Raw genomic sequence first — 72,089 nt, forward strand, 5'->3', positions numbered from 1 at the left:
TGCTGCTCAGCCAAGCCTATTTTATTAACGATCAAATTCATGAATAAAAGGTTTTCTTTAACTTCTATCATGTTAGCGGTGGAGCATAGCTGACCTTTGATTGGAACCTTAAGGCAGATTTTAAAGCCCTATGAATTTGTTACCTAAGCCTAGGTCACTGAGATCAAACACAAGAACATACAGTCAAACATGACAAGTGTATATTGATGCCTATCTTATTTTTCTTGAACACTGATGACTTTGATCAAAACGTAACTTCAACTATAGGAATCTGCCCTTGGGTGCGTCCATGTCTCTCTGGGCAATCTCACTCATCCTTACGGCTTTACCTGCCAACTCACTTCTGATGACTTCAAATCTTTAATTACAACTCAATCTCTTTCCTGAGTTCCAGATCTATACATATCCAACTACCCATGAGAGATCTCCTCCTTGCGGTTCCTAAGGGACCACTAACTCAATAGATCCCAAATAAAACCCATCCCATTTTGTCCCAAGTAAGCTTCTCCTCTTCTAGTCCATGCCGACCCAGACAGCTATAACAGGAACCTGCAAGTCTTCACATGGAATGGAAGACATTCTTCCTTCCATGGAGGGAGACAGAAAAGTCTCCCTCTCTTCACGTATCCTATTGGTGGCCAAGTCCTGTAGAGGAGAGGTTCTCAGGGTAAGATCTCTAGATCACCAGCAACAGTAACATCTGGAAACTAGTTAGAAATAAAAATACTTAGACTTCTCCCTAGTTCAGCCTCTTTGTAGGTAGGACCCACTAAGCTGTGTTTTAACATGCCTGCTAAATTGACCTTCCGTAGTATCTCTCTGATTACTCCACTCCTGAAGCTTTTATTGTGATCATTTCCTAACCAGTCTACCTTTCTCCACCCTTAGTTCCCTCCATGTTACCCTCCCCTTTCCTACCAGAATGTTCCCTCTAAATGCAAATCTGATCACGTCTCTACCCTACATAAAATTCTCCAGTGTTCCCCCAATGCTTACGCAGCACTGTCTACTAGAAATATAATATGGGTCACATATGTAATCTTTTTGTGTGGCTGCTAGAAAAATTTTAAAGTTAAAAAATAAAGCAAAATTAAAAATTAATTCGAGCACTGTTACGGAACCCAATATATCAAAAATATTATTGCAACCTGTACCTAATATGAGAGTCACTAATAAGATATTTTATATTCCTTTTGCATGCCAAATCTTTGAAATCTGGTGTATATTTTTATGCTTACGTATCTCAATTCCAGATGTTAATTTTTCAGTGGAGAGACTTGACTTATATTTAGATTTCATGCAATTTACAATGGAGTTGAAAGAGCACATATGCTTATCCAAGTTGTTCCAAACATACTTAAAAGTTTTCCAGTAACCGAATTGAATCCATTTTTAAATTTAAATAAATTAGAATTAAAGATTAAACTGCTCAGTTACACTAGCCACATTTCAAATGCTCTATAATCCCATGTGGCTAGTAGCTACCGTATTGGTTAGTGGGGTTTAGAGGACAAAATTTGGTCTCCTTGGTATGGCTTCCTAGGCTCCCTGTGAACTAACTTCTCTGACTTCATCAGTATGTCCTATCTTCGTCCCTTGTTGCACATAATGATTCCGTTACACAGAAGTGCATCTCCTAAGATATTCCATGTCATTTCACACCTTGGGCCTTTTCCCATGACTCCTCCTCTTCCTCAATCACTCTGTCCCCCCATTCATGTGTCAAAACCCACCAATTTTTTAGATCCAGCCCAATACACTGCTCAATTGTTAAGCGTCCCACCTCTGCGTCCCAGGACTGATTAATCCCTCTTTAAATGGAATCAAACTCTGTGTAAATTAAATCTCACATAAGATTGTATTTCACTTACTTGTTCACAGGTCTCTCATTACTAGAGAATAAACTAAAAATAATAAAATAAATAACATAATATAAAAAATAAAATAAAATCTTGTGTTATTCATTTTTCATATCCCTAGCATTTAGAACACCATCCAATGCTAATAGACACTTAAAAATGTATGTTGGGTTAACAAATAGTTAATATCCCAAAATTTGCACCCTTTTCTCTGTGACACACTCCCCTCTGTGGCCCTGCAGGGCAGTGGTTTACTAACACTGAAGAATTGGATGTTTTGTTGTAACTGTCACATCATAGCGATTTCCCCAAAGCTCTAGGAGTGAGATGGGCTTTCTGCCTTCCCATTTCTTCCTTCTCCAAACGTGATGATGCACACCTTTACACGCCTCACAAAGGATTTAGAAATAAGACTGTAAGTTCTGGGGACTGTTATCATTCTCTGGTTTGCTCAGGCCAGGTCTCTTAACCTTTCTGAACCTTGGTTTTCTCATCTGTAAAAGGGGGGAGGGGTGACAGTAGCCGCCCTCTTCACAGGGATGTGCTAACTGAATGCACTAAGTGATGTAACGTGCTTGGCAAACTGTGACGACTTAGGCAAACCTAAGGGCTTATTCTCATTTAATCTCAGAAGGTCACCAACACAGACCAAAAGAGGAATCACCTCCTTTAGGCAAGAGTCTACACTGCCTAAAGAGGCATGAGAAGAGGGAAGTAAGTGCATGGATGAGGTGCCTGATGGTGAGGGTAGGCTGCCCCCGTCCTGCTTTCTTCATCACATTATATTCCTAGACGGAGAAGATGCTGTTTTACCCTCTCCACTGGTTCTACATCTGGCTTTTTTCCCCTCCAAGTCTTCTCTTATCCTCTTGTGATCTTTCTTCATACAGGCTGCTAGAGACAAGGTCTCTGGAGTCAGGTGGAACTGAGAAGCAAGAACAACATTGTAAAGCTATTGGGTCTTAAGATTGACATTGCAGTCCAGGTATGAGCTGTAAAGATCTAATGGAGTACTTGCTGAGCCGGGCTCCCCTCTGCCCACATCCATCTCCCAAGAGGAAGGACCTCAGCAGGTTCAAATGAAAGCAGAGGCTGAGTGCACGGGGAAGGGGCCCTCCCCGGAGCCAGCTTCAAAGGGGGTAGGATGACAGTGTTCCCAGGTAAGTGTGAGTATGCAAGAGTAGAGGAACCTTCCCTGATTCCTGTCTGGGACCCAGGAAGGTGTTTGTCATACCCTTGTGGTCTGAGGGCAGAAGGTAGAGATGATTATGCGAGAGGCTGAGAGCAAAGAGCACCTGAAACAGCCACTGGCAGTTTCCTAGGCTCCAAAGCAGTGTGGGAGAATTCCAGACTTCCCTCTGTCTCCAAGGCAGATGGTGACAGATAGCCAGCAGGTAGATCCGGACGGTGTCTTCGACATGAGGAAGCTGATGGGCAGGCAGCCACTCCACAGATAACCACAGCTGGGGATCAGGAAGAGGTGGGCTCACGGGTGATAGGTGACACCCAGGTATTCAGTGCCACCCCCACCTCTCATGCCCACCCAGCACACGAGACCTTGAACGGAGACACAGCCCTTGGAAGTCCCCGGAAGGAGAAGAAAACATGGAATTGACATCCTGGAATTGGCTTGACTGAGGATTCAGTAAGGAGGGGTCCAGGAGGATGGAGAGATTAAGTCAAGTTACAGAAAATAACAAAATAGGGATGCATTTTTGATACCCATGAGAGATCTCACATCCTCTGTGAATAGTTGTTTGTATGTCTGGATCCCTGCTAGACTATAAATCCCCCGATGGGATGCTCTGTGTCATGCATCCCTGCTTCTCCGAAGCCAGGGTTTGCACATCATAAGCCCACCTGACAAGTCTGTGAACTTGCTCTGAAATGAGCTGAGTTGGAGATCATATGTTTTCTTGGCAAACCCAGGCTGTGTCCTCTCTTTTCCCTTGCTTATCTGCTGTCACAACTCAGGACGCATGTATGCATTCTTACACTCACGTATCCATCCATGCCTTCACTCAGAGAATATTTATTGAGTTCTTGAACTGTGAAGCTCTACAGATGTGAGTGGGGACGGGAGGCAGAGATTTAAAATGAGGTATTTGCATGTTTTGCTTTGTTTTGTTTTAAATTTTCGAGAGTCCTTTCTTATCGCTTTATTCTGGCTTCACAGTCACAGCAGAGGCGAAGGGAAGCAGGTGGTGTTAACTTCACTGTTGAGGCGAAGAAAAAGACAAGTTGAGATTTGACCAAAGTGACACAGAAATTGATGGTAGAGATGAGGGAGGAGGGGGGCGGTAGGGGAGAGGAGGGGAAATTTAGTTCTTCTGATTCTTTGTGCTCTTACGTAAAAAGACACCAGAACATATGTTTGGGTTAAACGTGCCATCAGCCAATGGAAAGAGCCACCACCAGCCAGAGCTAGAACATTCTCAGCAACAAAATTAATCAAATAGTATTTAAACCCCAAGTATAAAATAAATATCCATGAGTCTATACCGATATAAATAAATGATTGAATAAATAAATAAACGTGGGAGAACAGCCAGATATCTCTGAAGAAGAACCTAGATCATTTATTTAGATATTCTGCTCTGAAGGAGGTGCAGCATAACTCTCCACTCCTTAAGTGTGAGCTGTGCATAGTGACTTCCTTCCTAAGAACATAGTATGGAGAGAAAAAAGAGTAACTCTATGGTGAAGAAACTTGACCTCAGCCAGGTGATCCAGGTCAACATCAACAGTGATAAGTCAGGTTGACAGTATGTACCCTTGGTAGGATGTAATGAGAATGGCACTTGACCTCTGTGACTATTCGTCACCAAACCTGTAGCCTCAGTCTCACTATGAGAAATCATCAGATGAATCTTTGTTGAGGAACGTTCGACATAATACCTGACTAGTACACCTCAAAACTGTCAAGGTTATCAAAAACAAGGAAGTCTGAGAAACTGTCACAGGCAAGAGGAGGCTAAGGAAACAACATGACTTACTGTAGTTTGGATGTGATCCTGGACGAATAAAGGAAATTAGATACAAGCTAAGGAAATCTAAATAAAGTATTGACATTAGTTAATAATAACATCAATTTGGGTTGACTGCGCCTCGTATATCTCCTTAATGTAAGATGTTAATGGAGGAAACTGGATGTGGAGTTATAGGGGAACTCCCTACTGTTGTCACAACTTTTCTGTAAATTAAATTATTCCGAAGTTAAAAGTTAATTAAAAGTTGGAGAGCCTGGGTGGCTCAGTCGGTTAAGCGTCCGACTTCGGCCCAGGTCACGATCCCATGCTTCGTGTTTTCGAGCCCGGTGTCGGGCTGTGTGCTGACAGCTCAGAGCCTGGAGCCTGCTTCAGATTCTGTGTCTCCCTTTCTCTCTCTGCCCCTCCTCCACTCATGCTCTGTCTCTCTCTCTCTCTCTCTCTCTCAAAAAATAAATTAACAGTAAAAAAATTTTTTTAAGCTAATTAGAAGTGAAGTGAATTTCAGGGGTGTCTACATAGCTCAGTCAAGCTTCCAACTCCTGATTTTGGCTCAGGTCATGATCTCACGGTTTGGGAGTTCAAGCCCCACCTGGGGCTCTGCACTGACAACACAGAGCCTGCTTGGGAGTCTCTGTCTCCCTCTCTTTCTGCCCCTACTTCCCACTCTCTCTATTTTAAAATAAATAAATAGACATTTAAAAAGTGGGATAAATTTTTAAAAATAATATTCATTGTACAGTGAAAAAAAGCACAATAAATTTATTCCAGCATGATAAGGGAAAGGATGGGAGGAAAGAGCTATACGAGATTTTATCCTGCTCTCCCACGAAACTGTAGCGTTTACAGCCAACCTTGGTTGAAGTAACACAGAAAAGGGTCCTCGTATTCCTGTCACAAATATGTGGCTCCTCCAGTGTCTGGCAAGTCTGGACAAACACATTTTCCATGCCAGCATCTCCAGAATCTTTGATTTCCAAGGTCAAGAAGCCCATATATTACTCTTTGGCAATTCTTCTGGTTTACCTGGAACTTGAATGTCTACCATATCATCCAGTTAATTTTCAGAATCCAGGAATCAGTGAGAGAACGGGGGTCAAAATACCTTTGAGTATCACCTAATTGCCATGCCCCTGACTTGATCCTTCTCAGTTTGTATTCCTTCATCCATAAAATGATGATCCCGGGGTAGTACAAGGTTAAATGATATAAGGTATGCGAAAGCTTTCTGTGACCTAGAAAGGGCTGTGAAGTTTTATTTTGGAATGTCCTTGTCTTTTGGGAGACTAGGATGGCCTGTGTCTTTTCTTCTTTTAAACTGTGCTCTGGCTTAACCACTCACTTCAGTTCAATAGGCATTTTTCAAGTATCATTAATATGTTAGGCACATTAACATGTGCCTCACCTGGGTAATGGTGTCCCTGGAAATATAAGAAGATGGAGACACCAGTTTTTCAGAGTCTTCCTGGGAAGAGCTGTATGTGGCTGGATGGATAAATTGCCTGGGGTGGGGATTATAACCCACAAGAGGCATGCATCAGTTACAACACCCTTGGTTTTTGCGCATTGAACCCCAATTCAAAATGGCCTGAATGAGTTGTTGGCTTACCTAACTGGAAGGTCCAGAGTCAGGTAGACTTTAGGGTTCAAGAGTACAGTGGCTTAACTATAGCATTAAGGATGCAATTTTCTCCTTTTTCTGTTCTGTTATCTACAGTGATGGCTTTATCCTAGAACTGGCTCCCCTCAGGGTATGGGATGACTGCCAGCAGCAAGCGGAGTTCTTAGCTTCCTTGTTCACAGTAAGGTGGGATGGGAGGGCACTTATAAAACTAGAGCCACTACCCATGACCTTGACTACCCTATCTTAATCAGACACTCCTACCTCCACTGCCTTGCCAGTCCCTAACTATGTATGACTTCCTTGTCATCTTGAAATATTATTTATTTTTAATTTTACTTATTTGTATATTTACTCATTTATAGTCAGCTCCCCCACTCCCCCTGGCTCCGTAAGGTCATGGGTTTCATCTTGTTCACCTTTGGTCCCTTCTAAGAGAGCAGGCCCCTCCTTGTTGACCTACAGGAAAGACGCTGAGTCTGCTGCGAGGGGTTTCTTCTCTGTCCTCCTTCCTAAGCCCATGCTGATTCCTGCCTGAGTCCTGATTGCTGGGGTGGGGTGTAGGGGGCGGAGGAGTGCTACCAATCAGGACGTCACTAGAAAAAGAGGACCACAGGTGCCCTGCGGAGTAACGCCTTTCTAAACAAAGGCAGCCCAAGTTGATATAGTCTGGGGGGAAAAAATAGGAGGTGAGGCGAACAGCCTGGGAAAAGATGGGAATATAAGACTGGTGGACACATTGTCCTCAGACGAAGGAGGAAAATGAGTGGTGGGTAGCAAAGTTGGTAATCAAGTGGGTGAAGAGCAAAATGACATGAGGAAGGTTCAGGACCAAGTGTGAACAGAGGGTGGGTATGGCAGAACTCCTGTCATGCAGGCCTTCTGTCGACATTCCTGAGCGTGCTAACCACGCTGTGCATGGCCGTGCTCCAAGGGCCCTGTGAAATAGTAATAAGAACTCCTCACATTTTCAGAGCATTTCATAAATTACAAAACACATTTGCAGACATGATCTCACTTCATTGTCACAGCCATCCTGTGGGGTTAGTTGGATCATTCCTATTTTGCAAGTGAAGACACCAGCCCTCAGTGTGATTTTCCAAAAGCCACACAGTTCCAGAGAGGGAAAGCTGGGTGCAGATACTCTCTTTCGAGTCCTGGGTTCATCCTATTTCAGTGCAGTTGAAGAAGGATGGGTAACAATTTCCTGAGATGGAAATTCATCTTAGGCTTAGGTTTTTCTGCCTTGCATTATGTGTCTTTCTGTGTAGAGTGGAGTTGCTGTGTAATTCACAGTTACACAGCTCCTTCTGTGTAAACATGAAATTTCTCATAATAAAAAGTTTAAAAACATTGTAAGAATAGAGTCAAGTTGTTTGGTCAGGCCCTGGCAGAGAAAATCAAGGGAAGGTCAGGCCCCAACGAAGTCAGGTGCTCAAGGTTTGGGCTTCAGTGCTTTACGATTTGACTGAAAGAAAGAAAGAAAGAAAGAAGAGGGAAAAAAAGAACATTTGGGAATAAGGAATAAGAAAAATCATGTGTGTGCTCAAGCAGCTAAAAAAAAAAAAAAGGCACAAAGGAATGAGTTGTTCCCTCTGGGTTTTATATTCTCTTGCCAGATCCTTTAATTATGCTTCTATTCTTTTTTCCCAAATTTAATTTCCCCCCAGACTTAAATAAAGAGCAGATGATGTTTCGTAGAAGGCTTAGTAGAGTGGCCGTTCGGAAGTTATTTTTGTCCAGGTGCATGTCCTGGCTTGATCTACAATTCACTGTGTGGTCTTGGGTTATTTACTACCTAGGAGGTTCACTTTCTCCAACTGTAACAGAGGAATTAGAACATTTGCCACCAAATGGCCTCCCAAAAAAATGCAAAAGAAGGTGAGGTGATGGCCATGAAGGCACTTAGAACACTTCCAATGAGGAATGTCTCAAGCTGGAAGATGTTCTGATTACAGCATTTCTCAGAATCACCTGGGTTTGTGGGAGTGGCTATAGTCCAGGGCTGTCTGCTGCCCAGGAATTAAAGCTGGAAGGACGTTAGTAATCCTGGCTGGATCCCGGCCAGAATGGGACCTCAGATCTTTTGAACCTGTGCTCTTTCTGCTTCTCCAGGATGCCTCCTGGTTGGTCTGGCTGGTTTGACATAGCTTTCATCCCACCGCAAGGTGTTATCAGTTGGCTCTGATTGCTTCAGGGAACAGTATTGTAAGAAAGGGATGGGGTCAGTCCTTGATCATCCATGCTAAGGGGTGAAGCACGATCTCAGAGAGCAGGTGATCTCAAGGAGAGTGGGTCCTTTTAATTCAGCATTGCAATTTAAAAAAAAAAAAGTTTTACTCTCTTAATTTTGTTTTGCTCAAGCTGAACTTTACAAGATGGAAGAGGGAGGTGGCCCAGACAGACTCTGGGTGGTGGGAGGGAGGTTATCTAGAGTTGAGCCTGGCTTAAGGTTTTCTCTCTGCTGTCACTTGTGAAGACATCAGGACACATCTGACAGCCTGGTCTCCAGTTTCTTATCTTCTCAGCACTACTGATGTCCTTTTAACAAAAGGATGTCATTGACCATCAAGTCTCTATTTAATCATGCATTCATTCACTTATTCAATAAGCATGTTCTAAGTAGATCCTATGTGTCAAGAACCTCCCAAGGATCAACAGTACAGGGATTAGTAACCTGCCTTTACTTGATGGTTGTTGTACGGATCAGATGAGCACAATGCAGTATGATTAATAACCATCACAGTGGAATTCCTGAGGAGAATGTGAAGGAGGAGCCCTTTCTAAGCCCAGCAGAGTCAGAAAAGACTTTCAGGAAGAGGTAACACTTGAATTTGGACTTGAGGGATAAACAGGGATGTTCAATGTGAATGGTGGAAGGTGAAGGCAGGGAGGGCATCCAAGAAGAGGGAACAGCATGTACAGAGGCATGGAGGCATGATGAAGCAGTGGCATATTTGAGGAATAGCAAGCCTCTTGATTGGCTGGAGGCTACCTGGGAGTGGGGAGAGGTGAGTCCACACAGGTAAGTAGGTACCAGATCCAGCACTAAGCTTATCCTGAAGAAGAGGAATGATATTAGAGAATCAGACCAGATTCTCATTTTAGAAAGAGCCCTCAGGTAGAAATGTAGAGACTAGATGAGAGGTATGTGAGATGGAATGAGCGAGGTGGATGGGATGGGGTGGATGGGGAGGTGGATGAAGTGGATGGGGTAGGGTGGGTGGGATAGATGGGATAGGATGGGATGGGGTGAGGTGGGTAGGGTAGGGCAGGTGGGATGAGGTGGGTGGGGCGGATGGAATGGGATGTGCTGGGGTGGGTGGTGTGGATGACACTGACTTTGAGGTGGGTGTGGGACATCCATGTGAAAATAGCTGGTGGGCAAATGGGTTTAAGAACTTGGGAGACAGCAGAGTGTGAGGCTAAAGATCCTCACTATGCATGTGGGTGAGGCCACTGAGGATTAGAGGGCTGAGGAAAACCCTGGAGGAACCAATATTTAAGGACCGGTAGAGGGGGAGGAGCCAGGGGGGGAAAAAAGACTCAGACCAGAAATTTGGGGAGGTGTGGGGTGGAAACCAAGGCACAGCAATGTTAGGGAGGCCAGGGCTGGGGAGATAGAAGAAGGGAGAACAGACAGTGCTAGCAAGTTTCTCAGAGAAGATAAGAACAAGACAGACCCCACACGGGGCCAGGGAAGACCTGGTTGGTAGAGCCAGCGCTTGGCAGCAAATGTGCCCGAACAAGAATCCCAGTTGGGAGCAGGGCTGCCATTCATACAGGATGAACCAGGCTGAGGAGGAGAGCAATCCGCCTGCACCCCTTTGCCCTAATTCCTAGCCAAGGGCTCTTGCACAGTCTTCAGAGCACCTCTGATGAAGGATAGTTGGGAACAGAATTCAGCACTGATTGACTGGCAGGTCCTGTGTTAGGTACTTTATGCAAGTAATCTCGTCATAGCCCTTTGAGGCTGAGAGCACAATCCTCCCTTTCAAAATGACGAAATCAAGGCTCAGCACAGCCAAATCACTTGCTCCTCTCTTTCCTCTCCACTGGTTGCCAGGTCACAACCCCCAAAACACATCGGTGAAGAACCATAACTGTGCTTCCCATCTGTGGAGAGCCAGTCTTCATCTCTGACAGGCTCCAGCTCCTAAAGTTGATGAGCGAAGAAGAGAAACTTGGGCCAGATCTAGGAAGAGTCTTACTGAAGGCAAGCCAAGGTTGTAAGATATAAATTTTGGTAAATGAGGGATTTCATTCACTACTGAGAGTAGGGGGATTTTCGCTGAGCTGACACAGCAGGATACTTGCTAAACTTGAACTAAATGGGCCAAGGACAGAGCTCAAGGTCAGGGACTGGCCAGAAAGAGGATTCAAGGAGCCTAACTCAAGTTTGGTTGAAGGAGAGAGTCTTTGTTACTCCTGTGTCCTCTTAGCCAAGGCTGTTCTCTGCTCACTCAAAATACTCAAGTCGTGCCTTCTGCGCCAGGCATTTACTGTGGCCTCTGCTGGAATGCCTTTGCCAGCAGGTGTCTCTGTGGCCAAGGTCCTTAGCCACACCTCCTCCTCCTCTGTGCAGCCTTCCCCAAGTGCCCTATTTATGAGCTCACATCCCCACCCCTGCTCAGTATCTCCCCTGCCTTTTTTCTCCATAGCACTTATTAAAACATTACAAGATGTTTTACTTAGACATTTTATTTATAGTCTGTTCCCCACCCCCCCCCCCCCCCCCCCCCCCCCCCCAGCAACCATGTCAGTCCCACGAGGCAGGGACGTATATCCGTTTTGTTCACTGCTGTATCCCTAACAACTGGACCAGCATCTGGCACGTAGGATGGGCTCATTCTTTGCTGAATGAACTGGATGCCCAAATGAAGGTCTCCACAAATACCCTCAGATCTTGATTACCTACGTCAACAGGAAAGGATAATAATCCCCAATGACGGATGATCTGCCCAACCAATTCATAATGTACTTTACCATGTGTTATTTCAATTTTAATACAGGACTGCAGGGATTTGCCTTCAGTAAGAATTCGATGGTGTTACGTGGCTCTGAGGGGTGGAACAAAGGAAAAGGAAGCCCAGAAATACTGGGACAAAGAAGCCCATCCGGGATTCAGTTTGCTGCAGAAAAATTCACATGCATACGAGATCATCTTCCATATATATATGCAGACTCCTATATAAGGGACCCTCAGTGGGCACTGAATAGCTATTATCTCCTCTTCCACACATCCTATGCAGCATTTCCCAAGGGCACCTCCTGCTGTTCCTGAACCAGTTCGGCCTCCCCCTGCTGCATGCCCCTGCACAAGCTCCTTCCTATGCTTGGAATGTTGTCTTTCCCCTACCCTGTGTCCACCCACTGCCCCCTCACTTCTCCCCTCTCTGTAATTCCTCCCTCACCCTTCAAGTTTCAGCTGAGATACTGCCTAGGATGGACTCCCCTGGGGAGAGTTAATCACTTCCTCCTCCAATAATAGCATCCAATACAAACACTGTAATTATGTTGCATTATAATTGCTAATTTGTTCCCAGTCTGTCCTTCTCCCCAGAAGACTGTAGGAGCCTGGAGGGCAGAGACTTACTTTACTCAGTACTGTAGCCCTGGCCACTAACACGTGTGTGACTCACGGCAGGACTGCGGTGAATGACCGAGGGGCTGTAGGCATCCCAGACGCTGTAAACAGGGAAGGAAAACATCTTGCCCGGAACAGCGATTTCTCAGTCATCATTCCCCGCCTGGGAGGCCAGGTAAACTCTGCTTCAAAGGAACCTGACATGTTTAACACACATGCTGCTGAACGGAGGGCTGTCATTCAGGCTGGCGGAGTATACATTTGAGGGCAGAGTTTACCACAGGGTTCCTTTAAATAATGAGTTTCTTCATTGTTTTCCAAGGCAAGAGCTGAATCAGCCAGGGAATCCGAACTCAGCCCCGCAGACTTTCGCACAAGGGCACCCCAGGTGAATGGCTAGCTTGATCATCGTCACTTTCTCCTTGTCTGTATACACTGACTATGGGCATCTGGATGGTGCCCAAAACCAGATCCGGAAAAATCTACGAGGCCTCAAATCCAGATTAAGAGAGGAGGGGCAGAGAATCACAGCAACAGGCAAGGTTTTCGTTTTGTTTCGTTTGTTTGGTTTTGCATTATAGCATCCCCAATGTCTAGACCGGGTCCCTGGCACATACCTGATACTCCCAGAATATCTGTTGAATGAATGTGTGACTAAGGGACTCTAAAATATCACCAAGAATGGAGAAGACGTTATAGCACTGCAGTTAGAAATAACTCTTTAATGAGCCTTGAAGGGTGGGTCTGGTGGGTGAGTCTCCCAAGAGGCATACTCTCAGAAAAGCAGATGGTGACCAAACTGCTGTCCAAAGAGTGTGGGTCCAATGAACTAAACTTTGGTCTGACAGTGGAGTATGCACGTTCCCATCTGGGCACAAAAGGAGAACTGCCCAGCTTCCTCCTTTTCTCTCATTTTCCATGTGGTGCTCAGCTCCTGTCTCAAGAAATAGTGAATATTTGAGGAACATTGGCTACAAAGGGCATAAAATCATTAGAAAGCCGGGAGTGACCACATGCCTCCGTATAGCCTTGGCTATAACTTGACCCAGGACCAGTTTTTATTTTTATTTTTATTTTTGAGGGAGAGGGCGCAGGGGACAGAGGATTCAAAGCAGGCTCTGCGCAGACAGCAGTGAGCCTAATGTGGGGCTCAAACTCACGAACTGTGAGATCATGACCTGAGCTGAAGTCGGATGCTCTACCAACTGAGCCACCCAGGTACCCGGACCCAGGACCACTTTTAAGAGCTAAAAGATCACAAGATTTTTTATTTTATTATTTTTATTGTTTTTTGAGTGTAATGAAACTCTTCCTTCAGGTTGATTTTGCATGAAAAATCTCTGCAGGTGGGCTATAACCATAACTTTTAAAGCTTGGCCATATGGGAAGAAAGCTAGCATTTATCCAGTGCCAATCATATGCCAGAATGCATAAACCAGACACTTCTGGTAATTATTCAATCCTTATGACTGCACTATGAGGGAAGTGCTATACCCCTTTTGCAGATAGGAACTGAGGCTCGAGGGTAATCTGTAACTTGCCTCAGCTCACCCAATCTGTCACAGGCTGGCTGATGAGTCCACGCCAACTCAGCACACAGCTCACAGATGGGCTTCAGAAAACACTCGTGATTTTAAGAGAACCAAATCCTCTTGATGAATACATTTTCCTGACCTTTTCAGCGACGGACACGTTTGATTGGGCATATGGAGATTGGCCTGGCGCAGAACGGCAAGAAGGCCTGTGATCCCTCCAAGCGGATGAGGTAAGGCTCCAAAGCATATTTCCCCAAGGCCCTCTTAAGCCCAGCCAGTCTGAGCTTAAACCTTCTGACTGCAGTGCAAGTGTGCGGGATAATGAGCTGCGGAGGAAAATGGGAGGTGAACAGGCTCCTGATGAGAATAGCTTAACTCGCCTTGCAAAGCGGCTCGAGTGCACAGTAGCCCTGTTTCTTGGGAAAATAACATCACGGATACATTGCAGAGATGTAGGTGGTAATGGCACAGAACGTAAGAACATGTTGGCACTGTCTATTTAAAATAGCAAGAGCAGCAGAAAGGCATGAATGCAGTAATTCTAACCCCGTTAAACTAAAAACATTCCTTGGGCCCTCTTGGGAGACTTTATTTGGCTTCCCAAGGAGGGAGGTGAACCAGCCTCTTTGTGGTCAGTTTCGTTTGGGGATAGTCGTGTTCCACTCTTCACCTAATTGGCATAGAAGAGTAGACATAACCCAGAGACACCCAGTAAAAATGTGGAGGTTTGGAATGAGTTTTATTTGTAAGAGGTCTTCCCTTGGGTAGACCCATTAGGAAACCTTTAACAGGACTTGCACTCCCGAGAATGAAAACAGACGCCAGGCTTCCTGGGTTCAGTCCAGTTCTGCCACTTGCCTTGGACAAGGAAACTCATTCATCTGTGTTTGTTTCCTCATCTGTAAAATGGGGATAATAAAATTATCTACCCATAAGGATTTATATAAAGGTTAAATGAGATAATCCATGCAAAGGAGCACAATCCCCAATATATGGGAAGCCCTCAGTTGTTTATTATTATTACCTTACACACCCAATCACAAAGCTATGCACTGCAGCCACTGCAGTACTGTTTATAATAAAAACTGGGAACAATCTAAAAATCCAAAATTGAGGTGCCTAGGTGGTGACTCAGTTGGTTAAACATCCGACTTCGGCTCAGGTCATGATCTAGTGGTTTGTGGGTTCCAGCCCCGCGTTGGTCTCTGTGCTGACAGCTCAGAGCCTGGAACCTGCTTCGGATTCTGTGTCTCCCTCTCTGCCCCTCCCCCACACACACTCTCTCTCTCTCTCTCTCTCTCTCAAAAATGGATAATAAAACGTTTAAAAAATAAATAATAAAGTAAAAAATAAAAATCCAAAATTAAGTCAATGATTAAGCAAAATAGACTGCATATCCAGTCCAGAAAAAAAAGACAGAGCCTTTGAAAATGCCGGCTATGACAAAGCATAAGAGACTCTTAAAAACTGAGAACAAACTGAGGGTTGATGGGGGGTGGGAGGGAGGGGAGGGTAGGTGATGGGTATTGAAGAGGGCATCTTTTGGGATGAGCACTGGGTGTTGTATGGAAACCAATTCAACAATAAATTTCATATATTAAAAAAAAATGCCGGCTATGAAAGCTATAGAAGAATATTTTTTAAGTGTTTATGATAAAATAAGTGGAGAAAAGAGCAGCATACAAATTACAATCATATAGTACAAAAACCAAGTCCTATAAATTGGGGGAAGGGAGATTTATAGGAAATACATGAAAATATATTAGGATGAGTGAACTCTGGGTAATTTAAAATTTTTCCGTGCTCTGTTTTCCCAAGTGTTTTATGTATTTTCAGAGTAAAAATATATGAAATAATATTTAAAAGTTATGTAAAGTTGCTGCTTTTTGAGGGCAATTTACACTAAGGCTTAAGGAACTGAGTGCTTTTTTTTTTTTTTTTTATTTTATCAATACTTTCAGAAAAAGAGGACCTAAGGGAAGTAGGTAGTAAAATAATTTTCCCGGCTTATAAATCGGTGATAGTTGGTTCTCTGGAAGCTTCAGTAAATAAGGTTGGAGTTGTTCCCTTATTTCGGACACACTATCTAATATTTTCCGTGACAATTTCTCATCAGCTTTTCTGCGTTTGCTATGGACATTCTAGCTGACCCTTGGTCAGGGAGGCCAGTCAGGCCAAGGGACCTAGAAATAGTTATCTCCAGGGAGTCAGTGAGAGCCTGCTACGGTGTTCATGATGGACAAGAGGTACTTGGTCCAAACCAGGTCTGTCCTAAACACACTTCATCGTCGGTCTTTCTCCTCTAACCCGCCCCTCCCTCTCTCCTTTTGCTCACTGCACCCTTCTGGTAAGCCCAGTGCTAGGCCACAAGTGGAGCAGAGGTGGATGAGACTCGGCTCCTGCCTTGAGGGAGCCCAGCCCAGGACAAGAAGGAGCAGACAAACTCAGCCCCAACGCAACACGACAGAGGCCACCATATCAGTGCTGTGCAGCCATAGAGGAAGGCATCTGATGGCGGCTGGGAATGAGGAAATGTTTGCCAGGGTAGGAGAAAGGCTGGGATAAAGGCATCCTGGGCGGAGGAACAGCAGCTACAAGGGCAGTTGCAAAAGCACCAGGAGGGCATGTTGTTGAGGGGGAAGGTGGTGGGGCTGGTGTCTTGTGGGCTTTAGTCTGAGAGAGAGGATCAGGAAGGAGTCAGCATGTGAAGACACCATGCTTAGGGGGTGGACCCAAGTCTTACAGGCTAAGGGTCAGTGGAAGTTTTAAAGCAGGAGAGAGCCATGCTTAGATTCTATTTTGGGAAGATAATGCCACCTGCAGTGTAAGAGGCTGTGCTTGTTCAAGGGATGGAGTCAGTGGCAAGGGTACGTGGGTAGTAGTGGTACGTTGAGGTGGTCTCAGCAGTCTGAGGGCAGCTCACTAGGGCTTGGCAGCTCCTTGCAGCAGGAAGGGGTGGGGGGCCCAGGGCCATCTGGGCAGTTGATGAGAGGGGTCTGGTCTTCAGAAAATAATTTTAGGCTGAGGATACTGATCAGGAAGGTAGAGAGCACAGGAGTGGGTGGATGCTCTAGAAACAGATGAGGTTACCCTGGTGGGACTAGGGGACAGAATTATAGGGAATAATAATGTTTCAAGATACTTGGTCTTCAAGATTAGGTTTGATGGAGGGTTGCCTGAGAGTCTACTGAGGCTCTAAACTGCATGAATAGTGTTTTCTTTCCCATGGCCATTGCAGATGAATTTTCAGTTCAAGTTTCTTGACTGGTTTGTTTTTGCTGGCTCTGAAAATGCAGTGGTGTATGGTGAGTAGGAGGCTTTGGAACCAGAGGGACCTGTGTGCCTGTCCCAGCTCCCTGACTCTGGGGAAGGAGTTGAACCTCTGACGGTACACTGTGGAAAAGGGAGTGAGCTCGGACATTCACACACTTGTTTGCGATATGATGTAGGTTTGGTTGCTTATATAAAAGTGTGTAACCTCAGCCTTGCAATGTATTCCATAAGCTAAACCAAAAGACTTCTCTTCGTAAAGATACATCATTTATAAAATTTACAATCTTTAGCATATTTTAAAGTGAAACGTGTGCTGATTTTAATGTTTGAGCTGGCTCTGGCATTTCAATGATTAAAAAGTGGGCTAGAAAGTTCTAGAGGACAGGGCACATTTGTTTCTCTTTTCATCCTGACTTTTCAAAAGAAAAAGAAAAAAGGCGAGTATACAGATTACAACGCTAGATGAGCTCAAGCTCTCAAAAATGCATTATCATCTCCACAGTCATCTAATTCAGAGACAGTGGAACAAATCCAAGTAACAAGTTTATTCTAGTCTACAGCACAATTTTTTACATACTTTTTAGTGGTTTTGACAGTGTTACTTTTGAGCAGACTTTAAATTCACAAAAGTTAATATATTAAAAACAGAATACACACAAAACCACAGGCATCAGGATGGTCAGAATCATGCAGGTAGGGGTGGTCTGGTTGGTGTTATCACTGGGCGCCTTGCCTGTTTAAGAATTCACCAGCAAATACCAGTTCTTCCCAAATGAGAGAGTTCTACATATGCACACCCAAAATAAACCCTCTTTTGAAGCCGCATCAGTACAAAACTTCAATGAGTAAGCCTAAATGTTTCATCAAACCAACTATTCCACTGATCAAAACCAGTACTTGCAAACAGTCAATACCAGCACCATTCTAAAGGCAAGGTTATTTCATTTATTAAAACACCAACAGGAGATTAATAAACAAAGCAACTAAGGTTAATCTTAATATAAGACACTGAGGGCAAAAACCAAAAATGATATATTAAATACCACTCCACTGAGCTAGGATATAACCCATGAACTACAGGTGCATGGGTTTCTATCTGTCAAACAATGCTTTTAGATATTTTGCTACAGAAAAGAAAAAAAGTAAATCAGGAGATGCAGGGGAAAGATAGGAATGTGAATTTGTGCATCTAGTTCCACAATTGAAAATGAGTACCAAACTGATAATAGTAAGCTAAGTGACAGTGACTTAACTGACGGGCACCAAGCAGGCAGTACCACTATTCACTGTAATTCATAACACTCTTCAGGAGTCTCGCGTGGATGGCCCCTCCAATAATACCATCGTAACACAGACATGAATGCTCATCCACTGTTGAAAGGGACCCTGAAGAACACATAGCAAAGGCATAGAGAAAAAGTTGAGTCCTTTGAAAAAGTTAATGATATCAAAATACTTTTCTATCACTGGTAAACCAAACGAGGTCAAGTATATGGCCCAAAGCAGCATGGAATTCAGAGTCAGAGGTTGGCAGAAAAGTTTGGAAAACCGCAGTTTTTAAAAATTGGCAATTTCTCTATGCTTAATAAAACTATCAGAAGAGGTATAATGTTTGTTCATTTGTGGAATGTTGACAGCTTGCTGCAAAAATTCACATGAATGAGGAACCGCAGAGATGCGCTTCGATGAAATATTCTTTAAAAATTTACAAAAAACGAAACTTTCTATTTAAAAAATAACCATGTTATGCCAAGATGAAACATGGTAAAAGTAGTGTAGGTTCTGTCCATGATTCTTCACACAGCTAATGGGAAGGTGATAGAAACAATTTTCTCGTAAAAAGGAAGCTTTGTTATTGCACTGACTTTTACAACCTGACCTAGTAATTTAGAAAAATTATGTAGTAAAATCTGTAAAATTAAAATACAAAATTCTGTTTTGTAAACATCAGTTGGCCAAGTCTATCCAGAGTCCTTCATGATAGTGGAATGGAATGAATAATTAATTCACTACCTTATTTATCTGCTGTGAAGAGGGAAATTCCAGAACACAGCTTTTATACTTTCACAGTAATTATATTCAAAAGATATAAAGGAAGTCAGTGCAGTTGTCTTTGTTTGTCTTTTTCCCTCTGTGCAACCTTCGGCTCTTACCCCACTCCCAAGTGCCATAATTGAAATAATACTGGTTTTGAGACCTAGTACAGATTGGTCATAAATGTCGCATAAAGTCTGTAGGACTGCGATAAAGGTATTTCCAAATGGCATAGTAATGTACCGCAGCTGCCGTGGCCACAAACAGGTGCCAGATGGCATGGGCAAATGGAATGATGCCATCACTCTTGAAGAACACAACTCCCAGGCAATAAATTAAGCCCCCACAGGCAAGTTCGTGAAGTCCATCAGTGTTATTCTGTCAACAGAGGAAAAAGAGAAAGAGGTTTTGATGTTACTCGATGTGACAAACTAAAGAGATAATTGCAATTCCCCCTGAGCCTGCTGATTTTCTAGACAATGAAGTAGCTGCACAGGCTGAATCCCGGTCCGTAATCATGAACTTAACTTAAAAGCCTCTCATCCATCAACCTGGATTTACCCTGGGGGTTGACCATCTTGGACCGGAGCAAGCAGTCGGGTTACGGGACCCACACTCTACTCATCTACAGCATGTTGAAGCAGATTACAATCACATCCAGACATGGGAATTCATTTTAATAAAGTATAATCCTTGGCTTTCATCTTCTCCTTTAAGAGCTTTCTTCCCTACTAAGGCACGGCCACACCACTCCATTTAGAATTTACATCTGGGCCCGGGGTTTCACTTCCCTTATCCTCCTCAAACGCTGGACCACACCGATTCCTTTTCTGAGACTCCCCCCTGCTTGTGTGAGCTTACAGCTTCCTTATGGCTGACACAGGAAATCAGGGCTACATGTGACCTCGGAGATCAGAGAGCGTTTAAGGATAACATACTTCCTAACCTTCTACATGTTGCCAGGCCTTTTTGTCTGTGAGCCTGGGCGTTTCTTAGCTTAGCAGGAAGTTTTGTGCTTTAACATAAAAAAGAGAATTTTTAGGTTGCTCTTGGTTTTCCAAGACCTCAGCCCATCTTCAAAATTAAACTGGTCTGTGTGAATGAGGGAAAGAGAACAGAGGCAGGGTTTGGTGGAGGTGCGGGGCGGGGCGGGGCGGGGGGTGGATTGATGAAACAAGTCAGTCCCCTGGATTCCTGAGGACTAGGAATAGAAAAGTCTCAGGTTCTGCAAGGTGGTGGAAACCTAAGCCAGATTGTGGCGAGGCCCTGGAAAGGGACAGGTGTGTGGGTGTCCCAGAGGCCTGGGCACTGATGACTGCAACCTTGTGAGCCCTGGAGCCTTGGACTGCAGCCAAGTCCAGCAGGGAGCGTGGGAAAGCTCTAATGCAGCCACCAACGTGAAGGGGCCCCATGTGCCTAGACAGTGGCAGCAATGGACAACCATGAGCCAAGAACCAGGCATGAGGACCCAGGGCCACAGATGAGGATCAGTCCTTTCTTCAAAGTTCACATAAGCCCCCTGGTTTTTGTAGGATCAAAAGATGGGGAAGGAGCCAACCCAAATCGACTGATTCCAGATTTTTCATTAACCTTGGTAAGATGGAAAGTCAGCCAGATTGATTTTTATCAGAACAAACAAAAAAAAAACAAAACAAAAAAATTCCAATACCACACATTTATCATTTCCTAAAGGTTACAAAGCAATTAATATCCATTAATTATACAAAATCCTCTGGTATGTGCATTAGGGGCATTTTTTTTCTAGAAAGTATTCATCACATTTTTAAGGAGGCATATAATTCCTAAACAGTAAAAGCCACTCATCTAACATAACACAACCTTCTCATTTTAGAGATGAAGAGAGTAAAACCAGAGGAATGAAGTAGCCTGAACAAAGTCATAGAGCTGGTCACTGCCCAAAAGATACCACTCTTTTCTTTCTGCTAAAACAATAAGCGTGAGACCAAGCCAAGTATACAGGTTGGTTCTGACATAACATTCTGTTAAAGATAGCTCCCTAAGACACCAAATTTATCAACTTTCAAAGAACCAGAACATAGTTAATCCTAAAACACATTTTCATCATGACCCACGTCATTACTTTGTTACAGCAGGCACTGTTTGAAGCATTTCCATATATTTACTCAGTTAATCTTCACAACCCTAAATTAGGTACTATTATCCCAACTTTACAGATGAGAAAACTAAAACACAGAGAGGTTTCATAATTTGCTCAAGGCCACATAGTTTTTAAGTGTCAGAATGGGGTTTGAATCAAGGCAGTCTGGTTCCTGAGCTTATATTCTTTTGGGGCTTATATTCTTTTGGGGAGGTGGGGTGGGTGGGTGGGAGGGATGGGTCATTTTTTTGATTGATGATTAATTTACAGGGTGTAATGCATAAATACTACATGAACACCATGGGTTTTGATAAATGCATACACCTAGCTAACCCATACTCCTATCAAGATAGATAACTACCCCAACACCCCCTCCCAATCCTGGACAATCTCTTTCACCTAGGTACCCATTATTCTTACTGCATTAACACAGACCAAATCTGTTTTAGACTTCACATAAATGGAATTATAATGTATGTACATTTTTATGTCTGTTTTTTTGTATTTGTGAGATTCCTGCATGTGCTTATGTATATCAATCATTCCTTCCTTTTTACCACTTAGCATTCCCTTGATTTATTTATTATAATTTGTTTATCGATTCTTCCCATCTGGGGCTTATGGAGGTCTTTCTGTATATGTTTTCATTTCTGATGGGTAGTACCTATTGAGTCATAAGTTTATGCTTAATTTTATAATAAACTGCTAAACAATTTTCCAAATAGTTATACCATTTTATACTCCCCTGAACAATGAATTAGGGCTCCAGTTATTTCACATCTTTGCTAGAATTTGGTGTTGTCAGTCTTTTTGATTTTAACAGTTCTACGGGATATATTCTAGTAGCACACTGAGGTTTTAATTTTCATTTCCAGGATGACTAATGGTGTTGGGCACTTTTTCAAGGGCCTACTGGATACTTGAGTACATTTGTGAAGTGCCTGTTCAAGTGTTTTACTCATTTTTATAGGACTGACTATTACTCATTTGGAGTGTTTTATATATTTCATATACATGTCTTTTACCAGATACATATAGAGAAAGCAACTGCTGTATTTTCCCCCAGCCTGTAGCATGTCTATGCATTTTCAAGTTCATGGATCTCTTCTTTTGCAGTATCTAATCTGTTGTTAAACCCTCCAATGAATTTTTTTCTTAACATATCATTTTCAAATCTAGAATTTCCACTTGGTTCCTTTTTTATAGTTCCATATCTTTTCTGAGATTCTTCATTTGTTTACTCATTATGTTTGGAAGTCCTTGTATGTAAAATTTCAACATCTCTGTCCTCTTTGGATCTGTTTCTATCGACTTGTTTTTCCTTAGGTGTGTGGTGTCACCTTTTCTTGCTTCTTGTTTATCTGTTGGGAGTACAGATTCTGTGGTCTTCCTTTTAGGAATGTTGAGTTTTGTTCTGTAGGCAGTTTATGTACAGAGGATCAGGTATATTTGTTGTGGCAATTCCAGGGCAGTCCTCACTCTAGACCTAGAGCAGTTCTCCTAAGACACGAAGGTCACCTTTCTAGGTTCGGCTGAACACCTGAATTGTTCAGCATGGCCACTCTGGCTGGTTGGACCCTGACATCTTCCAGCACCAGGCACCTCTGGAATCTCTACCTATCTCACAGCTTTCCAATAGCTACTCTTGACCTGGGCATGCAGAGTCTTGCCCTGTGCAAATCCAGCTTAGTATCTGGGCAAGGATTCAGGGAAACCCCTTTGTAGATTTCCGGAGATGCCTCTCTATGAAGCTCCCTCCTTTCCGGGATCCTACCCCAAAACTGTAGCAGGCTCAGTAGCTGAAATGCTGATTTCTGTTTCTTCCACGCTGACTGCTGCTTTCTGGCTCCCCTTTCTTTTGTCGCAGTTTGGAAAGTGTCCCCAGGGAGAAAACTGGGGCGAATTTGAGGCTCATCTTTTGGTTTCTGTTCCCTCAAGGAATACAGTTCTGTGTCTGGAGTCCAATACCAAGAAACAGTTGTTTCATCTACTTTTTCCAGTTTTATATCATTCTTTATGGCATAAGAATAAGTCATTTGGTTCTGACCAGAACCAAAGCTTAGAGTGTCCAGTCTTACTGTTGTTAGTTCACATGGCTTATGAGTTTCTTTTTGATCTGGTCTCTGTCTAGCTCTCCAGCTTTATCACAAGACTTGTGCTACCTGCACACTTACCTGCCTCATGCCCAGAGGCACAAACAGGTGCACACCCTCATGTTCCAAACAATGAACTACTTTCAATTCTTCAAAGGTGTTAGTGCTTTCTCCTCTCAGGGCTCCCTTCATGCTACATTCTTTCCTCTTCCACTTGTATCATCCTTACTATCTCTAGGCCCTTTTTTGTCTTTATGAATCAGCTTGAACACCATTTCCTCTGGTGCTTGGCTCATGTGCTCCCACAGCAGCCTACACTTTCCCCAAAGACATAAAAACTTCATGAGAGTTTCTTATTGAACATGAATTGTAGTTTCCTGCTTGGTGCTAAGGTCTATGGGGGGAAATGCGAGGATTATCCTGTTTGGCTACCATAAACATTAGTCACTGACTACTGTACAACTTGTGAAAATGCCAAGATTTAGGCTAGTAAAAATACTGGAGAAACCTGCTCTTATGGTAGCCAGAGGGAATTTATTTGATGTCCTACTCTAGTGATTAGTAACCTACACATACAGACCTTGCTTAAACTGTTTTGGGTGTCCTGATTTGCCCTCCAACGAGATGGCCTGCAAGGCAGATTTTCTCATTTCCATTATTCATCTCCTTCCCCTCACTACTCCCTGTTACCTTTACCAGCTAAACTATATGGATTTCTAATGCTAGGTAATTATTAAAGCTACCATAAAGCTCTTTAATCCTAAAGAAACACAACTTGTGACATTCTCATAAGACGTATTACCGAAAACAGCAAGCAAACCTGTAATTCCTAAACCTTTAACAGGTATTTTGGTGACCAGGGCAGGAGCTATGTACATTCTTATAATATGCCCATGAGCTCAGGAGTGAAATGGTAGACACAAGTCTTCTGACCTCTATAGACTGAGAAAAGAATTCAAACTGGACACAGTGTGAGTTCCTTAATTAACAACATAGTGGCTAATGCCAAACAGTGTAGAGCGTAGGATACTGGAGCTGATGGCACTAAGCTAATGGCACAAAGTAACCAGTTGGATGGGATCACAAGGCCACAATGCTGTTTTTCTTTCAGATTGACAGAGGGGTGCCCAGGTGGTTCAGTCAGTTAAGATCTGCTCTTGATTTCAGCTTGGGTCACGATCTCATAGTTCACGAGTTTGAGCCCTGCATTGGGCTCTGCACTGGCAATGTGGACCATGCTTGGAATTCTTTCTCTCTTCCCCTCCCAGACTCGAGCTGTCTCTCTCTCTCAAAATAAATAAATAAACTTAAAAAAAAAAAAATTAACAGATAGGGCCGCCCGGGCAGCTTAGTTGGTTAAGCATCCAACTTTGGCTCAGGTCATGACCTCATGGTTCATGGGTTTGAGTCCTGCGTCAGGCTCTGTGCTGACAGCTCAGAGCCTGGAGCCCGCTTCGGATCCTGTGTCTCCCTCTCTCTCTGCCCTCCCCTGCTCGTACTCTCTCTCTCTCTCTCCAAAATAAATATTAAAAAAAAAATAAAAGAAATTTTCAAGCAAAGTTAAAATAAAAAAGCACTTTTCTAAGAAAGAGAAATAATTTGACTTAAAACCAAGTGAAAGGAAAGTAAAAGTGAAGACTTTTGGGAAATATTAAATAAAATGTTCACACAACTGGGCTCTTCTGGTCCCTCGAATTCTTAGGATTTAAAAAGTCAGTAATTTATAGTTTTTTCATTTTAAGACATAAAAAAATTTACCCTCTTCTGTGGATTTAGGGTTAAGACACCATTTCGGGCAGAAATACCCCTCCACCCATAACCTCATGGGTTATGGTTATGGTTATCCAAAAGATAACATAACCCATGAGGTTATCCAAAGAAACACATACAGAAGATTACCATATGGAAAGAAACACACTTCAGTGTAGAACTTCTCCAAACTCCAAACAGTAGCTAAAACAGATTGTTGGCGCTTTGCTATTTACATACTTTTTCTTTGGAGTCTCTAGTTAATGGACATGTCATAATTTCAGAAAGAAAAACTACATATCGTATCTATACACACATGAAGAATCCCAGCAATTAAAAAGGAAATTAGGTGAAATAACTAAAATTATGAAGCCATTTCTTACCATTGATGTCACCACCAAAGCTGGAGAAAACCCCATTGTGAGATAGAAAAAGAGCTCAACCACCTTATACCTGCAGGATAGAAAGGCAGTTCATTTTATGTATTCCTATAATACCGAGTCCAGTCCCATACCAGCTTTCCCTTTTTTCTTTTGAAAGAGAAATGCAAAGTCTTCAACTATCCCAATGAACCATATTTTCCCAGTAGACCATTAGGGCTCTGATTAAAACACTATAGTTGAGTGACAGTGAACTAGCATTCCTCTCAGGACTGAAATGGCATCAAACTCCATTAGCAACTTGGAAAATGTTTTCTGCCAAAAGGAGTTACTGTTGCATCCAATCCACCATGCATTTTCCCGCTTCCAATCTCCCAGCGTTTGCCCTCATTACTGCCCCAATCCACAGCTACAAGAAGCTGAAATTATCATGATGGACAGGACAGGGATGCCATATGGGGCCAGGTTTATCAGTGGCGGAGGGGCAGGAGCCCTAAGGAATGAAGAGCATGTAGTTTTCTGTCTCTTTATTTTTCATCTGCACAAACTCCCAACTTGTAAGGCTCATCCCATGAGGCTACAGAATGTCCGAAAACACTAAAAAATATACTCCGCTGAAATTTAACTTGCATTTCAGCCTAATCAAAGGAGGCTCTACGTTCCCTGGAGGCAGGGGCCAAATTTCATTTATGTTTGGATGTGCAAAGCCTACCACAGTGCCTGGCACTTTAGGCACTCCCTAATATCTGCCCAACCGAATGGCCATAGGTGACTCACATCTCATTCTCCATGTTTTATAGTCAAGAGTCCACCATGAAGTAACCTTATCAGGGACCTGGGGAAGAATGGGTTTGTGGGTTTGCTTTACATTAGGAAGCCTGGAATAGGAAAAAAGATAGTTGTTTTACTCTACTTTCTATTTGATCCAAGGATATAAGTTAGGGGTTTGGGCCCAAGAAGCAAACTGTTCTCTTGGATTTATATACACTACATAACACCACTCAGAATTGCTAATTGTAGTAAAAAACGCATTTAAGTGAATTTCAAAGTCAGAAGTTAGTGAAAACTACCATTTTCTTCTGAAAAGAGAAAATAACTTAATACTTTGTGATAAACACAACATGTTCGATTCTGAGAGCCATTCTGCCAACAACAACAGGTAAGCTAATAAACTGTACTCAAAGACAATGATTTCATGCTTGTGGGTTTCTCCAATTCAGGCATCTGAAGTAATGAAAAGAGCCATGGAACAAGAACTAGGACACTTGGGTCCTAATTCTACATGAATCGCTAATTTGATGCACATCCTAAATGTTCTCATTTTTTTTTTTTTTCTTAACCATGAGGCAGGAATAGATGACTTTGAAGGTCTCCTCTAGAGCCATCATGCTAAATCTCAATAGGCTTTCCTTTTTATATTGCTTCACATTTCTGACTATGGGCAATGAATAATGGGTTAAAAAATGTGCCCTGTGATTAGGATGCCTCTCCAAATATCCCCTTTCTCAGGGAAGCTTAGTTTGGAACATCTTCTGGGTTCCTGTCTAGATAAGTGTTGTTCTTATCTGTTATCTTCAATCTTCATAGAAAGCTTGAGAAGCAATTACTTTTCTCATGGGCTAAGCGTAGATTACAGAGAATAAGGCTAAGTTCGCTGATAAGGCCAGTCACCTGAGGATTGTCCCTCAACTGCTTCCTGTCACACGTGTGCCATTCAGTTCTTTCCACAGCAATCTGTCTACCAACAACGAATACCAAATGGTTTCAAAGATTTGTTAAAAGCAATATATATTCTATTTATGTATTTCTACTATTTTGAAGTGCAAATATAAAGCAAATTATGTTGTAATGTCGATAAAATTTAGGCAGTTAATTTTTAAACTATCAAATGTAAATTACGTTCTCTTACTTTTCATGGTAGAGAAATACATAAATGGTTCCTCCAGCTGCCATGAGCCAGATAAACCAACGCATATGAGATGCCAGGGGTCCAAGTTCACGGAGATTTAACCTAAAAAATGTAAACATGACAACAAAGAACAGAAGTGATAAATGAAGGGAATTCACAGGACCCGTGTTTTCCTCTAGGCCTGAAAACTGGGGGAACAAGCGCTAGCATAAAACCGGGAGGAAAAGGCATCCAACATGCCACGGAAGTATTCAGGCAGTTTGGGCAAAGTTAATAACGATAAAATTGTCAGTCGACCTTTAAGACTTCGAATTGTTCCACTGTGGTTTAAAAACAGAACCAGCTAAAAGAAGGTATGAAGTGAGTCCCATCACACCTGTGATGCCTGACTTGCCTTATGAGGCAGACTGCTGTCAGATTAGCTCAATTCTGATAATGTATCTGCAAGCGGACCGCTTACGGAGCTTAATGAGAACCCTGAACAAAATCCTGAGCCAGGATCACATACCCACAGCGGATACCTAATACACAGACCAAGTACCTGCATTACCAATCTCTCGGCCAAGAGAGAACATGAATTAGCCCAACGTATGTTATGAAAGACATTTTGTCAGAATTTTAACTGTGGACTCTTGTAAAGCTTGAGTTTTAAGATGCTGCAAATTCATTTGTACTCATTTCATATTAAGAATGGACATGAGAAGAAAACCAAACGCTATTCTGATTGGCTACGGCTACGAAACGATTATTTCCAGATGGAAAAGGCACCACCTGCCTATTGAAAACTACATGAAAACAAGTTCCTTACTGTAATATTTGATTCCTCAGCCAACTTTAAAAAATTTTATGTACTTAAATTGGGGAGCACTTCCCCAAAGCCTGTAACTGTTCTCGCTCCAATATGATACAGACCTATAATTTAGTGACAAGTATTAGAGAGGGAACACACTTTTTACTCCAACAGACAATTAGGTTTCTTTTTAATGATGGATGCTGCGTAAGTCAGAATGTAGAGGCCTGTTGTTTCTAGTGACCCTAGCAGTTCATGGCACAACATGAATTTCTGAGTGTTTAAAACTGGATCATGTCTTCGTAGAGGGAATCGAATGTTCCTTTAATTTAGGTTTCAAGGCAACAACAGATTCTACCTCATCTGTACCAAAAGAGCAGAAAGATAAAAAGAAAAAAAAAAATGAAGAGAATACTAGGTATATATTTTTTTAATATATCATTTAAAAAAAAATAATCTGTATGCCCAGTGTGGGGCTTAAACTCACAGCCCTGAGGTCAAAAGTCACACGCTCCACCCACTGCGCCAGAATACTAGATATTTTAAACAGCTAATTTGTTTAGTTCTTCTACTCATATAAGCTAAAGAAGTAAGACATGTACTCCATATATAGTAGCTACCGTGCTGTGAAGTGAATTGAAAACGGTAAATTTCAAAAGCGAGCTTGTTTTCCTCACACGTATTTACAGATTTCCACTTAAACAATTAGATGTCCAAGTATTATGAACAGCAGCAAAAGCAGAAAAAGAATGTGGAAAGCAAGGGTGACGTATTTCAAAAGACAGAATGCTACCTACGAACAAGTTCTTAGCGCTTCCTCTTGAATAACCCAGTGCCAGGTATGTATTCTGAACAGCAGTAACATTCTCCCCTTAAAATCTGCAATCTGACCCAAGTAAATAAAAAATTTAAAAAAGCATGTATGCATGTGTACTGGCAGGGGGTGGGGTGGGGGGCATATGCATGGGGGCTGGGGCAGGGACCCGAGGAAGGGAGGGAAGGGGGACAGAAATTCTATCCCCAAAACGCTACCTTCAAAAATACAAAGAAGGTATCTTACCATGGAGCGTAAGAAGCAGCAATGAAGAAATAAATAACCATTCTATCACACATGTGAAAACAATGTTCCACTGTCCTAGTGGGGGAAAAACAAGTTAGCAAGTTTTCAGAAAAGTTTCAGACTGGCAGCATGGGTTATCACTCCACCGTGTTGTAATTTCCATTCCTGTTCTAGTTCCTTGGGGCAGTTATAACTTGGCTTTCAAAGGTATTTTTAATATTATGAAGCCACAAGTAAAAGCTTTACATTACTCTTAAGCTTGCACATGCGATACTCACCATATTTGAGATAGAGTAATCAGGAACTCCAAAGTGGTTAAAAAACAAACAAACAAAACCTGTCTTTTCTGAGGTTTTCCGTTTCTTTTAGAGCCTATGTAACTGAGAAAGAAAACTCCTCGAGGGCAGACCACCCCTCAACCCCTGTCATAGTGCAGGATGTGAAGGGGTTTTTCATGCCTTTTTAGAATACCTTCAAAGAATGTTTCATTTCAAATAGCTTAATGTAGATGATACGTTGTAATAAAGGAAATTCAGAAACTAACTTAGGAACAACAATGACAAAAACAAAAACAAATAAACAAAAAATTAAGAGGCATATTTGCTGCAAGCAGGTAGCCACCTGGATTTCTAAATGAGTTCCTCCTTCCAAAACTGAAAATTCAGGACGTGTACAAAGATCTGGCTCACTGAGGTCTAGTCCCCAAATGGATTAGACAGAACCTGCCCTTTACTGAAGTGATTTAAAAGTGTGAATGCACTGCATCGTCTTGAATCCATTTTCAGTGTCCAAGTGGTGAGAGCTGTGATTTGGTGGAGTGCTACTGTTACATTTTGCCTCACCACACACACAATGTCGACCAAAGCAAGTTGAGGACGTTTTAGTCACGGTTAGCGTTAGTCATGTTAGTGAAGGCAAAATAATTTAGGTCACGGGTCTCAAAGGCTTACACTACATTAATGCTTCTCAAACTTGACTGCGTATCACCATCACCTGGGGAGCTTATAAAATAGTCACAAACTCCAGTCCAGAAGATTGTAATGTATAAAAGGGCTAGAACATGGGGTAGGGGATGGAGGGAAGAGAAGAATCTTATTATTATTATTATTTTTTTTTTTTTTAACTCTTTGGATGATTGTGATTCCTAGCCAGGTCTGAGGCCTTTCTGATTCTGCTCTCTAGATTATTAGGCTCTTGTTACAGAAGGTAAAGTCAGACCTGTAATGTTATTCAAGATCCATGACCGGCTTCTCTGACCCTTACTCTCCACACAGGGAAAATAGACATAACAACATTTCTATCATAGAGTGTGTGTGAGCATTAAATGAGATCACGTGGACCATGTGTTCATTAGCATAGTATCTAGCACATAGTAGGTACTCAATAAATGCTCATTCCCTTGCCTTTATAAATTAAGGCTATATTTGGATCTATAAAAAAATTAAGACAGAGCAAAAATCCACACGTGGCTTATGATTCTAGCAGTGCTATTTCCAGGTTCAAGAGAGCCTGGTTTCTGTTACACCTTCTTCTCCGGCCCCTGGGAGGGAGCCCTGAATACTCAAGTATGCATCTACAACTCTTTATTGATTCAGAAGTCTAGACATCAAAGCCAAGACAGCCGAGACAACCACAGGCACTGGGTTGTGCCAGGACAATAACGAAGTGCTCTGGCCTCTGATCTCTGTGACAGTGTGTGCTGGAGAGACAGGTACTTTTGGGGCTCTCTTGTGAGTATGCCTCAGCAAGCCCTCATGATCCGATGCTGTGGTTTCATTTTTGGCCCAAGGAACTGCCACCTTCTAGGCAAAGGTGGCCGGCTGGTAACTGTAAGCAGTACTGAGAAGGGTGTGGTGAAAAACTCCTCAGGACTGGGAGTCAGAGGTCTGGGATGATCAGACACTGCTGGGGGTCACTGACCTGGGCAAGGTAGACCACTTCTAAGCCTCAGTGTCCCTTGGTGAAAATTAAGGGGTCTGGATTAATGATCCCTAAGAATCCTTCCTGCTATGAAACTATGACTCCACACATAAGGAGACCGGTAATCATCTCACGAACCTCAAACCCTGTTCTTAAATACTGGATTGTCTGAATGTTTGAGATTTTTTTCTTTGGACATTCTGTAAAACCGAAAGCTATATTCTATTATTTTAAAGCACTCTAAGTCTGCTTGGAATACTCCTTTTCTGAGAAGTGTTGTGCTTTGGGGTTGTACAGAATCTATTCCATAAGCAACTAAATGGTGTGCTGCATCTTTTGTATTCCCCCAAATTAATCCTTCACCCAGAGGAGGAATGCTTTTATGTCCTCATTGGGAGGCTAACGGGCTTGGCATGGTTTGGAAAGTACCTGACAGCTAATTGTAGCAAAATCTGTGAACTCTGTTTGAACAGATACACAGCACCCAATTCTGGAAGCTGAACTTTGCAAGACAATAAACCCAAACTGTAGCAAATCTCCTTATATTACAAAGTCCTGGTCATTTGCAATTTTCAGATGATTTTGGCATGCACTGTCTCATTCACCTATCACAGAACCCTGCGAGTCAGGCATTGTTAGTCTCATTTTAGTAATGAAGACACAGAGGTTCCGTGGGGTCAGGGGACTTCCAAACGGGTAAGTGGCAGGGCTGGACTGACTCCAAGTTCACTGTACTCTGTCACTACCCCACAGCTGCTGCGCTCTTAGGGCATCCTTGGCGCACCCGACAACATTAAGAGGTCTCAGGATTCCACATTGTAAGTCCTGGGGAAACAGTGCGGTTTTGTCGGCGGCTTCTGAGAAAGGCCAGCTTTCTTAGATACATATGGGGGTCCTCAGAGTATGCCCAATCCATAGGAAATTTCCCGAATACAAGGCAAGAAGACATCTAGCTCCTCTACTGCTTCAACCTGACGAAACATGCCAGTACAGGAGGCTAACCTGAGTCGACTATTCTGATCTGTTGAAATAGCGTGCTACCCACGGTACCTTAAGTGGCTCTTTTTCCATGATACAATGTGAAATACTGTGGAAACAATGAAGAGGGCACAGAGGCCCATTCCATAAATCCATGCAGTTATCTTTTCCCAGCAGTCGTCAGACAGCCGATGGAGGAGGGCACTGCCCACAATGGCCGGAACAATGAGGAACTGAGGGAAAGGCAAAGAAAAGTAAATATCCTGGGTTTTCCTAAATTGAGACCTTTGTTAAAAATACACAGGTTTAGCAGGGACAATTTTAGAAAGATAATTTTAAACATTTGCCTCTCCTGGATAATCCTCACCAGAGCCACACTGAGTTGTCAGCTATGGCTGCTCAGGGCCCAGGAACCGTGCCCACCAGCAGGTACTGAAGTCAGTGGTAAAAGATGTGACATTACTCAGTTGTTGCAAAGCAGATGTTCTTTATCCTGATTTCATCACGGAAGAACAGATTTCATCCTATTGTCTAATGTGATTTTGAGTAGGTACTTCAAATATTCAAATGCCAAGCATACACCCAGATTTCCCAGGGAGGTCTTGCTTTTAAATGTTCTTTCCTATTTCCCCCATGAACTACTGACATGTCAATATTTCAGCAAAGGGTTAAGCCAATGAATCGAGTCAATAAGTATCCTAATGCGCACACCACACACACACACACACACACACACACACACACACCAACTGTGCAAGTCATATGTCCCGATTTTTAGTTTGGATCATTCCACCAATTTGGGAACTACTGCAAAGTGAAAGCATTTTTGGGTTATTTCATTTTTAATAGCACCTTTCAAGTAAGCAAGGGTAATCCACTCTCCTCTCATCTACTCGAGTAATTTTAAGAAATCAGAACCTTACAGGGATTTTTGTTTCCTGTACCATAGTTTACACTCCACATGGACACCGATTTCAATGTCTGTCGTAGGAGTATGAGTATGACTAGTGAATTTTTTTCTTTTAAAGACTCCATCTTTTTAGAGACGTTGTAGGTTCTCAGTAAAATTGAAGAGGAGCAAACATTTTATATTAATACACATCCTCAGGAAAAAATAAACTACTTTATTAGATATTAGAGTACACGTACCTGGCAAAGAATGCAAAATTTAGCAATCTTCTCTCCACACCCCCATCACCTACTTTTGCCCTCTTCCAACAAAAATATCCTATCCCCTAGATAAGATCAGCACTAAATATTCAAATGCTGAAGTTTTCACTGGCCCAGACAGTATGAGAAAAATCAAAGACAATAAGGTAAGTTCTTCATAAGACAGAACTTCATTTATTCTGAGATTATGTCCTTTCTACTTTTTCATGTTAAAATACCCTCTCTTTAAATAAAATGATGATGATGGAAGAAATGTTACTGCTCTCTGAAATTCAAAAATTAGGGATACAGTTTAGTAAAGTTTAATAAGGTGACATTTCTCTTCTAAAAAATTAACATGGAGGTTTTGTCAGTTTTTCCCTAACTTTGTTTTTTACAAGTATTCCTTAACTTATGACATACCCAGAAGACACAAGGGACCAATCCAGTCCATCTCTAGCAAATAATATTCCTAGAGGTGAACTGTGCATCTCTATAGCCAAACTATGATATTTAAGTAGTTTAAGTGCTCGATATAATGCTAAGTAAAAAACACTTCATTGATTACTTTTATTGATCAGTGGTATGGAAATTATCAAGGCACTATACCTGTAACTTTCATCAGTGTTTTGTAATTGGTAAATAGAAAAAAATAATGGATATATATTGGAGCAATGAGTGAAGGAACAGGCCACATAAATTATTATTCAGGCTTTTATATTCCTTATATCCTAATCTTGCCCTAGATTTACATACACACATACAAGCACACAACTTTTTCTTATGGGTCTATGGACAATTATCTTCAGAAGTAATAATTTACTTTTAGCTGTTAAATTCATCGAACATCTGGTCAAGAATAAAAGCTGGATATCCTGCAGGTTTGGGAGACAATCAAATTAGGTGTGCATTCTTTAGTCCAAGTTGGTACTCTAAACATTTTGGCCCTCTGGTGAAAGCTCACTTTACATAAGTGTGTCACTAAAGTGAAGACAGGGGTCACATCAAGTCTAGAGAATTCCACTGAATCTTTCCTGTTCCCCAGAAGCGAAGCCATGGGTCTAAGGAGACTGTCCACTAGAGAGGTTACTCCAAATTTCATTATTGAAGCTCTTCTACAGAATCCAGGGCAAGCATGTCAGCTAGTAATTTTTCTCATTAACTAGATTCAAGCATATTAATTATTTAAATAAAAGTCTTTTTAGCACCTAAGGCACAAGGACGTTCAGTGATAAATGAAGATGATGTCTCAGTATTAAGTAATATGTGAATTCCATCATTACAGTACATAAAACCAATGCTTTATAAACTTTGATTTATGCTAAGGAATGACCAAATGGTGTTGTTCTATTAGATTATAAAGGAGTCCACTGGAAACCACAAAGTTTATTTGGGGGTTATTTGGCATCATTGTTCTGTTACAGAAAATACTAGAACTATTCTTTGGGGAAGATTAAAGACATGAAAAGGCACAACTGGAATTCAGGCAAATTTAATTCTTAAGACATATGTATGTAACCTATGTATTGTACTAACGTTGTCTAAAATAATTACATTAGCCTATTCTAAACACTGGTCATGAAAGGATTAAATTGGCCTCCTTCTCTATTTCGTATCTTCAGACTATGCAGCCACAATCTTTCCTTCAAAAGTCTCACTAAATGCAACTTTCAAAGGGAATAATGAAGCCATAGATAAAAGGAAATTCACAATGACACAAGAAAATGTCAATAATACGTTAACAGGAAAACCATGAAAATACATGTTCCTGAACACAGCACGCAAGTAGAAGAAATGTACCAAAGTGTTAATTTATGTCTGGGTAGTTTTGTTTTTCTTATATATTCTTCAATATTTTATAAGTTTTTTATAATGAGCATGTTTTGCTTTTTAAGGAAAAAAAAAGTTCACTAAGAATTTAGGGATCAAATCAGCTTTTCCTTCAAGATGTGGAATAATATGGGCACTGCAGAGGTTGGGACGGTGTGCCTACCTGTTTCAAGGGATCATTTAGTAAGAAAAAGCACCCTTTTCATCAAAACCGTCAACTCTCCTGGCCACACGAACACAGCGGATTGTCTTGAAAGGGTGAGTCACTTCATTTCAGAGGTGACAGTCCTCATAAATTAGTTTTCTTTGGTTTTCCCATAACTAGAGTACTTACTACTATTGCTCTTTTAAGGAAGATCTTGTCAGAGAAAGTCAGTTTAGGACGGACATTGCTGACTGTAGATCAGAGCACTCAACGCGTTCGACATGTTCACAGTCTCTGGTAACATGACCCAGCACTGATATCCTGAGAGCAAAGGTCACAGAGGTAGGCACATCCAACTAACTGGGCTGAGGGGACTAAAGATAATAGCCCGCCCTCCCACCGGGGCCCTTTGGGAAGGATGCAAAAGGCAGACAACGCATACTCACTGCATGCGTGTAACAGTTAGCAGCATGTTCGTAACAGGTTGGTTTGTAGCGGCCATTGGCTGGGGCCCGGTGGTTCATGAACCTGTCCAAACAAAAAGACATCACGTGAAAAAGCTCAAAGCGTGTGAAGAACAATGGGGAAGGCTGCCAATATTGTTTGGTCCATTCTAATTGCAGAGGGGACTGCTGGAAATACCTAGTTACGGGAACAAAAACAAAGCCACCAAACAGGTGTAAACTGAGCCAACAACCATGATCTGAAAGCAAATGCCTTAGTTCACTGGATTAAGTATTCTTTCAGTTTAGTCAAAAGAAAAACCTCTACCAACCAAAAGCAAATAGAAACCCTATCCACCCCCTTCAACTCATACCCCACCCCCATGCTAAAAAAAATTACAAAGAAAAAAAAGGCACAACCAAATCTTAAATCTTAGGGGAAAAAAACAAGGGAATTTTTCTTAACTTTAAATGCCTGTAACTGCCATTCGATGAAAAGGGACACAATACAAGGTTTCAATTTTCTCTCTCAAAATGCATAAACCTTTATACATGTCGATCTTTACACGCTACATTCCACAATTAGCAGGCCCATCCAACTGGTTTCCCTATATTGTATTACCTGTGCCAGCACAGAGAGCTTAAATAAATGATGCTGGGCTGTGTCTAGGCTGCCTAAACAAGAGATATGTTTTTACCTGCATTCTTCCTGAATTAAAAGTTTGCTTCCAAATCCAAATATATGACTACTACCTGATACTCTGGCTATACAATTCAGACATACTTGGGGCGCCTGGGTGGCTTAGTCAGTTAAGTGTTGGACTTCAGCTCAGCTCATGATTTTATGGTTCGTAGTCCGAGCCCCGCATCAGGCTCCTCGCTGAAAGTGCGGAACGTGCTTGGGATTCTCTTTCTTCCTCTCTCTGCCACCCCCCTCCCCACCCCAAGTAAATAAACTTAAAAAAAACAAACATATACACACAAATATGTGTATGTATCTAAATACCAATATCTGTTATACATATAGACACATACCCACATTCCACACTTCCCTTTGGGCCAACTCTGTGGAAACAAGTGCACAGTGAAAACCATGAAGCATTCTTCCACTTCAGTATGTAGGTGAGGCTCTCCCCAAGTCCAACCCACACCCGTGCCATGTTTTCTGAGGGATGCTGGTTTATTCTGTCTGTTCTGTTGGAAAAGGGGAGATGTAAATTCAGGCAGATAAAGCGGCTGCCTGAAAGAAGCAGATGCAGAGAAACCAACAGAGGTAAAAGAACCCCAACAGCACGCAGGTCTCAGAGGCGCCACTGCATTCCTGGGCTTGGAGCCTGCAAGATGTCAACAGCCTTTGCACTATAAATTATCCTTTTGCTTCAGCTAGTTTAAGATGGGGGAGGGGGGAGATTTTGTTATTTGCCACTAATGAGTTCTGACTAGTCACACCTTATTAATCGCCATGATGAAAAATGGTACCAGGCTGAACCAAACGGCAGAGCCAGGATGCCAAAAATTGGCTGAAGCACATGGTCAAGGCATCCTAATCAGTGCCTGGCTTAGGAACAAAAGACTAGCATTTTCTCCCTGAATTAAAAGGGGCTGTTATCCTTAGAGCAAATAAATAAAAAAGAAGACAGCAGTTCCTGTTAACCCAATACAGAGTTCAGATGGAAAATCCACTGGGGAATGAATTTGGGACAGTGAAGATATTTCACTTGCACCACCAATGAGTTAGTTATCTAACTCGTGTGCAGAATATGTACGGATTGAATGGAATTCGCCAGATGGTCTGAAAACTGTTTAACAGAAACGTGCAGTTAACAGCTTCAGATTTTATCCAAGACATTCTCGCACATACATAAATAAATCTTTTTCTCCCCTGATAATCCTTTAAATAATTTTACTAATTTCCTAAGGGGCAAGAGTGTTGCTACAGAGCTGTTATTAGTAAAGGGGAAAATAATTGCACTCTTGGGAAGAATGCTTTCAAAGTGTCCCAAGCATTCAAGGATCTACCTCATCATTACCCCGAGACATAACAGAGCTGTAAGTCGCATAACCTATTAGGAATCTTATATATATATATATATATATATATATATATATATAGAGATATATACACAGACACACATATTTTCAATATTTATCTTGAGAGAGCACCTGTGAGAGTGGGGGAGGGGCAAGGGGGAGCGAGAATCCCAAGCAGGCTCCATGTTGTCAGCATGGACACGGGGCTCAATCCCATGAACCATGAGATCATGACCTGCGCTGAAATCAAGAGTCTGATGCTTAACGGACTGAGCCACCCGGGTGCCCCCCTATTAGTAATTTTAAAGGGTAAAGAACAAGATGGTGGAGGGTAGATTGAGAGTGTTCTGTTTAGGGTGCAGTAAGTAGGGTTTGTCTACCCACCACCAGGCTGAGGACTAAAATAGCAATTTATATCTCTGGCAGCCCAATCTAAAAATAGTCAAGCCATTACACAGCAACAGGGATAGACTTTCACATTTTCTCCTAAAAGCAAAGAAGCTGGGTGGCCATGTTTATGACAGCTTAGTCCCTGCCCACCCGGAATCACTCAGGGTAAAAATAAACTCGTAAGTTGTAGAGAAAAATATCCCACCCATGTAACTTCAGGTAGTCTCTCATGGACAGAGCCAGATTTGCTTCTAAGACCAGCGAAGAGCAAGTCTGCGAGGAGCCCATCACTGTCTGGGGCTCAGTGAAAACCATGGCACAACATGTTCTGCTGGGAAATTGACAGTGCAATTTGTCCATTTGTCTCTGATCTGGCGGGGTACAATCAAGCCTCCAACATAGCCTCCTGAAGAAATCGTTCCTAAGACCTAAATGGAAAGGCAGAAGTAAAATGCAAATCAACGCCCACACAAGGAACCTATTCTATTCTCTTCCTCCAAAAAGAATGAGAGAGGTCCTCAAGTGTTATGGAAAACAGTGCCCATTTATGGAAGCTGCCTCTACTTCAGGCAGAGTAACCCTAGAAGAGAGTTTCCAGAGTGTTTTACTGGGTTTGAGGGAAGGCGATTTAATCCTGGGTGTGGGAACCACACTTCTATTAAGTTTTTAGTCACGTTTGTTCACTCATCTCCTCACTTCCTTTCAACACTCTCTCTTGCTTCTCCCTTACTCAGGGAGAAAGGTGACAAAATTTCAAAACTCTGGAGAGAAAGAACAGATAGCCCAAAGCACTGGGCCTTCTGAGAGACTAGATCCGCATCTCATCTGTAGATCTCTGAGGCCCAAGGTCAAATCCCAGAAGCTGTCTTTGATTCCTAGGTGTTCCCCATTCTCCAAATACAAGTGTTGTCAATACCACTTCCAAGTATATTCCAGATCAGCCTACTCTAGACAGTTCCACAGACCCCACCTTACATCAAGACATCGACCTCTCGGATCTATAAAACACAAATCTCTTCATCAGTCTCCCTACTTGTCCCCCCATATACTGTCTTCTTCATTTGGCAGCCACAATAGTCTATGAAAACCAGATCATAGCACACACCCCAACTCTAGCTTAAAACCTGCCTTTGGTGGCCTGGGCCCCACCACTGCTGCAGCCTCCAGGTGCCACCTTCCTCCCACTTTCCACCCTCCAGCTACACCACCTCCTCTCTTCTCCTTAAAACACCAAGGTCTTGTCTGGCTCAGGGCGTTTGTGTCTGCTGTTTATTTCTGCCTCTAACGTTCTTCTCCAGAAGGTTCAACCTTCCTCACCTGTCAAGCTCAGCTCAAGTGTCAGCTCCTCAGAGGTTTTCCTGACCATCTTACCTAAAGTATCATTTCAGCCCTCCCCACCCCACCAGGACCCTTACCAGAATTAGTAAAAATTGGGCTTTTTTTCCCCACTTTTGTATTTTTTATTTCATCTTTCCCCATGGTAATGTGAATTCCACGAAGCCCTTCTTGTTTACCATTTCTTTCCAATCCCAAGCACAATGCCCAGCTTACTATTGGAACTTAGTAAGTGTTGAGTGAATAAATAGAAATTCTGGCTGTCGCTTAACTATTTTGTCTTAATCGAGAGGTATCCCCTTGTCAATTAGTTTCACTGGGGATCCAACAGGCTATGTATGTAATAAAGAGAAATAGGCAGTTTTAGGGCCAAAAGAACCTTAAGTCTCATGAAAAGGCAAAGACCATGGACGTTCCAAGGGCTCTTTCAACATCACTTGATGGAGCAACGTAAGCCAACCCCGACACACAGCACCTTATTATTAGCCAGTTTATGAGTGAGTGTGGTGTGGTGTTCAGGAATAGTGTCCACTGCCAGAGGTGATGATAGTGGTAGAAGGCATTTAGTTTAATTATTGAATAAGAGAGAGGCATATATATAAGAAGACTACTCCATGCCTGTAATTCAGTGTTCTGAGAACATATTTAAAAATAAAAAATAAAATAAAATTTAAAAAAAGGCAACAGGCTGTCCTGGAAGACATCCTAATGCTCACGAATCAGGTACTTTACCAGGTTATCAGATCACAAGGCTGGGGCTGGGGAAAGGAGCATCCTTCTTGGATTTTCAGTAGCAAGGCTGGAGAAAGGGGTATATATACCAACACAATACAGTAGAGGCTCTGCGGACCTTCAGCCTCAGCGCTTTACACACGGATGCTGTGGTGTGGGCAGGGAGACAGAAACAGGCGAACCGGCAGCAGTGGGTGGTGGAGAGGGACAAAACACTGAATTGAAATAAATGGGTCTGCCCTTTCCCAGCCATGTGATTTTGGCAAGTTCCCTTTTACTCTCTAGCTCGATTTGCTCTTCCATTAAATGGGTATAACATTTATCTTCCAGGGTTAGAGTTGAGAAGGAGACGAGTAATATGCAAATACCCAGCCACTGCCTGGCACAAGTAAGTACTCAATAAATGTTAGCAGCTATTCTGATCAGTCAGGGATGCTGCCATAGGGAGAAAATGACTCTGGGTGGGGGGGAGGGTGTGGAGTGAGACTCAAATGTGGAAGATATGCTCTGTGTCCCAGTGGCACTTTTCATATCCTAAACTTTTCGAGAAGCCATGCATGCATAAAACCCTCCGCTTAGCACAGTGGGCTACACTTCCTTACAGCCTTCTTCTGCGGAAATGGCAGAACCATAGAAGTTTATCCAAAGCCACAATGACCACCAAGTTTCTATTAAGAACAAACCAGCAAGGTGTTCATTTCTTGTAATTTAGGCACAGCCACAAACTACAGCCTAATGAAATGTTTTTACTGCAATCAAATGCTCTTCAAGGGAGTACCGATAAATCTATCTGGGGAAGCAGACACATGCATTCAAAGACAGTATGTCCTTCCCTCCAGTTTTTCTGTAACTTACCTGCCTATAACTTTTCTGAATGCTCAAAAGATATATAATGGACAATGCTCTAAGGGGTGATGAATAGCACTCTCAACATTTTAATGTTGTAGACCACAAAAACCAGGATTTTTCTTAAATTAATTTGTATTTGCAGGCTTCATAACCAAGTACAAATTTATCCTTAGAAATGGCTTTCCAGTCTAGTCTGTAATAGAAAAACAAGCAATTACGTGATCATTCAATCTTCAGAGAAAATCAGGGTAGGTGTAGATGCCATCCAAAAAATATATGTTAAATATCCATTCCTATTGTGCAGTCACTGAGAAAATTACAAAGTCTATGCCACACCAAAAGAAAATACCTCTAGTTTTCATTTTTAAATGAAAGAAGTGGAGTGCAAAATCACATTACTACATTGATAATAAGGGCTGGATAAATTAGCATCCAGCAAAAAGTAGTTCAACCAACTGAGATAGTGGGATCCTAAATGAAGGTTTTTTGTTGTTTTTTTTTTTCCTTTTCATTTTTCTGAAGATTTGTTTTAATGTTTGGGCAAAAAAAAGGGGGGGCTTTTTTTTTCTTTCTAAAGGAGAATTCAAATGACAGGAAAGAAATACAAATTCAATCAAATAAGGAAGGGTAATTTCACAGAATATTTCCACTGTTCTCTGAAAACAGGAAGAGCACAAGATGTGCAAAGAAGTAAAACCAAATCTAACAAACCACATGCACAGGGCTTTACCAATCATGTCTGAATGCAGGTTCCTTTCTCCCTTAAGACCCCTCCAATCTTCATTCCTGACTTCAGTTCTAAAGCCAGACATCATGGTTCTTTTTTGCCTTTAGAAGCACTGATACCATGTTCCCACCCGGGGAATATTGCCAGGCATTCAACACCCTGAGTGATGAGCAATATTCAGAAGTTAATCCAAATCTTCAAACTGATTCACCCTTCTAATGGCACAGTCCACCCCAACTCTTCCTATGCATTTTTGGCTCCTTTACCTTTGAGGCCTGGGGGGAGGAATGAGAGAAGCATAATGGGTGAGTGGGCATGGGAATACTAGGGGGTTGGAAAGAAAAAAAAAAAAAAAGTACAGTTTGAAATTCTGAAATAAAAGGCAACGTCTAAAACCTCAACAATAACCTCCTTGGAGGATTTCATGCATTCCTTGTCTTCTTTCAAATTCCCATGACTGCACACCAAGCTTGCCTGCTAGTGAAGGTCTGGGAATGGGGCCACGGCTGACAGATTCAGACAAAGGATGGAGAGTGAAACACAGGGGAGATGAACTTTCACCCACTTAAACGAAGAAGAATTAGAAAAAAAGCCCAGAGCTTCCTCTCGGAACCATGGGCCAGCCCCCATCCATGGCTAAATGGCAGACACCCGAGTCGGGATTAAGGCCACGGTGCCTCCCTAGGCTGGCGTTCCCACCAGCCCTCCAGTGAATGAGCTGCCGGCCAACCTTCCGGTGGCGCCTCCTCGGTTCCTCCTCCTCGTTTCCTAACACAGGCGCCTCAAAGCAGCTCTTACCACCCGAATGCTAACTTGCCCCTTCGCAGTGCCCAACACAGCACCGCCCTTGGACGCTAAGCCAGCAAGCTCAGAGAACCAGCAAGGCCCGGACCTGGCTGGGCAAGGCTAACCCAGTGGAGCATGCCTCAGTTTCCCTGTTGCTAGGACCGATCACAGACAAAGCACTAAAACGCCCAGCACCCCGGTTTACGACAAATCAAACTGCAGGGTGCAGCGGCTACCCGACCCCTGTTCCGCGCGCCCCGGGAGCCCCCCCCACGCTGGGGATTTGGGGTGGAGGCCACAGCCGGGGTTGGCGGAACCGGGGTCGGCGTCTGCGGCTGCGGTTTGGGTCCATAGAGCAAGGCACGAGCACTTGCCGGGATGGGGGTCGGCAGGATGCAGTCGGGTGCGCAGTGGAATCCCCTGGGAGGAGGGCAGGCTCGGGGTTCGGGGTCCGGGAACCCAGGTCAGGCACGAGATCCCGATGCTGGGAGGAAGGGGATCGCCCGGGGACGGCAGGGCGGGGAATCCCCGGGGAGCTGGTCCCCGGCCAAGGCGCGGGATCCGCGGGGGGATGGATCCAGGTGAGGAGCCGGGACCCACGCCGGACGAGGCGGGATCGGGGACCCGCTGCCGGCACGGCCGGCGGGGCAGGGGCGCCATCCCTCTCACCGCTGGAATCGATTCTTGAACCGCATTGATCCTCCGCTCCTCCTCGGGGGCCGGGAGCTCCGTCTCGTCTGCGCCGGCGGCAGGGCGCGCGGCCCTCATGGGCTTGGGCTGCTCCGGAGGCCGCCCGCGTGCCCGGCGGACCGCTCGGCGGGGCAGGCTGGAGTGGGCCAGGCCGGGGGTCGGGACAGGGTCGGGGCCAGACCGGGCGGCTGGGGGCGGGAGGGAGGCCGCTTAAACGGCCCCCGCGCCTCCCGCCTCCCGCCTCCCGCCTCCCGGCTCCTCCGCCCCCCGGGCACCCGCGCCCCGCCCCGGAGCCCGGCTCCACCCCTGCCCGCTCCGCCGGCCTGCGTGCGCCCGCGGCCGCCAGCGCGTCACCGAGCCGGACGGCCAATCAGCACCCGGAGCGGCGCGGCGGCAAAGCTGCCATTCATCCCGCAGGGCCCAGGCGGAGGGGCGGGGCCTCGCGGCTGGGGGCGGGGCCTCGCGGCGGAGGGGCGGGCTTAGGGGGAGAGGAGGAGGGCTGGAAGGGCGGCGCTCTCCTCGAAGGGGTCGAGGTGGACCAGGTAAAGCAAAGGGGCAGAGGGGAGAGGAGGAGAAATTGCGAAGGAGAGGATGGACGAAGACTCTTCAAAGCTGCTGTGAAGAAAATAGCAGCAAACAAGGACTTCTGTCTGCGTTCTAGTCCTGGCTGTGTGTCATTCATTCATTCTTCACATTCATTTCTCCATAGCTCCATTCATTTATTCCTGCACCATTTTGAGAGCCAGCTCTTGCTACTGTGCGAGGCTCCAGGGCAGAGTTAAAAACCTTTCCTTGTGTGCCATGTGAGAAGGTTGGTATCCCTAAGAAACGCTGAGATTAAATGAGAACCACAGATGGGGATATCCTCTACAGAGATCTTTTTATTGACGTCCTCCTCTTCTTTTTTTAAATCTAGGCAGTTTCCAAACAGACCATACAGTAGACATGAATCAGGATCCTGTCGCTAAACCTAAAACTAGAGGGCTTGCTGGAAGAGACGTTCAAAGGAAAGTGAATGATGGGTGACCTCTTGATCCTTTCCCTTATCACTCCTGGAATTTAGGTGTGCTCCCCTCTAGGTAGGTAGCCTGTCCACACCCATCTTCCCACACCCCAAACCGGTGACTCTCAAGGGGCTATTAGGCCAGCTTGTTAGGAGTGTTTACTCTGCATGCAGTGCAACATTGAAAACCTGAAATTCTTTCACTCAGAATTCTAGTTCCCTTTCCTTGAGTATTTCCCAATGGACAGGTGCATTCCATGGTGATTTCATTAATTTCCCAAAAGAACTCCAGGAGATAGGCATTATCTTACTCATTTCACAGATAAGGAGACTGAGAATTTTGGAAACTTGCCAAAGGCAAATCTAGGATTTGTACTCATCTTTGTCTAATATTAAAGCCTCAGATCCTTTTGGTACACCACACTGTCTCTCCCTAGGATTTTAAGTAGTATGTGTCTTAACAAACAAACAAACAAACAAGCAAGCAAAACTTTTTTTCTATACCAAGTGAGATATATGAGGATGGATTAAAAGTTTTCTCATCTGTTCTGTCTGGCCACCAGGCTGAATAAATTGATTGGGGTGGGGAAGATTACAAAGGAAATAACTAATAAAAATAGATCTAAATAACAATATGAAATAATTCTAAGAAGGTTTAAAAAAACACAATGAACCAACAGATGATTTCAGGTCACATTCTAGTAATTACTTAGGAATGTGCAGAGAAAAGAGGCTATGAGAATGTGGTGGGGCTAATTTGGGGAAAGGGTACAGGAAAGAAGGAAGTCCGGAGATGGATTTTGAATGAGATGATAGGCATGATTTGGTACAGCCTTTCATAAGGGGAGAATGGCTTGAACAAAGATGAGAAGTGGTTAGTATGGGGAAAATTTGTGCGGGGCCACCTAGGTTTAGAAACATCAATGTGAATGGTGTTTGCCCAAGAGAAAAAATGAGCAAGATAAAAATCATATTAAACTAATAGAATAAAACTCCGTGACCTACAGGGTCATTTCTCTGCATGTCCACAGAAATGCAGGAATATTAACTGAAAGTGGCTTGTGTAAACAATATGGTCACAAATTTAAATCAGCCTCATTGTTGGTGAAACCCATCCCCAAATGTAAAAGCAATCTTGAAAAGATAAAAATAAAACACAAGAAACAGCTTTAAATTAATTATGTAAACACCTGCCACATTATTTTTTAAAGTGACATGTCCGTTTGGATCTGTTTCTGAGGACAAATCCCAAATATTTTTGGAGAAAAGAGGTACTAGATTCAACTTAGAGATTAGTGTTTGGGGAGGGGAAGAAAGTGCACTAGCAGGATGTGACATTTTTGTTGAGCTCAGAGATACAGTTCTTTCTGCAAAATGGCAGACCCACATTTGCAGGGGCATGGCCCGTGCCTAGGAGAAAGAATTTGTGATGCACCAGGCACCAGCTGCAGAGGAATCTCTTGGAAGAACACCTGCTCTGCTAGCTGAAGGGCGCAGAGTTTCTGGACAGGATGCTGACCATACTAGGAAGCACCTGGAATCTAGTCCTCTGGCTGCCATCATCCAACCAGAAAATAGCAGCTCTGCTCACGACTGTGATTTCATCAGATGCCCAGGAAGGTTGCCGAACTTCTGATTTCAAGTCTTATTTTGTGAGTGGCTTTCAATCTGTCTCTTCACCAATATGACAAAGTAAAGCAGTTACTAAAATATAAAGGAGAGAGAAAGGAGTGAGGTAGACCAACTACCTTGATTTACATAATGAAGCTGAGTGAGGGAACAATCCACAATCTGCAGAATATTAGTAAAGGTGTTTTGCGAGGTGTGGAGGGATTTAGCTCAGTGAGAAGGTTCATAGAATTGTGGGCCATGAGAGGAACAGGCAGGGATTGTGAGAAGCTCTGCTACAAGTATGGGTTAAATTCTAATATTTTCCAACAAGTAAAGTTTAGAATCCCCGTTTTATTATCTCAGCTGTTCAGTTGTATTTATTTGAAAGTGATTTCTTCAGAGACTGGACCACATGGAAGGCGGATATAGAATAGTTACACAGATTCAACTTTCTGTTGAATTGCCTAACGTGGTCCTAGAATTTTTACATGTAGGGGGGCTCATTTTATCCTTAAAACCATCCTGTAAGGGACAAAATGTCGTATCTATTTTATAAAGTAGTGAAAGTTTAGGGAGGCTTTCTGAGTTACTTAATTTTGTAAGTGTAAGTGAAGAAGTCAGGGTTTAAGAGTATGCTGGTGTGAGAACCCATGAACGTTTCTAAACTTGCACACACTGAAAGATGATGCCCTGAAATTTCACCTGCTACTGGAGCATGTCCACTGGGCCCAGCATCATTAATTTGTTTGTAAACCAAATGCAACTAGGCCTCCTTGGACAAACCCTTGCACCTGCTGTGTGCATTTCTTCTACTTGGAAGAAACACAAACCTGGGTGATTCTCTAAAAGCACAGACGGGTAATGGCAACTGTTACTGAAGTTTTGGTGAATGTGGAAAAGGGCATTACAGTGTGTATCACTCTTAAACATCTATTTCTCCAATGTCCTATGTCTTATGGGAGCTGCCATTTCTTTTTCTCTCAAACAACCCCATTTTTCCACCCAGCATATTTTTTTCCATACCAGTGGGGAAAACCCTCTACGCCAAGAAGGTCTGTCACTATGTTTTCTCATTGCAAAGAAATTAGGTCTTTCTCTTTTGGCTTCTGTCATTAGCAATACCAACCATCACTCTGTGGGGCAAAACAAAGGGTCTTCATGGAGATCTACTTCTTTAAAAGATACAGAAAAGGAAGGACTTGAAAATAACAAATAAATTATTATTTTTATTTATCATACATTTATTGAAAGTCTAATGAGGTGCTGGATACAAAGTAGTAAGAGATGTCCTAGCCTCAAAGAACCTCCAGGTGGTAGGAGACAAAAACAATTGATCTTAAATCACTATTCATTGTGGTTAAGTGCTATGATGGAGTATTGTTCATGATTCTTTAAGGGCACATGACAAAAATCTCTAATGATATTGAAGCTGGGTGGGAGAGGGGGGCTTTTCAGAAGAGACGTCACTAGGACTTAGTACCCAGTGATTTGATGAGAAAGAGTAACTAAGCTAAGCAATATAGATGTTGATATTCAAAGAAGAGAGAGCATAGCATATGCAAAAGCACTACATGTTGGAAGACCCGCAATTCCACATAATACAAATGAAAGGTGTTTGCGGAGAAGCATCATAGACAGATATGGAGGAGTAAGAGGGGTTCAGATTAAATAAAGTGCTGATGTGCTAAGCCAAGGAGATTTGGAGTTTATACTGCCAGCAGTAGAGACCCCCTGATAAAATTTGTTTGGGAGGGGTATGGATAAGAATATGGGTTGTCTATATCAGCTCTATCCAGGAGAACTTTGAATGATAGAAGTGTCCTATGTCTGCTCCCCAATACCGTAACAGTTAGTCACTTATGCTGTTGAGCACTTGAAATTTAGCTGGTGCATCTGAGGAACTGCATTTTTACTCTTGTTTAATTTTAATTGACTTAAATTTAAATAGCCACGTATGGCTAGTGGCTACCATTTTGGACAGTGCCACTATACATCTTTCTCCTCTCTTTTTCTCTCCCTCTCCCTCTCTCTCTGTCACTCACTCTCGCTCTCATTTAAAGATTTGGTTATTTATTTCAGGAAATATTGTTTTATTGCACAGTACAGTTGACACACAATGTTACGTTTGTTTCAGATATACAACATAGTGATCCAGTAACTCTATCTGTCGTGCTATGCTCGCCACAAGTGTAGCTACTACCATGTGATTATCCTTCACCACTTTATCTGTGCTAATAGAGAAACTCCAGTGTATAAGCTGGGCACGTGGCTGCCCAGAGTAAAGACTGCATTTTCTAGCTTGCCTTATAGCAAAGTATGGGCCACATGACTAAGCTCTGGGCAATGGGATGTGAGCTGAAGTGCGACTTCTAGGTTATGCCTTTAAAGGTACACTTTGCCGGGGTGCCTGGGTGGCTCAGTCGGTTGGGCATCTGGCTCTTGGTTTCGGCTCAGGTCATGATCTCATGGTTTAGTGATTTTTAGCCCAAGCGCAGAGCCTGGTTGGGGTTTTCTGTCTCCCTCTCTCTCTGCCCCTCCCCTGCTCACACTGCCTCTGTCTCTCTCAAAATAAATAAATAAACTTAAACCAAAAAAAGGCATACTTTGCCATTCCCTTATCAATTTCCCTGTCTCCACAGGCTGAAGTGTGGGCATGAAAGAGAAGCCTTTGGATTATGTGGCATAGCAGAGCAGTGAGGTAGGATCGTGGGCACTAATGGCTTTGGTCCAGCCCTGTCATGCCAGTCAGAATTTTAAGAGCAGGACACCTTAGTGGCTCAGTCGGTTGAGCCTCTCAACTCTTGATTTTGGCTCAGGTCATGATCCCAGGGTCATGGGATGGAACCCTGCATCAGGCTCAGTGCTGAGCACGGAGCCTGCTTAAGATTTTCTCTCCCTCTCTCTCTCTCCTCTTTACTCCTCTCCTCTCCCTCTACCCCTCTTCCCTGCTGTCTCTCGCTAAAAAATAAAAAAATAATTTTAAGTGCAAGAGAGATGAATTTCTGTCTCATTTATACCACTCTTATTCTGAGCTTCTGTCACATGCAGGTTACCCTAGCAGACACTGAGTAAAGCTAGAAGTAGAGTGACCAGTTAAAACAGGATTAGAATAATCCGGGCAAGAAGTGATGAAGAACAGAACTGAGGCAATGCCAATGGGAGGGGAAAGAAAGGAGAGAATCTGAGAAGGATAGAAGGACTCTTTGTAGAAAGCCTAACTCTGAAAACTCAGAGAGGAATGCAGTTTCACCCATGACTGCTTCTGTGAACATTACGTTAAACTCACAATTCAGTACCATTTAAAAATAGAAATCTAATGAGCAAAGAGAAACAAAAATAGGACATATACTCTTCCCTAGACCCAGCTCAGATCTGCTGCAATACAGATATAATTAAGTCAATATAGTACCCTGACCTATTCAGAAACTGAGAAATCTTTGTTTGGGACTAAATGAAGGAGGGCAACCTGAGAGCTAACATACAGTACAAGTTCTAGAATAAATTAAATGTATGTAGGTCGTGCCTGTAGATCACCAACTCCATGTCAGTAAAAACGCTGATGGCACGCCTTAAGAGATACCTTCATGAAAAAATAAAACTGATTAAAAAATTTTTTTTAATCTTTATTATTTATTTTTGAGAGAGAGCACGAGCAGGGGAGGGGCAGAAAGAGAGGGAGACACAGAATCCAAAGCAGGCTCCAGGCTCTGAGCTGGTAGCACAGAGCCAGAGGTGGGGCTCGAACCCATGAACCGTGAGATCATGACCTGAGCCGAAGTCGGACACTTAACCGACTGAGCCACCCAGGCGCCCGAAAAAATAAAATTTATTTTAAACTGCCAACAATTCCTAAGACTTTCAAGCAAGTTTCCTAATCCTTTTTTTTTTTTTATCCTCAGACTTTGTAAATTGTAAAAGAATTCTGGTTGGATACATTTTGATTATGAAGGGTCTTGTGGTATTTTGAATAAATAAATGAATGATCATTTGTTAAGCACAAGTTCCTATGCCAGGCACTTTTGAAGGTGAGAATTGCAAAGAACTCTAGGCACATAAGGACTCCATCCCAAAACCCTGCATTTAGAGGCTTGATCAACTCTCTAAAGGCTCCTAGCAGCCCCAAAGGCCTAATCCCTGGGACTACCCAGTCCCCCTTTGAGTTCCTACCTGGAAAAACTCTGAGCTGTCAAAATAATTGACTGTTCTAGCCAACAGCCTGCAACAACCCTGACCTCCCTTTCTATAAATCCTTCCTCCATCCCTTTGAGATGTATATGTGCTTCCTACACTCAGGAGAGTCTTTCTCTAGGACCTGAAATCCATTCCTTTGAAATGCAATCATCAGGAAGGATAGGGCCTCCCTCTCCCAGTCTCTATGGGAGGATATAATCCTGGCTTCAATAATTGCCAGCTTGCAGACACAGCTGGCTTCATTGCATTTACACTAACCAACCTTTTGTAATTCTTCACTTCCAGACTCTACTGGAGCTCTGATTGTTTCCCCACCCCCACCCCCACCCCCATTCCTCATTCTCCCTTTTTAAAATTTATTTTTTAATGTTTACTTATTTTTGAGAGAGAGAGAGAGAGCGCAAGTGGGGGAGAGGCAGAGAGAGAGGGAGACACAGAATCCAAAGCAGGCTACAGGCTCTAAGCTGTCAGCACAGAGCCCGATGTGGGGCTTGAACCCATGAACTGTAAGATCATGATCGGAGCCGAAGTTGGACACTTAACCGACTGAGCCACCTGGGTGCCCTGCTCATTCTCCCTTTAAACACCCTGTACACATCAGAATGGAGCTCACCTCTTTCCCCACCCGTCAGTAGCTACTGAAGAAAGTCTGTTTTCACCACTTCAACTAATGTTGGGCTCTGTCTGTCCTTGACACAGGTAGGAGCCTGCTGCATGTGTCTATCTAACAATTCTGTGACATGGGCTTTATCATCCTTATTTTGAAGATGAGGAAATTGACCCTCCTAGAGATTAAATAACTCACCCAAGATCACATTTTGTTGTTCATTAGTATTTGAGTCATAGAATTACACAATTATTCAGTGGCAGGAGACTCTAGTGTTCATCTTGTTTGGCCTTTTCATTTTACGGAAGATTGTGAGGACCAGAGAATTTAAATGTTACCTGTGATAAGAGCTGGAAACTGGGTAGGGATGTCAGATTTAGTAAATAATAATACATGGTGCCCAGTTAAATTTGGATTTCAGTTGACAAATAATTTTTCTAGGATGAGTTGGTCCCATGCAGTATTTGCTGTTCATTTATTATTTACCTGAAATTCAAATTCAACTCAGCATTCTGTATTTTATCTCAGGAATTTTTCTTCCCAGGGTCCTTCCCACTCCATAACTTAATAAAACAAAAAACATCAACTATCTCATAATTTCTTTGTAGGAAACTGTGATCTAGTGACTTTTGTGGTTTTGATGAGACACTAAACCTTTCTGAAGTTGGGAAAACCCCACAAAGTAATATTTATGAGGGAGAGACATGGTTCATTTACAAACAAATCTACCAAAAAACCCCCAAAAAACTGAATTTAAAACTCGTCTGTCTTATAAACTTAACTGTATCAGGGAGTCACATAGTTGGCTGGAATCTCAAGCTAATATCCATCTGGCCCATCTCTTTGTTGCCATGCCAGTTTGTCCCCAAGCAATTAGTTAAGGGTCCTCTGAACAGGAATCACAATCCTTGTTGAGAGGTAGGGAGGGGGCCATCTAGGCCCATGCTGGCAGGGAAGATAAGGTTTGGCAAAGCAAAGAAACATGGGAAGACTCAGAGCCAAGACTAAGGAAGAGTCAGCCCAGGAGAGTGTCTCTGCTGAGAAGTAAACAGAGCTGTGGAAAAAGAGATCTGTCTTACTGTAAAGAGACTGCTGTTTCCAGAGCTGACTCATTAATGGTGTTAAAAAGGAGACAGCCCACCCAAAATGGAGTCATTTATGCTAAACCCCACCTTGCAAACCAAGACTTAATACCTAACCTAACTGCAGTTTCAACCCTCCAGGAAGGTAACCTTTAACCAGTTGACGTGGTTACCTGTTCAGCACTATTGAGTTAACCTGCCAATAGACCTTTTCCATTCCCCCCCTCGAAAGGCCACTGTGCCTGAAACAATTTGTGCTTTGCTAATAATTTCCTTTTTTGGTCCCCCTTCCATCTTCAAAAGCCTTTTCTACAGCTTGGTGGAACTCCTTTCTATTTGTTAGATGGGATGATGGCCGATTCATGAATAATAAAGCCAATTTGATCTTCAAATTTACTCAGTTGAAATTTGTTTTTTAACAGGGAGAGAAATAAAGAGAATGTATTTTTCTGACAATACCCGTGACCTTGTAAACAGAGACATGAGTGAGGGAAATGCCATGGTGATAACAGTACCTTTTTCTTTACTGACTGGCACAGCACCACTGATAAAAGCCATAGTTTATATGCAAGCCCTAAGGAATGCTAAGCTTAAAAAAATGCTCCCTATTTACACAGCCTTTTCACCTACTCTATCTTAGGTAAGCCACAGCCACAACTCTTGGCTGGAAGTAGGAGGCAGGACAAATGTTTTGTTATTGGCCATCCCCTCCCCCACACCCATTTTTTTTTTTTTTTTTTTTTTTTTTTTTTTATACAGGAAGCCGTTGAGGTGTAGACACATCAAGGACCAGTTCAAGGTCACACAGTTAATGAGGTGGCAGAACTAAAAAACTGTTGTTAATTGAGATTCAAGTTTAACTTGGTGTCCTGTATTTTTATTTACTAAATCTGACTCTGAGTAGAGAATTCTTTCTGAGCAGGAGGGTCTGAAGAGCAGGAGGGTCTAAAGAGCTGCAGCTGAGCTGAGCGGGGGACTGTGCAATGAATGTGACCTCTGAGTCCACCTGCTGAATATTCAATATGGTAACACGGACTTTGAACAAGTGCACAGGGTTATTTTCATCGCACAGAAGTCCCACCTGATTCAGCTCATGCAAAGGTCAATTTATCATAAGAAGTCATTGGATTCATGAAATCCTAGGGCAGGAAACACAATATTGTCAAGCCCCTGGGAATTTTACAGCTGACGGGAAATGAGATCTTTCTGTGGCTGAGTGATGTTTCATTTATGCAACTCTCTTTGCTTCTCCTATTGTTATTGTGCTTTCCTCCATCGACTGGCTTCCTCAGCTTACTCCTTGGCTTGTGTGGGACTTTCAAAGGGGTGCACCATCCCTGTGTCTTTAGGGCTTTTCATCTGGCCCGGCTCTGCCCTAGAGAAACCAACATTTCAACTCAGAGAAGAAGGGCACAGACTCTAGAGACAGGTTGCTTGAGTTTGACTCCAGATTTTCCACTTAACTTCTCTGGTTCCAGTTTCCTCATCTGTAAAATAGAGCTAATAACTGCCTCAACCTTATAGGATATTGTGAGGAGTAAGATAATGTCCTTAAACACAATCAGCTTAGTGATGACACATTGTACATGCTCAATAAATATAGTAGTGTTGTTATTATTATAACAACTCTGGTGTTTATAGCTCCTGGATGAGTGTTACCAAGTCCCAATTTGAAATTCTCAGTGGAAAGAGCCATTGGCTGAGCTCGACTTATCTCCTGAGGCCACAGGCTTTCTATGAATTGGCTGTCCTGATCCAATCAACTCGGGCTGGAGGATGGACTATGGTAGAACAAACACCTGTGATTCATCAACCATTTCATCAAGATCTGTGAATGGGGGGCAGTTGTTTTAGAAGGGGGGGATGGGTGTGGCTAGTACCTGAAAAACCCTTAGCACTTAGTGTATGCAAGAATTTGTTCTCAGACATAAAATATCTAATTTTAAAAAGTGCTCACAGACCCTGGGTTATAGCCATCTCCTTTTCATTGCCCCATTTGGGCTAGAGAGGAATTCTTCCCAATCTCCATTCCATTTATATGCTTCCCAACATCCCGGAGACTCACATAACTCCCGTGATTTTTGTCTAATGCCTGCAGTATGTAAGGTACCATGGCCTACACTGCACATATTGCAAAGGTGGTAATGGTGTGGGTCAGAGGATGGGATTTAAAGATGAATAAGAAGCAATTTCTGTCTTTTCAGACACTTGAAATCTGGTGGGCTTCACAAAATAATTCTATACCAATATAGTAATGGAGGCACAAAGCATTCAGACACCACAGAGAGGGATAGACATTCTGTCTGCCGAGGTTTTACTTTTATGGAGAATGTATCTGGCCTGGATGATGAAGGATGAGAGGATACTGACCAGCAAAGGCAAATAAAAAGTATGTGAAATACTGGGGCACCTGGGTGGCTCAGCCCATTAAGCATCTGAGTCTTGATTTCCACTCAGGTCATGATCTTACAGTTTGTGGGTTCAAGCCCTGCGTTGGGCTACATGCTGGTGGCTTGGAGCCTGCTTGGGATTCTCTCTCCCTCTCTCTCTGCCCCTCCCTGGCTCTTGCTCTCTCTGTCTCTCTCTCTCAAAATAAATAAATAAGCATTTTTTAAATGTTTACTTAGAGAGAGAGAGAGAGAGAGAGAGACAGAGCACAAGTGGGGGAGGGGCAGAGAGAGAGGGAGACACAGAATCCAAAGCCGGCTCTAGGCTCCCAGCTGTCAGCACAAAGCCTGACTCAGGGCTTGAACTCACAAACCGTGAGATCATGATTTGAGCTGAAGTCAGACACTTAACTGACTGAGCCACCCAGGCACCCTGTAAATAAATAAACTCTTTTTAAAAAGTTCTTGTTTAAAAAAAAAATGTACATGACATACAGGTTGAATTAATATTATGAAGTAAATTTTCAGAGGTGGGAAGATACAGAGCCCATTGGGATGGGAGCACAGTTAGTGGTCTGGTTTGGTTGAATTGTAAGTTACTGACTTAATGAGAAGAATGTGTTACATGTGCAGAAACATTGGCATCAAATCGTGAAAGACTTTGATGCCAAGCTAAAAAGTTGGTTCTTAACTTTATAAACAGTAGAACCTGTAAAAGAGAGGTAATGAAATACCCACTGCCCATTTGGGGTTTTGTTTTATGTTCTTCTTTTGCTGGCTGCATGTGTTATTAAAGTGTGTCCATGTAAGTGGATCTTTCCCCCAGCTCCTAGAGGGCAGGGATTCTATAGTAACTAACATAGCCTGAGTACTCACCTTTGTACTTGGCAGGTGCTAATCTAAGCACTTGATGTGTATTATGTCCTCGTAATAACCCTCTGAAGTAGACATCATTGTCCTCCTTTTGCTGACGATGAGGCTGGCACTGCACAGAAAGCAATTTATCTCAGGTTGCCACGTGGAACATGGTAAAGCCGATGCCCGACCCTAGGCCTACTGCCATGTCACACTGCCTCCTGCTACCTATGAAATCCTTTGCAGCACCACCTGGTCTAGCTCGAACAATTCTGGGCTTTAAGGAACAGGGTATATTGCAAGCTATGTACGAGGTGTCACTTTTGAAAATCTTGAAGCTATGAGATGGAGGCAGCTGAGATATTTATGTGTGGCCTTTCTTTGCATCTGAGAGATCAAAAATGCAGCCGGGGCACCTGGGTGGCTCAGTCAGTTAAGCATCTGACTCTTGGTTTTGGCTCAGGTCATGACCTCGCAGCTTTGTGGGATCGAGCCCCATGTCAGGCTCTGCGCTGGCTGTGCAGAGCCTGCTTGGGATTCTCTCTCCCTCTCTCTCTGTCCCTCCCCTATTCACACTGTGTCTGTCTCTCTCAAAATGAATAAATAGAGTTAAAAAAAAAATGCAGCCTTGACCCAGCCTTATCCCAGACTTGGGATATGGGGGACGATCCCTGCCTGAAAGACCAGAGAGCAATTCCCCAAAGGACTTCAAGCCCTGAATAATTTATGTAGTCTCTCATACTCCCTCTCACATGGAACTTTCACTTTCTTCACCAGAACAAACAAACAAACAGAGCACAGGTATTTTTTTTTAGAATTGCCGAGTTTAGGAGTTAGAAGGACTTTTAACCACTGCTCCGTTCAACATCCCCTCCCTGAATTCAGTTCTTGGTTCCTCCAGCCACGTTGCCATCTGTCTCAAGCAGCTTGCAGCCCTTTTTCCCCATCGCCCCACACTTGAGGGATAATGCTCACGTGTGAGATACATTATTCTGCGGACGAGCTAAGACTAGAGCGTATTTTTAAACTTGTTCATTTGCAAAGGTTGGCAGTTTAACAGCTGATACCAAAATTACTAGTAATACCCTGCTCGACTGTTCTTGATATGTAGGTTTTGTGGATGAAAGTGCTGATTTCACCAGTGGTTGAAGTCATCCAGTGGCTAGGAGTTCACCCTTTCTGATGGGAACCAGTGACAACTTTGGACAGTTTCACTGTCAGCAAATTCTTCCTTTCAGTCTGTTGAAAAATGTCTCCAGCCATAACTGGCCCATTACAGCACTGAGAAGTCTAAGTTTGCCCCCTGCTCTGCATTCTCTATTAGTGTTCTTAGAAGCTACTCTGAACTTCCACGGCTTTCTTCAAGTCCTCCACACTGTTCCCCACACTCAGTAGATGACCTTCCCTGGGACACACTAAGTGCTCAGAAAGTGTTTGCTAGTTGAATATCTCTCCCTCTAGAGAACCGTTGACAAGAATGCCCTGACTTCTAGGCTCTACCCTAACAAAATCTTGTGTTTTCCTTCTTGCCCCAATTTCAGAGGAAGGGGTTCATCCCCTCTATAAGGCTTATTTATTGGTTTGGGCTCTAAATCTAATCCTCTAGCTAATTCGGGGACTTGTTTGCTTTACACATAAGAAATAGTGTCATGGGGTGCATGGGTGGCTCAGTTGGTTAAGTGTCTGACTTCGGCTCAGGTCATGGTCTTCAATTCATGAGTTCAAGCCCCCATCAGGCTCTGCACCCACAGTGTGGAGCCTGCTTGGGATGCTCTGTCTCTCCTTTTCTCTCTGCCCCTCCCCCACTCTCAGAATAAATAAGTGAACTTTAATTTTTTTTAATGTTTATTTACTTTTGAGACACAGAAGACAGAGTGTGAGCAGGGAGGGGCAGAGAGAGAGAGAGAGAAAGACAGAATCTGAAGCAGGCTCCAGGCTCCGAGCTGTCAGCACAGAGCCCAACGCGGGGCTAGAACTCATGAACGGTGAGATCATGTCCTGAGCTGAAGTCAGATGCTTAACCAACTGAGCCACCCAAGTGCTTCAAATAAATGGACTTAAAAAAAAAAAAAAAAAAAAAAGAAATAGTGTCATTCCTGTTGGGTAGAAATATTTTCTTTCCTCAAAGAATAACTTCACTCTGAACAAGTGTGCCATTTTAGAAATTTGAGTAGTGAATTTAATGTTTACCAAAGAAACCGCTGAGTAGTTTATTCACCTGCTATGAAGTATTCTTAATTTTAGCCACATATCAAAATTACCTGGGGAACTTTTAAAAATCCTGATGCTTAAGCCACAACCTGCATCAATGAAATCAGGATTTTGGCGTGTGGGGATAGCAACCAGGCAGTAGTATTTTAAAGCTCTCCGGTGACTCCAGAATTCCAAGGTTGGGAACTACTGGTTTAAATTCAATCCTTGCTACTCAGAGCATGGTCCTAGACCACTAGCATCATCATTATGTGGGAGCTGGTTAAAAATCTGTTGAATCAGACTCTGCATTTTAGCAAAGTACCCTGGAGATTCCTATGCATATTCAAATTTGAGAAGTGCTGGTCTAGACCAGACTCTAGATCAGCCAGCTAAAATCTATAGGTCCAATACAGCTCTCTGCTTGCTTTTGTGAATGAAGTTTTATTAAACAAACCACTCCCATTTATTTGCATATTATCTATGGCTGTTTTTGTGCTACAGTGGCAGAGTCAAGGTAGTAACAGAGATCTTATAGCTGACAAAGCCTGAAATATTTACTATCCGGCCCTTTACAGACAAAGTTTGCCAACCACTGCTTTAGAGGATAGAGTGGTTAAGTCCCGCCAAGAAAGCCTCTCTGGGCTTTTGTCAGGGCACGGGTGGAGGGGAGGATACGATGTATCTTCCTTTATGCTGGTGATGTCCCTTATGGGGACAGTTCTTCTAGCACACAGGCCTTTTATATCCGTTTTCCAGGGCTATCCTGCCAAAAGAAGCCTGTTGTTTCTAATAGAATTAATTCTGGATATATTCTCCGGAGAAACAGATGGGCTGGCACAAGTCCGCCCTCAGAATCATGCTCAGACACAAGCAGACATTTTATGTCATTTAAATGATGTTACAGAATCATTTGACTAATGCAATATTGCAATCTCTACTGGAAAAACAGGATGCATGAGTCAGGAAGATCAGCTCTCATGTCTGACTGTCACTCTACCTTCCTTTAAAGATAAGAAGGTTTCTTCCCCCCCCCCCCCCCCCAATATATCAGCTTGATTATATCTTTTTACAAATGTGTGTCCTTCATATTAAATTAATCACTGGCCTCCAGTTGGAATGTCAGACTTTACTTGGTTTGCCCAGTAAAGGGACGCATGGACCTGCTCTGGGGGCAAACTTTTGCAAGATGGCTGGTATGGGCAAGGTTCCAATCTTTCCTCTGTAATTATGGAACAGAGAGAAGCTAACCAGCTCATGGTGATACTCATTTGTGACCTTGCCCCAGTGGACACCATATAGCTCTGCTACTCAAACTCGTACATATTATAAATCAGCTGACCATCTCGCTAAATTACAGTTTCTGATCCAGAAGTTCTGGGCCTGGGCCTGGGCCTGAGATTCAGCATGTTCTAGCAGGATTCAAGGGGATGTGAGTGATCCTAGTATCCAGCTTGCATTGAATAGCAAGAGTCTAGGGCAAGGGTTGGCGAAGCATGGCCTATGACCGCATCCAGCTCACTGCCTGCTTCTGTGAATAAAGTTTTATTGGAATTCAGCCATGGTCATTTGTCTCACATACTGTGACTGCTTTCATGCTACAGTGGCAGAGTTGAGTAGTTATGGCAGAAACTGTATGGCCTGCCAACCCTAAAATATTTACTATCTGCCCCTGGTTTCCTGAGGGAGCCTGTCAGAGTCCTTTATGGGAAGGGCATTCTCTCAGCCTGAGAGGCATTTCTTTTAAGGAACTTAATTAGGTGCATGAATCTGGGTCCTGAGGCCCTCTGTGGCATGCGTGTTTCTTTTTCCTTCCATCAAAGTCCTGATGGAAGGCGAGCTGTTGGAATCATGGTGGTGCTGACTGGGTCACCCCAGGAGGGTGACTCTGAGGTGGCAATTTGTGTGAAGAAGGTTTACTAGGGAGTGCTCTTGGATTAACACCTGTAGAAGGAAGAAGGGTGGAGGGGAAGGGAGGGGAAAGGAGGAAATGGAAGTAGGATTGGAGAGAAGGAAAGGATAGGCTGAAATAAAGTTTCAAGGGAGGCCTTAGCCAACCCAATGGGGAAACCCTGAATCTGAGATAGCCCTTCAGACTAAAATTGGGTGAGAGAGTCAGACCTTTTAACCACCCCCACCCCCCAATCCACAGCTTCCCAGGGGGTGGGACATGTCTTTGGGACAGATGTTTCTCTTTAGCAAAGACATTTTCTCTCTCTCTTTTTTTAATGTTTTTATTTATTTTGAGAGAGAGAGAGAGAGAGAAGGGGAGGGGAAGAGAGAGAGAGGGAGAGGGACAGAATCCCAAGCAAGCTTCTCAATGTCAGCACAGAGCCCATCGTAGGACTTGAACTCACAAACTGTGAGATCATGACCTGAGCTGAAATCAAGAGTTGGACGCTTAACCAACTGAGCTACCCAGGTGCCCCTGAGACAGTTTCTGAAAAGAGCTGAGAAGCTGTCTCCGGCAGCCTTCTCAGAAGCTGGGGAAGCAAGTCTTTCCTTTATTCCAGAAGGGGATCTAGAAAGTGCCTCACAGCCCTCTATTCCATAAGGTGTCATCAGGGCTCCCATCAGGGGCCAGGCAATAAGTTTACTTATTTCATCCTCAGTACCATGGTGAGGTTGGAATTATCTGCCTATATTTGAAGGTGGCAAACCAGAGACTCAGAGAAGTCAAGCAAATTTCCCAGGGCCTCACAGCAAGGAAATGGTAGATAGTGATTCCCACCTAGATTTGCTGACCCAAAAATTCACAATTTCCCATGAAACCAGCGTACTCCTGAGAACAGATGGTAATAGGTGTTACATAAAAGAGATTTTAGGGATCCGGGTGGCTTAGTCAGTTAAGCCACAGCTCAGGTCATGATCTCACAGTTTGTGGGTTTGAGCCCCAAGTCAGGCTTCTGCTCTGGCAGTGTGGAGCCTGCTTCAGATTCTCAGTCTCCCTCTCTCTCTCTCTGTCCCTCCCCTGCTTGCATGGTCTCTCTCTCTTTCTCTCTCTCTCTCAAAACAAATAAACAAATAGCATGCTACTAAACCATGAATGGGTTAACCAAGAAATCAAAGAAGAAGTAAAAAAAATTACATGGAAACAAAATAACTAAATAAACATTTAAAAAAGATTTTAAAAAGATTATATGGTCAAATAGGAATATGGAAGATTTCCAAATATGGAAATCTTGCATAATTTAACAGAAATAAGTTTCCTCACAGTAGGCTTTAACATGCCAATGCACAGTGTGACTCTCCAGGAGAGTTATTAATATGCATTTTCCCCAACCTTCCCCAAAAATGGAATTGTTTTGTAGCAGAATGTACATTGGACTGCATTTGGGGACACAACACATTACTCTAACCAGTCCCCTTTTGAAGTCTCTTTCCATGGGAAGATAGAATTTGCCCTGAAAACATGTTCCCGGGACACCTGCCCGCATACTCCTCCACCTTCCCCTTTTCTAGAAGGGAACTTTCCCAGTGCTTTCCTGCAGAAGGAATGGAATGTAGAGTTTATACTTTGTTGCCTTTGGTCCTGATTTAGAAATACTGGTGTCCTGGGCAAAGGCAGGGAGGCCAGCCTCTAAGCCAGGATGGCACTAGCAAAATGGAACAAGGCTTTTCTGTGTTCCCACCCACGCTTGGCAATGAGCAAGGTCCGTTTCCCACAGCCTGCTGGGTAGAGTGGTGAAGAGAGTCCTCCCACTCTGCAGGGCTTCTTGGGTTTAGTGCTACATCTTGAAGTGGACGAACCCACTATGTATTTTAAGAAGCAATGACAGACAACTGGCCACCGTAATTTGAAATCCCTTCCCCCAAAAAGTTTGACATGCCTTCATTTCAAAGATTTTTGAAAGTGTGTGAAATAAAGGTGAAAAATCAATCACAATGCAAAGTTACTGTTGCTATAAACTTTTCCCTAAGTGGGAAAATGCTGAAGAACCACTCCATGGGGGAGCTGGGGGTGGGACTGGTAGCAGCCGGGATGGGTGGAGGGTGGGCAGCGGGGTGGGAGTTAGCTTCCTGCCTTGATGTCCTTCACCTGGCCAGGTTCTGGCAAGGTCATCCACATTGCAGTTTGCTCTGAGGTTTCCACCTGCAATATGGGGGTTGTCACAGACCTGCATGAAACTTGTAGAAATCAAACCCAGGGCCCATTTTTGACAATTCAGTTACAAGATTAAAATCCCATCACCTGGGGCGCCTGGGTGACTCAGATCACCCAGTTAAGCATCTGACTTTGTCTCAGATCATGATCTCATGGTTTGTGAGTTCGAGCCCCAGGTCAGGCTCTGTGCTGACAGCTCAGAGCCTGGATCCTGCTTTGGATTCGAGTCTCCCTCTCTCTCTGCTCCAACCCTGCTTGAGCTCTCTCTCTGTCTCTCAAAAATGAATAAACGTTAAAAAAAAAATTAAAAAATACAATAAAATCCCATCACCTGGAACTTGGAAGACTTGGGCTTGGCCATTCTTTCTGACTTGATGGCTAAGCTCTTTGGCTGATATGGTTTTGGAGACTGAACAGATTGTAGCAGAATTCTTATACGTTCCACCCACCAATCTGACTACTCCTAACCTGTAGGTAGTTGAAGTTTCCCATAATGCATGAGACATGAAATTGAGGAAGGGAAGAAGGTTGAGACTTGAACTAAGTATACTAGACCATTTTGGGCCAGAGAGACAGACTTGGCAATTTAAAATGCCCCCCACACCCCACTGTTTGAACCTTGAATCTCCTGCCTCAGCTCGCAAGGCATTATCAGATAAACGGACTGATGGGATGGAAAACAGGTCAGGGAGTGGCTACAGAGGACACTTTTAAAATAGAACCATAAAACTTTAGAAGGGAAGTAATTTACCCAGCGTGAGAAACTTTCTTTAAAAAAAATTCCATAATTGAACAAAATCAGATTGGTTGCGAAACTGATTTTTCTAAGCTCTGGTTACAGCAAGTCTCATTTGGAAAGGGCCTTATCCTTTCTGTGGCCAAACTCTCCATTTCACAAGGGAAGGGCCCAGAGAGGTAAAATTAGGTCCCCAGATCCCACAGCTGTTCCACAGAGAGGTGGGAAAAACGGCCCAGGGTGCTGTGCCTTCACTTAACTGCTTCTGTTTCCTGCTATCAGACCTGAGCAAGCTGACCCCTACATTAGAAACTAAACAGTATTCTGGCAGGGTTGAGGTCATTTTATTACACAACTTCCTAAAAGATGGTGCTTTAAGCAATATCAGTAGCTGCATTAATGAATATTTAAGTAACGAGAAAAGGAGGACATGAGTGTCCTGGGTCAGGAAAGGAAAGCACTAAATAATCTGGAATTCCTGGTGGGGGGGAGGGGGGTTGTTCCAAGCTGGTCTCTTATCTTTTTTTTTTTTTTTGGCATTTATTGTAACTGAAACACTTCACTGCAGCCTTGTCGGGAAATGGCCTTGAAACAGCCCCATGTTCTTTCCTTGAGAGATCTGTGCTGTATAATTGAATGTTTTCCTCAGGCAATGTTCTAAAGCTTTATATTAACAGCTCATTTAATCTCCATAACAACGCTATGAGACAGGTACTAATATTCTTCTCATTTTAGTGATGAGGAAAATAGTCACTTAATAAGCATTGACTATTTTTTCCCCTAATTTTGATGTTTATTTAAAGAAAAAATTTAATGTTTATTTTTGAGAGAGAGCGTATATGCACGTGTGAGTGGGAGAGGGGCAGAGAGAGAGGGAGACACTGAATCTGAAACAGGCTCCAGGCTCCAAGCTGTCACTTCAGCATGCATGCCTTAAAAAGAAGAATCACGCATAAGAAAATAAACAATAATTCTCTGATACCTAATTTTCAGTTCGTAATCAGATGTTTTTAATTGCCCATTTTATAGCTTTTTTTTTTTTTTAAGCCAGAATCCATTGAGAGCTCATGTCATGCATTTTGATTTTATATCTCTTTACTCTCCCATAATCTAGAACAGCAGCCCCTTCCCCATCTTACTTTCTATGGCACCAATGTTTTAAAGTAAGGCCAGTTGTCTTGAGGAATGTCTTACATTCTGTCATTATTTAATTGTTTGTGGTGTTGTTTAACTTGTTCCCCTGCCTTGTATATTTCCCATAAATTTGAGACTAAGTCTAAAGACTTCGTTAGATCCAGGATAAATATTTTAGGCAAAAAGACAAGGCTTCATAGGTTATGTTGGGTATTCCATATTGCATTATTTAGGTAGGCACATCATGTCAGGCTGTCAACATTAGCTATTAATGTTACCAGGAAAGGATACAGTACTTAAACCTTCTCCAGCTATCCTTTGATAAACATGCCTAGGATATGTACTAGAAAGGAGACTTAATCTCTGTTTGCTATGGTGGTAGAAGGGATACAACCACCACCGCCACCAAAGAATTCATTTAGATCACTGATTCCCATTAGAGACTTTAGATTACCCAGTATCTAGGCTGGTCCTATGGAATGTCTCCTGGTAGGTTTGGGGTTGAAATTTCAAAATTTCATTCAGTTAATTAAAAAAAAATTCAAAATATTTCTCTGGGCCAGATATTGTGTCAAATACTTGGGCTGGGAGACAAAGATGAACTTAAGAGTTACAGTCTAGTGACTTCTCAAAATGCTCTAACAGTGGCTAAAGGGAATCACCATATTTACTCTCCTTGAGACGATTATTTGAAGGCTTTCAGGGCCATATTTGTTTTTCTTTTCATTCTTTAATTATTCACAAAGTTCAAACAGAGGTAGAACTAGGGGCTGACACAACGAGGAGGCCATCCCCCAGCGGAGACTTAATGAGGATGTGGTTAGATAATATTCAAAGAGTGATGTGTTAACATTCTTTCCACTCACCCAGCTGTCATCCAAAAAAACAACCACAGGTCAGGAAATTAGCTTGGAAGAGACATGAAAGGCTACTGGTAATTCAGTTGCAGTTTCTGCTTTGTCTGAAGATCAGTCCTACCATTATCTACTGAATTTTTTTCTCCACATGATAATTTATTACATGTCAGACAGAGTTTCAAAACTTGGCCTCAAACTGTGTGGTTGGGGACAGTTAACTTTATGGTTTCCATGTTCTTTTTAAAATTGTAGTGAAGGGGTGCCTGGGTGGCTCTGTCGGTTGAGCGTCCGGCTTCGGCTCAGGTCATGATCTCGCGGTCTGTGAGTTCGAGCCCGCGTCAGGCTCTGTGCTGACAGCTCAGAGCCTGGAGCCTGTTTCAGATTCTGTGTCTCCCTCTCTCTGACCCTCCCCTGTTCATGCTCTGTCTCTCTCTGTCTCAAAAATAAATAAACATAAAAAAATTTTTTTTTAAATTGTAGTGAAATATACATAGCATAAATTTTACCATTTTAACCATTTTTGAGTGAATAGTTTGGTGGCATTCAGTGTGCCACGATACCACTGTTTATTTCCAGAACTTGTTTGTTATCCCAAACAGAAAGTTTCGACCCATTAAATAATAACTCCTCTTCTCCCTTCCTCCCAGCCCCTGATATTCTCTATTCTATCTCCTGTCTCCATGAATCAGCCTATTCTAGGTACCTCATGTGAGTGGAATGATATAATATCCCTCTGTGTCTGACTCCATTCACTTAGTATAATGTCTTAAGGATCCTGTCCAAATGTTTCATCCATGTTGTAGCATGGATCAGAATTTATTCCTTTTTAAGTTTCAGTAATATTTCAGTGTACGTGTATACCACATTTGGTTTATCCATTCATCTGACAATGGGCACCTAGATTGTTTCCCCCTTTCTTGTTGTTGTGTCTGTATCTTTTAAAGAGGATGATCAGGTCTAATTCCACAGGGTAGGTGTGAGGGTAAGATAGCCAGGAAAAGGCCTGGTACACAATAGGTGCTCAGTTAGTATTATGTTCTTCCTTTCCCCTGGTTACTAAAGTTCATATATTTCCTTTAGAACTTAAGCAAAGGGGTGTGATGAAGAGGACAGGGTCGTTTTTTTTTTTTTTTTTTTTTCTTTCCTTGCGCCTTTTCTGGTCCTCTGTTACAATGTCTCCAATTGATAGCTTGGATATTTAAATGATTTACCGGAGGAGGGTTTCTTTAGGATCTGCTGGGATGTGGGGAGGAGGATGAAGGGGGTCAGGGTGAGGGTGGGAGTCGAAAACAGTCATCCAACCCCTATATGTTGCTAAACCTAAGAACATTTGTTAGCTGAAGGATTTGTTAACTTTTTCCAAAACAGCAATGGAGCTTGCTGCAGAGATAGTGATCTTTGAAACTTGACCCTCCTTATTGCAAAAGCCTCAAGTGTTCAGATCTGGGCTATCAGGACTGGAAAATGAAGATTTTTATCTCACTTCAATTCTTCTATCTAGGGCAGATGTGTTCCTCCAAATTGTAGTGGGAGGGGGCAAAGGGCTATGCTTTTCCTTTTTAACTTAGAAGAAATATGTGCTTCAAAGGATCCCGAGAAAGAATGTATTTAATGTTGAATTTGAAGGGTATTCAGAGCATGCAACTCCAAAATATGCCACTCTGTATATATAAACCACATCTTCTTTATCCATTCATCGGTTGATGGACATTTAGGCTCTTTCCATGATTTGGATATTGTGGAAAGTGCTGCTATAAACATGGGGGTACATGTGCCCCTGTGCATCAGCACTCCTGTATCCCTTGGGTAGATTCCTAGCAGTGTTATTGCTGGGTCGTAGGGTAGCTCTATTTTTAATTTTTTGAGGAATACTACTTAGTAATGAGAAAGAATGAAATCTGGCCATTTGCAGCAACGTGGATGGAACTGGAGGGTATTATGCTGAGTGAAATAAGTCAGTCAGAGAAAGACAGATACCATATGTTTTCACTCATATGTGGATCTTGAGAAACTTAACAGACCATGGGCGGGGGGCGGGGGTGGTGGTTACAGAGAGGAAGGAGGCAAATTATAAGAAACTCTTAAATACTGAGAACAAACTGAGAGTTGATGGGGGGTGGGGGAGAGGGGAAAGTGGGTGATGGGCATTGAGGAGGGCACTTGTTGGGATAAGCGCTGGCTGTTGTATGGAAACCAATTTGACAATAAATTATATTTTAAAAAAAGAATGAAATAAAAAAATATATGCCACTCTGACATAAGGTTTATTTTGAGCTAGAGGAAATTAAGAAAAACCAAACACGGGGAAAACTTTCTGCCTTCCCCTCTCTACTAGGAAGGACAGGATGATTCTTAACCACTGGAGACAACTCTGGAGACTCTTATCAGCTCCCAGGTGGCACCAGAGGAATCCACATAAGAAACTTTCCTAACTAGCTCTTGTTCCCCCTTAGTGTCTCCCACATATTTACCTTTCCACAATTTACCACCATAAAAACTCAAAGTTCTTTTCCTTCTGAACCTCAGTCTTGTCTCTTCACTACAAATTTATTGTTCTTTTATTAACTGCTATATAAGCCAAAATTCTAAACACCCCTTTAGGGTACTTATCACTGAATACTCCCCTGTGTATGTGTGATACACGTGTGCTAATAAAACTTCTGTATGGTTTTCTCTTCTTAATCTGTCTTTCCCACTCTAATATGCAGGGCCCCGGCCAATGAACCTGAGATGATTAGAGGAACACAATTTTCTTTTTCTCCCCTAGAAGTAAGAGTTTCTAGAAGACAACTGTGCTAGGCTCCTGTCTGTAGAAAGTCAATGCCCAGACAGCTGGAGAGACTTGCCTAGCCAGGGTCATAAAACAGATTGGTACAGAGTAGGGACTAAAACCCTTATCATTTTTTTGCTGCTTTACAAGTCAGCTGATTTCTACCTGATTTTCCAATCTTTGAGTTGTAAGGGAAGTGCCCAGGAGACTCTTACTGCACTGTTTCCAGAAGTTTCTATTTGGGAGCAATACTCCTCAGAAAAAAAACTACCTACCTATGCAAAGTCTTTTACTGGGCTCCATGAAGGAGAAATGAAAGAAAAAAGTCATGCTGGCATGGGGATTCTGGAGATAAAGAACAAATATCTGAAAATAGCATGAGGGCATATTTGGGGTGCGGTGGTAGTTGATATCTGTAGCAGGCTTAATGATGCTCCGCCTCAAATATGTCCACGTCCTAACCCCCAGAAACTATGAATATTTACTTTATGTGGTAAAAGATTGAATATTGCTATATATGGCAAAAGACATGATTAAGTTAGGGCTCTTGAGAGTAGGAGCTAAGCCTAGATTTTCCAGATCGGCTCCAAATGCAATCGCAATTATCTTTATAAGAAAGAAGCAGAGAAGAAAAAAAAAAGAAAGAAAGAAGCAGAGGGAGTTTTGAGGCAGAAGAGGAGGTGGCAAAATGCCAACAGAGGGAGGCAGAGATTGGAGTGATCTGGCCACAAGCCAAGACCTCCTGGAGATGCCAGAAGCAGAATGAGACAAGAAGGAATCTCCCCACAGCCTTTGGAGGGAATGGCCCTGCAGACACCTTGACTTCAGACTTTTAGCCTCTGGAATGTGAAAGAATAAATTTCTGTTCTAAGATACTCAGTTTGTGGTAATTTGTTGTATCAGCCACAGGAAACTAATACAATATCTAATCTTTTTTGACTCTAAAAATATTACACACATTTAATGTATATAATTAAAGTATACAAGTAGTGGGTTTGAACATGTGTGTGCCTCTGTGAAACTATCACCACAATCAAGGTAATAAAATATTATCCATCACTTCCAGAAGTTTTCTCCTGGCCCTGTGTGTGTGTGTGTGTGTGTGTGTGTGTGGTAAGAACACTTTAACTTGAGATTTACTCTCTTAACAAATGTTTCAGTATGTGATACAATATTATTAAATGTAGGCACAATGTTGTTCAGCAGATCTCTAGAACTCATTCATCTTGTAGAACTAAAACTTTATGCCTGTTGAAGGGCAACTCTCATTTCCCTCTCCCGTTGGTCCCTGGTCACCACTATTTTACTTGCTGCTTCTTTGAGTTAGACTATTTCAGATACTTCACAGGTGAGGGATCATGCCATGTTTGTCCTTCTGTGACTGGTTTATTTCACTTAGCATCATGTCTTCTAGGTTCATCCACGTTGTTGTCGCAGATAGCAAGATTTCCTTCTATTACAAGGCCAAATAATATCCCTTTAATGTATATACCACACTTTCTTCAGCTATTAATTGGTCAGTGGACACTTAGGGTGTTTCTGTATCTTGGTTATTGTAAATAATGCTGCATTGAACATGGGAGAGCAGCTATCTCTTTGAGACCTCATTTCAATTACTTGTATAAAAGCCCAGAAGTGGGGTTGCTGGATCATATGGTAGTCCTAATTTTTAATTTTTTGAGGAAACTCTGTGTTGTTTTCCACAGCAGCTGCACCATTTTGCATTCCCACCAACAGTATACAAGGGGTCCCAGTGTCTCCGTATTCTTGCCAAGTTTTTTTTTTTTAAATAAAAGCCATTCTAACAGGTATGAGGTGATACCCCATTGTGGTTTTGAGTTGCATTTCCCCAGTGATGAGTGACATTGAGCATCTTTTCATGGATCTGTTGGCCATTTGTATGCCTTCTTCAGCCAAATGTCTATTCGAGTCCTTTGCTCATTTTTAAATTGGATTATTGTTGTTGTTGTTGCTTTTCTATTTAGTTGTATAAGTTCCTTGTATATTTTGAATATTAATCCTTTACCAGATATATGGTTCACAAGTGTTTTTCTTCCCCATTCTGTAGGTTGCTTTTTCACTCTGTTGATTGTTTCCTTTGTTGTGTAGAAGCTTTTTTGTTTGACATAGTCCAGCTTCTCTAATTTTGCTTTTGTTGCTGTGCTTTTGGTGTAATATCCAAGAAATCATCGACAAACCCAACATAAAGGTTAACCTTTGACCTTTAATTTTTCTTCCTTGCTATCTCTCAAGGGATGGGGGCAGATCCCCATTTCCCCTCTCTCTATTTGTCTGGTTATGTCCCTCCCTGACTTGAGAGGCATAGAATGTAGATCTCTGAATGTTAGAAGTAGATCACTTAGTCCTTTGTTTTCACTTTACAGATGAGGTGCCTGAGGTCCAGAGAGGTGAAGTGACTTGTTCATACTCCCACAGCTGCTTAGTGTGAGCCCAGACTTGGTACTTGAGGCTTCTGATACCCAGATATCTTTGCTTTCTTTTTATTTTTGAGAGAGAGAGAGAGAGAGAGAGAGAGACAGACAGACAGACAGAGAGAGACTCTTAAGTAGGCTCCATGCCCAGCACCAAGCCCAACTCAGAGCTTGATCTCACAACTGCAAGATCATGACCAGAGCTGAAATCAAGAGTTGGATGCCCAACCGATTGGGCCACCCAAGTGCCACAGGATATCTTTGCTTTCTGTTTACAGCCTACAGAGAGAGAACTTGCAGTTGAGCTAGGAGGCAGAAGTTCACAACCACCATAGGATAATACAAGAATAGCACAGATAATGTGCTTAGGCACCAGTAGTCAGACAATAAAACTAGAGAGCCCCAGAGGTTCTCCCACCAAGACATATTTCTTTCCTTTCTGCAGGGGGGTTGGGGGGGGGCGGTGGTTTGAAGAAAACATGGGCTTGTTTTATTCTGGTATAGGCAAGGAGGGGTGTTTCAAGTGATATTCCAGAAGAGTTAGAATTGTATGTCTAGAGCTCAGAGGGTAACTTTCTGCTTTGGCGTTTGGAGGCCTCTCCACACACTCAGTCTAAGCTGGGCCTGGGATGTGAGAATCAGGGCAGCTGGGTGCTAAGGCTTCTGTGTTGGGGCACCTGGTCCTAGTACACCGGGGATCAGGGTCACAGGCATCAGACATGGGATCTGAGGGATTGGCATTTGAGTTTCAGGTGCTGGAGTATTAGGGCTTGGGAAACAGGCATTAGAATTCAAGGGTGTGAGGGCTCCAGGGTGGCTCAATCAGTTGGGCATCTGACTCTTGATTTCGGCTCAGATCATGATCTCAGGGTTGTGGGATTGAGCCCTGCATTGGGCTCTGTGCTGAGCACGGAGCCTGCTTAAAAGTCTCTCTCTCTCTCTCTCTCTCTCTCTCTCTCTTTCTCTCTCTCTTTCTCTCTCTCAAATTGAAAAAAAAAAAAGAATTCAAAGGTATGGAGTCTGGGGAATTAGAGCCAAGAGTTTTCCCACCAAGACACATTTTTAATCCATCTACTTCCCCTATCTCCTTTTGCAGCAACTCACTGCTTAAAGTCCCCTACTGGCTTCTCATTGTCCTTAGACTAAGATCCAAATTCCTGATTGTTCCCCACAAGGCCCTACGTGATCCAATATCTGCATCTTCCCCAACCTCATTTCTTACCACTGTTTCCACCCCTCACTACCCTCTAGCACCACCAGCCTGGTCAGAAGTTGACCTGGTCTTGGAGTAGCCCAAAGTCTTTCCCGCCTTTGGGACTTTGCAGTTACTCTTCTGTTTGCCCAGAACGCTTTCCTCATAGCTCTTCCTGTGGCTGACTCATGTTTACTGTCAACTTTCTGATCAAACAGCTCTCCAGAGACACCTTAAAGTAGTCCCTGGCTATTCCTCTATATGTTTGTTACTACACACTGAAGCTTTCTTTTTTATTGGTTTGTTATCGTCTCTTGCCAGTAGAATTAAAATGTTTTGAAAAGGATCGTGCGAAAGATACATCCTCTCTGTGCCTGGAACAGTGCCTGACACATAGTAGGTACTTCATAAATGTTTGTTTGAATGAACGAATTTGCCAGTTTTCCTAAACTAGGTGGCCTGAGAAATTACCATGAATTCCCTACAAAAAAAGAGTGAAGAGTTTTATATCCCCTTGAACACTCATAATCATATCAAAGGCTCTGAGAAGTTCCAAAGTAAACACTTTACCAAACCCAGCATTCCCCAAATATATTTGGCCACATACTCTGTTGTCAAGGGATTTGTATAAGTATCCTGGAGTATAGGTAGGTGTTCTACAGAGCATATCCTGGGAACTTTTGGTATAAAAATCCTGCTGCATCCAGTTAAACTATCAGTTTGCTTAACAATAGGCAGTTGACTCCAGACTGCACACATGTGCACGCACAGCTTTGTGTATAGAAATAGCAGAGAAAAATTGGTGATAGGACTGGGGCATATGGTGATCCTAGAAGGAAAATCCCCAGGATGGAGAAGCAGGAGCTCTGACATTGACCCCTAGATCACTAACACTGTCTGGAGGGGAAATGGGCTGGACCACGTAGCTTTCCCACCGGGGCTGTAACTGAACCAAAAATTTGCTGTGGAACGACTGACAAGAAGGCTCCAATTCTGCTGGCCCCAAGTGCTCAGCTCACATAGTGGCCATCCTGTTCTGGAAAGTGGGCTTTGTCATCACTCAGCTATATCCTGTCTCTGGGTGACCTGAGAGTGACCTGTAAATGTTTGTTTTCTAGTAAGAAAAATGAATCCATCAGTCATTGCTGTATTTAGTACTCCCCTGCCTCCACCGGCTCCCTTTATGGGTCTCCTTAAACAGAAAGCCAGTGAGAATAAAGCCATTAGGTCACAGCTAGTTAGATCAAACAGCCTCCTTTTGTGGTTGGTCAAGCTGAAGTTCAGGGAGAAAAAGTAAGCTGCTCAGTGATCTATGTCTCCTGTGAGATGGCTGGGAATAGGAGGCTGTGTTTCCAACTGTCACCCACCCCATTCTCTGAAGTGCACCAGCCGGGCAGCTCCTCAGAGTATGAGGCCACACAGCTTGGTCTCCAAGTCTATAGGTCACTCCTGTTTCCCACTCTCCTTCTTGCTTCCCTTCACTCTGAAGAGGCCCTCAAACCACATAAATGATCCTACAGGCTCTCAGCAAGTTTCGTACTCGTCCGACTATAAGGATCCTTGCTTTGAGAATAGCAGTAGGGGTCCCAGGTTGGTTTTTAAATTTTATCTAGAACTTAAAAAAAAATTTTTTTTTCAATTAAGAAGGTTTTCTGTAATTTTATTTTTATCTATTTATTTATTTATTTAATTTTTTTAAAGTATAATTTATTGTCAAATTGGTTTCCATATAACACCCAATGCTCATCCCAACAAGTGCCCTCCTCAATGCCCATCACCCACTTTCCCCTCTCCCCTACCCTCCATCAACCCTCAGATGTAATATATCATACATACCCAAAAAGGGCACATATGTGTACTAGGTAGATTTTTAGAAGCTAAAGCTTATAACCAGCATTGAGAAGAAGAAACAAAACATTACCAGCTCCTGGGAATC

The 72,089-nt window shown here is 42.8% G+C and overlaps 1 protein-coding gene across 4 annotated transcripts; it reads right to left on the bottom strand.

The window, feature by feature from the left end:
- Window positions 1–12,629: 12,629 nt before the first annotated feature.
- Window positions 12,630–43,263, bottom strand: MMD (monocyte to macrophage differentiation associated). 4 transcript variants are annotated; one of them, XM_049636462.1, is made up of 8 exons: window positions 42,981–43,263; window positions 35,465–35,546; window positions 31,967–32,127; window positions 28,997–29,071; window positions 27,147–27,248; window positions 25,241–25,310; window positions 19,140–19,274; window positions 13,457–14,488 (listed from the first exon to the last, which is right to left on the bottom strand). In XM_049636462.1, the coding sequence occupies exons 1-8, from the start codon at window positions 43,004–43,006 to the stop codon at window positions 14,426–14,428; spliced, it is 714 nt and encodes a 237-aa protein (XP_049492419.1). In that variant the 5' UTR covers window positions 43,007–43,263; the 3' UTR covers window positions 13,457–14,425. The 4 variants fall into 4 exon arrangements, with proteins under 4 accessions (XP_049492421.1, XP_049492419.1, XP_049492418.1 ...); XM_049636461.1 differs by lacking the exon at window positions 13,457–14,488 and adding an exon at window positions 17,388–18,248; XM_049636464.1 differs by lacking the exons at window positions 13,457–14,488; window positions 19,140–19,274 and adding an exon at window positions 12,630–12,988.
- Window positions 43,264–72,089: the final 28,826 nt, after the last annotated feature.

This window comes from Panthera uncia, chromosome E1 (genome assembly GCF_023721935.1).
Source record: "Panthera uncia isolate 11264 chromosome E1, Puncia_PCG_1.0, whole genome shotgun sequence".
Classification (NCBI taxonomy): domain Eukaryota; kingdom Metazoa; phylum Chordata; class Mammalia; order Carnivora; family Felidae; genus Panthera; species Panthera uncia.

Excerpts from the sequence above, each read along its gene's own strand:
- MMD (XM_049636461.1), bottom strand. The coding sequence starts at position 43,006 with ATGCGGTTCAAGAATCGATTCCAGCG. Across the intron at positions 35,547-42,980 it reads TTCAAGAATCGATTCCAGCG|GTTCATGAACCACCGGGCCC; the intron begins GTGAGAGGGATG and ends TTGTTTGGACAG. Across the intron at positions 25,311-27,146 it reads GTATTTCTCTACCATGAAAA|GTATAAGGTGGTTGAGCTCT; the intron begins GTAAGAGAACGT and ends TCTATCCTGCAG.